This window comes from Anabrus simplex, chromosome 8 (genome assembly GCF_040414725.1).
Source record: "Anabrus simplex isolate iqAnaSimp1 chromosome 8, ASM4041472v1, whole genome shotgun sequence".
NCBI classification, from domain to species: Eukaryota; Metazoa; Arthropoda; class Insecta; order Orthoptera; family Tettigoniidae; genus Anabrus; species Anabrus simplex.
The window spans coordinates 198177288-198233550 of record NC_090272.1 but is presented as its reverse complement, the minus strand read 5'-3'; the positions used below and the strand labels follow the sequence as shown (position 1 = coordinate 198233550).

Below are 56263 nucleotides of genomic sequence, written 5' to 3'. Positions count from 1 at the left end.
GTTTGTCATACTCATGCCTTGGTCTACCCCTACACTTCCCTCAACAACTAGCTGAACCGGAGTACCATCACACGGTACAACGCATGTCCACAGGCTCAGGGATGCACCATTTTTCATGGCACGTTATTCATTACTCGTGTTCTGGTTCGTACTCGAACCTTTTTCTTCTTCTTCGTGAAATGTTGTGTTGGGCTCCTTGTGATTTTCACCCAGTCAATATTCTTAAGGGATTTATAAAACACTATATAGATATCTGTATAAATATAAATAAATAAACAAATAGGAGCACTGTATTATACACACGACAGAAAACACAGGGGGTTTGGAGAAAGAGGTGCGCATGATAGACTTGATTAACTCATAGAGCGGTAACGGTATGGTATTCAAGGGATAAACTTCATACAGAAGGTAGTAATCAGCTCCAGTAACAAAATAGAAGAAAAACTGAGAATGAAGAAAGAGACACCACAAAAAGAAAACTATCAGGTTATATACACAAAGGAAGCCAGGAGCATACCGACAAAAAAAAATGAAAGAGTAATATTATATCAAGTTATAAAGTGAGGTTGGAGTCATCAAGAAAAGTAGTAATTATTGAAATTGCAGTGGGTATCAGATTATAGAGTAAACAAGAAATACTGGTAGGCAATGAAAATTTGTGCTGGATAAGGTGGTGTAAAAGACGTTGGCGAGCTGAACGATATAAAGGACATTGGAAAAAGATATGATTAGCATCTCCGTCGTGGTAACCACATTCACAAAAGGGTTGAGTTGTCAGATGAAAACGATATTTATAGAGCGGAGTAAGGGCATGATTAAATCTTAGACGGATTATAGTAGTTATATGTCGTCTAGAGTACTGGCCTGTTATGAACCACGGTTGTAGGGGGATAAGAGGTTGTAGTTGGTAGTACGATCTGCCTTTGTACTTGGCAGTATCATGCCATTCTGATTGCCGTTCAGAGTGAGCCTTGTTTTTGACATGTATAAAATAATCAGTGGGGGGAATGGCTATAGTAGAGGCGGGAAGCGGAAGACATGCTGCTTGCTTTGCATAAGCATCGGCTTGTTCATTTCCAAAAATTCCAATATGCGCTGGCACCCAGACGAAAGTGAGGTAGACGTCTGAGTGATCGAACCTGTATATCTGTCTTATACTTAAATCAGTCACTCTACAAAGCTCAATATTTCCGAGTTTTGTCGTTAGATGGCAGTGTCACGCCATCTTTAATTTCCAGGCCTTGCTTCCCTTCGAAATTAGGTAATGTTGGTTAGTCCTTGTTTTCTTACTGGGATCACGAGGAGAAACAACAAGATGGTCCCCACACTAAACGAGACCGCTTTTCTGACCCATCACAAGGTTTTTCGCAAATTTAAACCGTGATTATGCCTATCTGACCATTTTATTGTTCTTTTATATTTCTCAGGTACGTGCATTTTTATTTTACCCTTTGGTGCGTGCTGTTCTGTCCTTGAGCGCACGGTTGTGTGTGTGAAGATGTGTCGGGCGTGTTATTTACCTATCTGATGTACGGTCCCAGTGCTTCGTCTTTATGAGCCTCTCTACATTTATCCTTCGATTACATGAGTGTTGGTCATTCGTTTCAGAACCTGTAAAATTTGATCTGTACGGATTGTGACCTTGTACGCCTGGTGTGTCTTAGTTTGCCTATCGCATGAACCTTGTGTTCGATACTTCTCGTTCCTATGGAATACTGCGTCCCTTATATCGAGGCAGTCTGATTTGGTGACCCGGCTTGGTGGGGAAACCGTTGTAAGTGAAGATACTCTTTGACGAACCGATGGCCTCGCGCCACATATTTATTATTAAGTTCGGGTGGTTGGTTGTGCGTGCGTGAGGGTTATGTGTATGGATGGACGAAGCAGAAAGCCGCACCATATTATGTATATTTTGCCCTTATTAATTCATGGGATGTCCCTGTATTGTCCTTTCATTTATGCTCGTACCTGACCGGGCCTGTATTTGACTTATTTTTTATTCCTATGGCCGTCATTTTATTTCTCATTCCCCGTTTCCTTATTCCTTTTTTCTTCTGCGATACTTGTGTGCGCAATTTCGTGGCTTCCAGCCATGAAGGTTTATAACTAATTTGCTTGCCCCACTCGTCCATTTTGACGCATTTTTTATTCCGTTCTGATGGGTCGTCTAATGAAAGGTATAATTAACTACCGGTAAGAGAAAAAATATAAGTAAATGAACATCGACCGTGTGGGCTTTTGGGGAGATATATCTTAAAAAAGAAGGAATAGAGTATTGCGAAATTGAATTTTTTAGTTTGAGCTCTATTACCGTTTGTAATTCGGTGGGAAGGCTGGCTGAGAAAAGGTTTATAAACATTTAATTGTGAAATAGATTTACATGATAGAAATTTGACGTCCGTCCGTAATGAGTGGACGAACTTGTATCTTTCCTTGGTGATAAAAAGTGGATGATCTTGCGTGACAACATCCTCATTCTTCAAGGTTGGCCCAGCGCTGTGAAACTTGGATGTCTTTGCACACTATGTACTGTATGTATTTCCTTTTAGCATTTTCCTTTCAATGTCATTCTTCGCATGTTTCGTTTGTTACTTTCTCTCCTCAATTTACTTTTCAATAAACTTGAGATTTGTGTGCTAATTTTCATTTGATTCATAGTAGCGTTAGTCCTTTGGTATTATTATGGGACTGATCTCCAGTTCGAGGCTTATATGGTGTGGTCTTTACCCATCGCGATCGCCGGACCTCGTGTTATTTAGTGCATTCGTTTCCTCGCGTTTCCCGTATTATTTCTCTCTTGTCCTCTTTACCGGGATACTGGTGCGGGTACCGGCTCAGGGAGAATAGTTATGTAATGTTTTGTTGTTTTTGGTCTGGGGTTCTGTCTAGGGTTAGTGATATCAATTTCTCGCCACCACTGAAACCATGTCAACCAATGTTCGTCTCTGGTGATTTGAACATCGATCTGAAGTCAGCACCTGCTCAAGAGTTTCCATCAAACGTTCGCCTTCGAACTAAACGACGAACCAGCCACTTCCACTACGGGGAGTAGTACGTGTGTTCAGTCGCCATGTAAACCAGTTAACAGCCCATCAGTACGTTTCGTACTTTTCCTATCATCGTCCATGAACCCAAACCTAAGGCTGTATATTAATGAGTAAATAAATTTGTATCCGCCTCTGTGGTGTAGTTGTTAGTGTGATTAGCTGCAATCCCCGGAGGCCCGGGTCCGATTCCCGGCTCTGCCACGAAATTTGAAAAGTGGTACGAGGGCTGGAACGGGGACCTCTCAGCCTTGGAAGGTCAACTGAGTAGAGTGGGGTTTGATTCCCAGCTCACCCATCCTCGAAGTGGTTTTCCGTGGTTTCCCACTTCTCCTCGAGGCAAATGTTGGGATGGTACCTAACGTAAGGCCACGACCGCTTCCTTCCCCCTTCCTTGTCTATTCCTTGCGATCTTCCCATCCCCCACAAAGCCCCTGTTCAGCATAGCAGGTGAGGCCGCCTGGGAGAGGTACTTGACCTCCTACCCAGTTGTATCCCCATACCTAAAGTCTCACGCTCCAGGACACTGCCCTTGAGGCGGTAGAGGTGGGATCCCTCGCTGAGTCCAAGAGTAAAACCATTCGTGGACGGTAAACGGATTAAGAAAGAAAGAAAGAAAGAAAGAAAGAAAGAAAGAAAGAAAGAAAGAAAGAAAGAAAGCATTTTAAAAACAAGGTTCCTAGAAGGAAACCATATTTCAATCGTGAAATTACCAGCGTAGCCCCAGTTTAGCAGTGGGTTCATCAGTTGGAATGATACACCTTTCCAAGTCACTGGCGCTAGTGAGCCGTTCAGACACCACTGCTGCCTCTTATGTAGGACAATGACTTATTTTTCGATAAAGGCCAAAGACAGGCATTTATACAAGTGGAGGCACATGCTTCCCCTAGTGCCCCGTGTATTGTGTGTCACCATTCCATGCTCTGTTGCTTCAATTCGGGCGTGATATGCGAAACCCATATTTCGTCTTCCGTTACGATCTGACTCAACATGTCGTCACCTTCCTTCGCATAACGAGTCAAAAACTTTATTGAACACTCAAATCTGTACAAAAACAAAAGATTCGCCTGTAAAGGTGAAGGCCAAACAGACTCTGTCCCAGCGCAAGATTAAGATCAAGAACTCTTGGTTATCGGAGCAGGCGCAGGCGGCAAGTGTCTATGAAGAGGTATTCGAAACTTACTTGTGAGGTATGAAAAGTGTTCAAACAAACTTGGCGGCTATGTTGAAAAATAGAAAGACTCTGAAAATACAGTAAATGTGGTGTTTGAAAATCGTCTTTCGTTGTGTAGTTATTTTCAAGCGGCCCTTACTTCAAATAAAACACGCCTCGTATAAGATCATGATCAAACAATTGTATGAAAAACAAAAATCGCACTCTATTTACAGCCCCATGTGACTTCGCACTCTTCCCAGAAGTGAAGATGAAGCTGAAAGAGTGGGGTTATGCATCGGACGAGGAGCTTCTGGCAGCATGGGATCAAGATTGTGAAAATGTAACCGAAGAAAAGTGGCAGAGTTGGTTCAGTGATTGGTTTCGACGTATGGAGTAGTGTATTGAGTGTGGCGGAAATTATTTTGAAAAAGTCTAAAGCGTTCACTCACATTGCAAAACTTTCCTATTGCCCTTTGTACATAGGGATGGCATGCTAAATAAGGGCCTGTTCAACTCGAGTAGGTAGCTCCCTTAACTCATGCGGCACGTAGCAGTAATGCCATCTATCGTAGATGGGTGGTAGCAGAAAAGGCAAAGCACACCACAACAATACTCAATGTAATTGTTGATCAATTTTGTGGGCTTTCGATATTGTAGGCCTTCACATTTATTTTTCTTTCGACTCTATGATGTTAGGGCACTTTTCTTATTCTTCAAGCGATCGTTCCTCCACGATTTTCCTCATTTTGATATTCATCTTCACAATTTTCCCTTGCCAGTATGGGCAGATGACCTCGCGGTTTTCACCATAAGACAAGTACGACAAAAGCCATCACCATCGCCAGTTAACACGATTGAGCAGTATTTCTATGTGAGCGACGCTGGGCATTGATATGGACTAAACAACAAAAGCCGTGCGGTTAGAGACGCGCAGCTGTGAGCTCACATCCAGGAGATACTGGGTTCGAACCCCACTGTCGGCAGCCCTGAAGATGGTTTTCCGTGGTTTCCCATTTTCACACCAGGCAAATGCTTGTGTTGTACCTTAATTAAGGCCACGGCCGCTTCCTTCCCATTCCTAGGTCATTCATTCCTGTCCCATCGTCGCCATAAGACCTATCTGTGTTGGTGCGACGTAAAGCAAATAGCAAAAAGAAAAAAGAAGTAAACAACTAAAATCTAAATTCATGAATATCTCTGTCATCATAGCCGGTACGGTAAAACTGTATAAGACATAAATGATTGAAAATTGTATTCTATTTAACTTTCGTTATGTAGACCCTAATAGTTATCGATAAGATCACTAATAACATAGATAATTGAGAATTACATTTTAGATCTTCCCCTAAAGTACTATTTCACTCAGCGTGAATGAAAGTATTTATAGCCTTAAGTGTATTGCCCTATTGCACCACTTTAAATATAGATTTTCATTAAATTCTGTTCAGCCATTTTCTCATGATGCACTATAGGGTTGCCATTGGGTTCAGGATGAAATTCAGGACGCCAACATCGACAAGTTCCAAACACAGGCACCGACTCCACGGGAGCACTTGCCTCCATGCATATAATGGTACAGGGACGCAATCGTGTTTTTGCTCCCGTAAAAATACTTTATAATTATATTCATCCTTGCCCCCGTGCTCAAGACCAAAAGTTGGCGCATGTGGTTCCAACGAATTTATTTGGGTGATTCCATGTGAATTGTCCCATCCATTACCAAAACACATACTTATTATATATGATGTTAATGTTAAAAATCAAACAGAGAAATTACAAGAAACTTTAAAATAAAATACCTACCAACTTTACAGACCACTCCAAAATTAAATAATATTCAATGTTATTTGCCTAGATTTGTATATAAAAGATGGGACATTCCCTTTCAAAAGCATTTGTGCAAAATTGTAAATAATTTGCTGTGATTTTTAAAATTCAGGACATTTAGTGATTTTTGGAAATTCAGTCAGGACGTCGGGACACATGCTCAAATTCAGGACAGTCCCGCTTTTTCAGGACGTATGACAACCCTATGCACGTACATACATACATACATACATACATACATACATACATACATACATACATACATACATACACTGACTGACAGAGCAAATGCAACACCAAGAAGGAGTGGTCAGAACTTTATGCCAATTGCAGGGTAGACTGACGTCACTGAGGTATGCTCATCATGTGAAATGCGCCGCTGTGCTGCGCACGTAGCGAACGATAAATGGGACACGGCGTTGGCGAATGGCCCACTTCGTACCGTGATTTCTCAGCCGACAGTCATTGTAGAACGTGTTGTCGTGTGCCACAGGACACGTGTATAGCTAAGAATGCCAGGCCGCCGTCAACGGAGGCATTTCCAGCAGACAGACGACTTTACGAGGGGTATGGTGATCGGGCTGAGAAGGGCAGGTTGGTCGCTTCGTCAAATCGCAGCCGATACCCATAGGGATGTGTCCACGGTGCAGCGCCTGTGGCGAAGATGGTTGGCACAGGGACATGTGGCACGTGCGAGGGGTCCAGGCGCAGCCCGAGTGACGTCAGCACGCGAGGATCGGCGCATCCGCCGCCAAGCGGTGGCAGCCCCGCACGCCACGTCAACCGCCATTCTTCAGCATGTGCAAGACACCCTGGCTGTTCCAATATCGACCAGAACAATTTCCCGTCGATTGGTTGAAGGAGACCTGCACTCCCGGCGTCCGCTCAGAAGACTACCATTGACTCCACAGCATAGACGTGCACGCCTGGCATGGTGCCGGGCTAGAGCGACTTGGATGAGGGAATGGCGGAACGTCGTGTTCTCCGATGAGTCACGCTTCTGTTCTGTCAGTGATAGTCACCGCAGACGAGTGTGGCGTCGGCGTGGAGAAAGGTCAAATCCGGCAATAACTGTGGAGCGCCCTACCGCTAGACAACGCGGCATCATGGTTTGGGGCGCTATTGCGTATGATTCCACGTCACCTCTAGTGCGTATTCAAGGCACGTTAAATGCCCACCGCTACGTGCAGCATGTGCTGCGGCCGGTGGCACTCCCGTACCTTCAGGGGCTGCCCAATGCTCTGTTTCAGCAGGATAATGCCCGCCCACACACTGCTCGCATCTCCCAACAGGCTCTACGAGGTGTACAGATGCTTCCGTGGCCAGCGTACTCTCCGGATCTCTCACCAATCGAACACGTGTGGGATCTCATTGGACGCCGTTTGCAAACTCTGCCCCAGCCTCGTACGGACGACCAACTGTGGCAAATGGTTGACAGAGAATGGAGAACCATCCCTCAGGACACCATCCGCACTCTTATTGACTCTGTACCTCGACGTGTTTCTGCGTGCATCGCCGCTCGCGGTGGTCCTACATCCTACTGAGTCGATGCCGTGCGCATTGTGTAACCTGCATATCGGTTTGAAATAAACATCAATTATTCTTCCGTGCCGACTCTGTTTTTTCCCCAACTTTCATCCCTTTCGAACCACTCCTCCTTGGTATTGCATTTGCTCTGTCAGTCAGTGTACATACATACATACATACATACATACAGAGAGAGAGAAACGAACGATACAGAAACACCATTCTGTTTGAATTCTGAGCAATGCACAGACAAAACTTTAATTGTATATATTATATAGATGTTTCGTAGCGCCATTGTTCTAGTAACACCACCTACCTCATCATCATTATCATCTTCGATAAAATCACTACCATCTTGTATAAATACAGTACAGTACAAATACAGGTTTAAAGCCTTAGTAAATAATTTTAATTTTAATAGTTTAAATACCGTACCTTGTTACATTATGTGCGTATATAACTCAATATTTGTAATGATATGCTACTGAAGAAAAGTGTATTGCTATTTTGAATATGGCTTTATGTTACAAGGACTTTCATAGGAGATAATACACTTTTAAGTTGGTATTTGTTTTTATTTAATGTAACAGTACAGTATATGTGTTTCACATCATTAGGTTTAAACTGGTTTGAATCACAATAAATAAATAAATAAATAAATAAATAAATAAATAAATAAATAAATAAATAAATAAATAAATAAATAAATAAATAAATAAATAAATAAATAAATAAATAAATAAATAAATAAATAATCGTGCTTTATCCGAGAAAGAAGGACTGTTGATTAGAAAAAGGCTACATCACTGGCCACTTCGTATAATACCCATTGATAAAATACTCCCAGGGCGTCGAAATGAGATCGCACAGCTCTTGGTGGAATTGTGAAATTTATTATGTAATAACCCGCGGTGTACGAGTAGCCTGCTTGGCTCTTACCCGGAGACACCGATATCGATTGCCAGCCTAGTCAGGGACATTTATCCGGACCTAAGGACTGGTTCGGGGTCCACTTAGTATATGTGATTTCAATTGAGGAGGTTAGTTTTCAAGGTGAGATAGCCAAAAATAATGGACGAGAGCATTGGTCGACGGGCTGAGCAGCGGTTGTAGACCAAAGGCTCTTCGGGGCAGTTAGCGCCCGGGGCCACTTAGCATATGTGATTTCAATTGAGGAGGTTAGTTCAAGGTGAGATAGCCAAGAATAATGGCCGAGAGCATTTGTCGACGGGCTGAGCAGCGGTTCTAACCAAAGGCTCTTCGGGGCAGGCAGCGCCCGGGGATGTTAAATATATAGATATATTCATCTTGTATTTGACTGTCAAATAATAGTCAGCAGACTCCGTTAAATACCATCAACGATACACAATCGCGATCACTTCTCCTTGAACTGTTGATCCTCCTCCAAATTTATCTCTAAACATACTTGTTTCTTGATAATTATGTAGATTAATAAGTGAGAGGCCTTGACTAAAAAAATTCTTGATGGCAGATCGTCATTTAACTAACAAAATATCCAGGAGAGATCGAGTATACGTACCACAAGAAAGTGTTGATGATGATGATGATGATGATGACGACGACGATAACTGTTTCAAGAGGTCAAGCATAGAGGTCACCAATCAATCAACTAATGAATGAATGAATCAATCAATCAATCAATCATTCACCACCACTGATCTGCGCAGATTTCCTACCAATGGTTTATCTAGTTATTGTCCGGCTCCATGGCTAAATGGTTAGCGTGCTGGCCTTTGGTCACAGGGGTCCCGGGTTCGATTCCCGGCAGGGTCAAGAAATTTAACCATCATTGGTTAATTTCGCTGGCTCGGGGGCTAGGTGTATGTGTTGTCTTCATCATTTCATCCTCATCAAGACGCGCAGGTCGCCTACGGGTGTCAAATCGAAATACCTGCCTTTGGCGAGCCGAACATGCCCTCGGACACTCCCGGCAAGAAAAGTCATACGCCATTTCATGTTTTCATTTACCTAGTTATTACACCAAAGTGTATAAGCTAGGTTTGTACATGTAATGGGGTAATGTGCGCTTTATCCAGCCACTTGGAGTAAAGTAGGAATTGTATATGTACAGTATGTAATAATAAGGTGCCGGTCCCGCGTTGTAGGGTTAGCGTGCCTGCCTCTTAACCGGAGGGCCCGGGTTCGATTTACGGCCAGATCAGGGATTTTTATCTGGATCTGAGAGCTATTTCAAGATCAACTCAGTCTACGTGATTACAATTGAGGAGCTATCTGACGGTGAGATAGCAGCCTCGGTCTAGGAAGCCAAGAACAACGGCCGGGAGGATTCGTCGTGCTGACCACATGATACCTCATAATCTGCAGGCCTTCAGCAGCGGTCGCCTGGTAGGCCAAGGCCCTTCAGCACTGCTGAGCCATGGGGTTTTTATGTAATAATAAGGTACAGCCAAACTTTCAGAACAACACATTCCTGACACATAGAAGAAGAAAGTATGTCATATGGACAGGGGTCCAGAAATGCTTTATTTGCATGTTATAACTCACAGCACTACATAGTAGATTGATTATTGGAAATACCGGCTGGCGGTTAGGGTCGCGCATATGTGAGCTTGCATTCGGGAGATGGTGGGTTCGAACCCCACCGTCAGCAGCCTTGGTTCCGTGGTTTCTCATTTTCACACCAGGCAAATGCTGGGGATATACCTTAATTAAGGTCACGGCCGCTTCCTTCCCACGCCTAGCCCTTTCCCCATTCTTCCGTCGCAAAAAATATGTGATGTACTAGTGCGACGTTAAACAAGTAGCCAAAAAAAAAAAAACGAAACACACAGGAACTGAACGTACCAGCATACCATATGAAACTAGTGATGGGATAATCCAATACTTTTAATAATCGAATAACCTTCATCCGATTATTTAAATAATCGAATAAAATAATAAAACTGAATGAGTTTCAAATATCATTCAGGTGTAGTGAGGGCGTAATCGATTACTTTCAATATGCGAATATCCTCCATCCGATTATTTAAATAATCGAATAAAATAATCGAACGAGTTTCAAATATCATTCAATTGTATTGCATAGAACATTCGGATGAGTCATGAATCAGTTTTCCGGTTTAAGTGTGTCGGATGGATAATCGATTGGAATTAGCGTATAGATGAACTCTTACGCAAGATAGAACTACGCTTTTTCCAAACGCATCTCCAAAGGTTGAAACTAAATGAGTGAATTAACTGTCTTAATAACATCACTTTACGTTCGATTATTTCGAAAGCATTCACTATCCAATTGCCTCATTCATTCGAATGAATGATAGAAAAGTAATCGAATGGGATGTATAATCGAATAATCGAATAAATAAAAAACTGTTCAAATAAAGTTTGAAAGATATTAAACAGTACAAGTGAAAAGCCTTCGCGGAAAGAGAACTCGTTCGAAATTGAATTCACTGAGTCTTACTACACCTACTTCTTATTGGCATTATACACTGTTGTTGAATAAATGTGATAAAAGTTAAATGTTCAGCAACATTTGTACATAATACTATCTCAGATGCACTACACATCAAGAAAGTGTCATTTTCTAAATATGATATTTTGGTATTAATTTTCATAGCTGTAATTTTTTAATAATTTGGTGTAGGACTTTTGTGAGAAAAGTATCGCAATGTTGCGAGAGCTATACAGCTATAGCACCGCTGTAATAATTGCTGCTAGATAAAAATTTCGTGTGGCTACTTCTAGCACAAACACCCAGCCCCCAAGCCATTAGAGTTAACCAATGCAGGTTAAAATCCCTGACCCGGCCGGGAATCGAACCCGGGACCCTCTGAACCGAAGGCCAGTACGTTGACCATTCAGCCAACGAGTCGGACACTGCTCTATATAAAATTTTGTAAAACAAACCATTTAGACTGTTTCTACAACATTGCTCGGACCATTTCCTTACAGAGTGATATTACGCCAGATATACATTAGCCTATTTTTTTTTTATTTTTTTTGCGAGAAGTCTGCGGGGTCCGTTAAAGACCCGGGCCCGCCTGCACTGCAGGCCCTAACGTTACGCCCTGGTTCGAACCCACGAACACAGGCTTGCAGCCACACGACTCGTGTATCGGGACTAATTGGCTCGGTGTAATCTTTGAGTTCGGATGGGAAATGGAAAGGGGTTGTGCGCTGGGGAATTGGCCATCCTTCTCTTAAAACGGGTGATAAGAACCAAGAAGCCGAACACACGTTTCAAACATCACGACCCTTGCCTCACGTAAGACCTGTTTTAACATGAAATAGAAACTGTTTCGGCCTTTTCTAAATTTAAAACCTGTCTCGCACTAAATTAACTTCAAAATTTATCTCCTGAAAGGGGCCGTTTGTTAAGAAGGGAAGTTCCCCCCCCCCACTCCGACAATAGCTCTCCGACTCAAAATTAGACTCCATATCTCAGCGAAGAGGGGGTTTCTTCTCTGACGGGAGGTGAATACCACCTCTCAGCTAGATCGTTTTTCGCCCGCCGGTGCGAAAACCAGACTTTTCGGACTCATCGGCATTTCTCGGAAATAGATGAGTAAAGGAGCATTGTTTTCGCCCTGGGACCCTCAGGTACTCGTCCTTAAAGAAAAAACCGAGCTCGATAGCTGCAGTCGCTTAAGTGCAGCCAGTATCCAGTATTCGGGAGATAGTGGTTTCGAGCCCCACTGTCGGCAGCCCTGAAGATGGTTTTCCATGGTTTCCCATTTTCACACCAGGCAAATGCTGGGGCTGTACCTTAATTAAGGCAATGGCTGCTTCCTTCCCACTCCTAGTCCTTTCCTGTCCCATCGTCGCCATAAGACCTATCTGTGTCGGTGCGACGTAAACCAACTTGTAAGTAAAAAATGGACGGAATTCAAATTAAGGATGAAATCTTTGCTCAAGTACGCGGCAAGTGTAAGATAGTACGTAATCATCAGACCAGTGCTCAACGTCTTGTGACGTGATTAACAGATTAGCACAGTCATCTCTTAGCGATAACTCTCAATCAATAAGCACCGTCGCTGTGTAGTGTTCATGTAAGTCTTCTGTAGCGGTCGAGTGTCAGTCGACGGACAGCCATGGAGAGCAAGGGGGGCAGCCGCGTGCCCCAGTACCTCGCCACTATTATCCGTAAGTACAGTACCACACCTGCCGCGAGTGTGAAAACTGCTTCGTCACCTCTGACGTTAGGATCTCATTGCATTGCTAATTGAAGAGTGTCTGTTCAAAGGCTGCTAATTCCACTAAGAAAGTTGTGGAATAACGCAAAGAAACGTACAGTAAAAGGCACATCGAACGTACCCATGATCGGGTATGGCACTCGTTTTAAGGAATCAGCAGCGGCGATTAGGTGGGGGAACCCATTTTGTGGAGAAATTATTACGTTTTTATTCCATTTTAGCCGGCTGAAGCTAGGAATTATTTTTAAATTTTTTACAAGCACTGTTGCCTTATCACCTAATTCTTTTCTTTATTTTATTTAATTATTAGCAAAATTACTAGCGGAAATATGCACAAAATGTCGCACTTCTATTTAATTGTAATACATGTATAATGTCCGGCTCCACAGCTAAATGGTTAGCGTGCTGGCCTTTGATCACAGGGGTCCCAGGTTCGTTTCCCGGCAGGGTCGGTAATATTAACCATAATTGGTTAATTCCCCTGGCAAGGGGACTGGATGTATGTGTCGTCTTCGTCATCATTTCATCCCCATCACGACGCGCAGGTCGCCTACGGGAGTTAAATCAAAAGACCTGCACCTGGCGAGCCGAAGTCCTCGGACACATTCCGGCACTAAACACCGTACGCCATTTCATTTACATGTGTAATACAGTTCCTTTGGTGAAAATTTTATAGTATAGTATTGGATTAAAATCTCATGTAAACTATTACCGTATTTACGCGAATAATCCCCGCCACCCTAACTTTAGGAAGTCTGTTTTTTAAAAAAAAATGCCAACATTGACTCAAATAAAACCCGCACCCCAATTTCGTGCCTCATTTTTTCAAAGTGCGGGTATTATTCGCGTAAATACGGTATTATCGCACGTAAGTTGATAGACTGTCAATCTTTACCCCTCTGTCGGAATTCGCTCAGAGAGCTTCTTTCTTTTTTTAGTTTTGATGTATATACCCTCCCCCCTATATCCCACAGACCCAGCTAAGCCTACTTCTTGTTGCCTGTACATTTTCTGTCCCCGCCCCCACTTCTAATTCCCAATCGCCGCTACTGTAAGGAATTACATCTTTCTGATCTAGATTGCTCATGGCATTCGATAGTATTCAAATACTGCAATGCATGTCGACGAAATACTATTTCTTTTTCAAATTGGGAATAACACCTTTCGAACAGACACTTCTCAATTATCGTTCTCAGTACTTGAAGTCAGTGGCAAAGTATTGTCTTTTGTGCCGTCCTTTACACGATTGTCATCCAGATGGCGTTTTCTTTGCTAGAGTTTTAACTTCACAAGGTGAAAGAGGGAAGTGGCCGTGGCCTTGATTTGCCTCGTGTGATAATGAGAAACCACGGATAACCATATTCTGGGCTATCCTTTCTTTCTTTCATTCTTTCTTTCTTTCTTTCTTTCTTTCTTTCTTTCTTAATCAGTTTACCCTCCAGGGCTAGTTTTTCTTTCGGACTCACCTCTACCGCCTCAAGGGCAGTGTCCTGGAGCGTGAGACTTTTGGGTCGGGATACAACTGCGGAGGAGGACCAATCCCTCGCCCAGGTGGCCTCACCTGCTATGCCTTGTGGGGGATGGGAAGATCGGAGGGGATAGACAAGGAAGAGGGAAGAAAGCGCCCGTGGTCTTACGTTAGGTACAATCTCGGCATTTGCCTGGTGAAGAAGTGGGAAACAACGGATAACCACTTCGAGGATGGCTGAGGATGGCTGAGAAGGGAATCGAACCCTTCTTTACTCAGTTGACCTCCCGAGGCTGAGTGGACTCATTTCCAGCCCTCGTACCACTTTCTCAAATTTCATCGCAGAGTCGGGAATCGAACCTGAGCCACCGGGGGTGGCAGCTAATCACACTAACCACTACACCACAGAGACGGACCGATATATTATTATTCTGTTCTATTCTATTCTATTCTATTCGGCTCGTTACGACCCCTGAGGATCACGAGTGACTTGTTCGGCACGTCTTCTTTCTTCCCAATACCTCTTCATTCTCTCACTCATCTGCCTCTCGACAATTAGGTCTGGACGGCCCCTCTACCGGTACGTCGGCGCACACGATTCCGGCGATCACTGCGGGCAAGACAGAAGCGCGATTCATCACTAAAGACAACCCTATGCCATTCGTCGATCTTTCTCGACACCAGGCCAGCCTTACACGTCGCTGTTGTGGGGTCAATGGAACACCTTCTGCAGGGACATGGGCTCGTAAGCCAGCTGCACGCAGGCGATTACCAACTGTTTGTTGTGTAACGTGGGGTGCCACAGCTGTTCGAATTTTGCGCTGCTGTGCATGGGGTTCCATCCGGGCCATCCGAATGATGCGGCGATCCTCTCTCACAGTTGTCTGTTGCGCTCGGCCTGTGCCAGGTCTACGAGTGTGGGTACCTTCATTTGACCACTGCTGCCATACGCGTTGTATCGTAGATGCCTGTCGGCCAACACGTGCAGCGACAGTCCTTAGCGATAATCAAGCCTCACACAGCCCAATTATCCGAGCCCTCTCAAACGGCGACAGTTGTTGATAGCGTGCTCTTCTCTGTCGTCGAGGCATGTTTGACGGGGAACACTTCACTGCACAGACTGCAAGTCAACTGAAGCCACCTCATCAGAGGTCCCGAGGGACCAATGATGTTTTTAGCCCGTCGACCAATTAAAGGCCTTGAGTGCTATTTCTTGGTGAGATTAGACTGGAACTGCATTGTTGTGACGGTGTGTGGATTGTTGATAAGGGATCTAATTGACCAGGGTATGGCCTGTACCCCGAGGGGTAGGATGATGTTGTTGACTTACATTATGTTGGATGTCCGTGGGACCACGACAGCGCCGAATCTAATGTGGTTTGTTTAAGATATCTTTAGGTCTGCGGTATCGCAGCCCCACGGTGTCGTAATTCCCCAGATTGGAGATAAGAGGGTTAGTGCTCATATGGAGCTTATTGTAGAATTTAGTGGCTGCATGATAGATCCTGCCAAGGATGGTGGTTAGCTGGTATCTATCATGCAGATCGGTGTTCCTTTCAAACCATTGGGCACCCGATAAGGAGCGCAGGGCACGGTTTTGTACACGCTGCACTGCTTCCAGGTGTGTCTTGGCTGCGCCTCCCCAGATAGGACTGGCATACTCTAGGATGGGCCTAACCATTGATTTATATAATAGGAGCCTGTTTTCTATTGTAAGCCCATTATCGGCTTTAATCATGGGGATAATTTGAAAAAGGCGCACTTTGGCTTGCGCAACTATAGATTTAATGTGGTCCGCGAAGGTAAGTCCTCTGTCTAGGGTGACACCTAGGTATTTGGTTTTATTGGTCCACCTGATGACTTCGCCAAAAAACATCAGGGGCTGTGGGGGGTCAGGACGGCGTTTAGTGAATAGTGTAGCACTACTTTTGTCTACATTGATTTTGATTCTCCACTTTTCGAGCCAAGGCTCTAAAGTGGAGAGCGCGTCTTGGAGATAGTCTTTTGCTTTAGATGCCTGCCACGAGACAGAGGAAATAGCTGTGTCATCAGCATATAAGTATAATTTCCCGTGCGTAGGTTTTGGCATGTCGGTCATAAAAAGGTTGAAAATCACTGGTGAGATCACGCTGCCCTGCGGAACGCCCGCCTCAATAGGGCGAGGGCTCGACAGCGCAGCGCCGACCTGGACCTGAAATTTTCGGTCAGCTAGGTAGCTCGTCAGTAATCGTAGAACGTAAGGAGGGAAGCCTAAATTCCTTAGTTTGTAGATGAGTCCATCGTGCCAAACTTTGTCAAACGCACGGGAAATATCTAGAAAACAGACTCCGGTGTGGCGACGGTCATTATAGCCTTTGGTGATTTCTTCGGTTAGGCGAGTTAATTGATGGACAGTGGAATGGCCTCGCCTGAAGCCGAACTGTTCCTCGTTCATAAGTTTCTTGTCGTCAATAATAGTATTAAGTCTGCTTAAGAACAGTACTTCGAATAGTTTAGAAATAATGCTGAGGAGGGAGATAGGTCGACAATTTTGCGGAAAAGTTTTGTCTTTCTGTGGTTTTGGTAACATGATGACTTTCGCTGTCTTCCAGCACGTAGGGAAATGGCCGAAACGGAAAATCGCGTTAAAAAGCTTGGTTAGACATGTCAGCGCCTTTCTGGGAAGGTTCTTAAGGAAAGACGCTGACACGCTATCAAGGCCAGGGGATTTCCTGTTCTTAAGTCGTTTTATGGCGGCGAACAGTTCGGAAGGCGATATAAACTTAAAGTCAGGGGGGAGGTCAGTCTCGTTAGTGGCGTGAAGTTCGTTGGCATTTTCGACGGTCTCTACGAAATTGTCGTCGCAAGGCTCGACGTTGGGGGTGCATGCGCTTTCGAATGTATCCGCCAGGGCGTCGGCCTTGTCTTGGTCAGTGTAGGCCATTCCATTTCTGCCGTGGAGGGCGGGTATGCCAGTCCTATTTTTCGTGAATTTGCGAGCCAACCTATGGAGGGAGTTGTCTGCCACGCTCAAACTCGCAAGCCTGGAGCGCCACGTATCACGTCTGTGATTTTGTATTAATATTTGCAAATTTCTTTTGGAATGGTTCCATCTTCTCTACGCTACACCAGAGTCCGTATACTAGAGTTGATTCCTCCGCGACCAATCACGTGGGGAGACCTGTAACAACAATCCAATGGGTCTGAAACTTTGATCGTTTACATACCTATATTGCATCGTTCCATATCTTGAAAATCAACACAAACGACTAATGTCTTCATGGTGTTGCAATTTCCATTTTCTTAAGTGTATGATGACTGGCCGTGCATGCGTACTTTGAATGATCCAGCGAAGCGAACAGTACGCAAAACGTTTAAGTGATACTTCCGCTCCCTAGTGCTGAATCGGTAGACCTCGATTTATTTTTGAGATTCGTAATGGCAACGTTTTACACACAAACTATGAATCGATTATGCATCGCTGTGAGACATCTGGCGTACACTTTACGTACTAGTACTGCTGTTGTTTATACAGCAGAGCCAAAATATAGAATTCATGATAGGAACAAGATTCGCATCAAAAAATGTTATATACTGTGTGTGAGAGAGACAGTTGTTGGCTTAAGATAACAAAGGTTTAGAAAATTAATATCGATCGATCATACCATCGATTCAATTCAGATTTCATTTCCATTCAGTTGGCAATATTACCGGAACCGGGAGAGCTCCCTCCTTACTCCTCACCGCCGTAAATGAAGTATCACTAAAAGTTTCGCGGATAGTAGTCCCTCCTACCAGAGCTTCTGCTGCAAGGACAGATGAGTGCATAAGTTTATAACAATATTTGTATTCGTTTGTTTGTTACGTCATTAGCGAGGGTAAACTGTGCTTGCTATGTTTCCTGCGGTAATGTCAACATCTATCTGAGATGAGATTTTTTTCTAAGATTAAACATCAAACTTCACAATATCACTGCTCATTACTTCATGAGAATCTGGATCCCGTTTTGTTCAATAAAATATCAACATTTGTGGTTGTTAATAAAGGCATATTCCTAATCTATTATCTTCTTAACATAATATTGGCGATGTGTCTATCCCGAGTTTTCCCTCTTTGCGAAGTTTTTTTTTTTTTTTTTTTTTTTTTTTTTTTTTTTTTTTTTTTTTTTTTTTTTTGCTAGTTGTTTTACGTCACACCGACACAGATATATCTTACGGCGACGATGGGACAGGAAAGGGCTAGGAGTGGGAAGGAAGCGGCCGTGGCCTTAATTAAGGTACAGCCCCAGCATTTGCCTGGTGTGAAAATGGGAAACCACGGAAAACCATTTTCAGGGCTGCCGACAGTGGGGTTCGAACCTACTATCTCCCGAATACTGGATACTGGCCGCACTTAAGCGACTGCAGCTATCGAGCTCGGTTCCGAAGTTGTTAGCTGTAGGTACTGAATGAAGTGTTGTTCAAATACAGAGTATATCATACACGTGTCGACTACCAGACCTACCCGCAGTAAGTCCTTCTGAGCGCCCCTGTGTGGCTTCCAGCGTAAAAAGCTGCGAAGGGGTGAACTGTTTCTTCACAGAGTTTAATGAACTGATTGTAGGCTTCCTAATCCTTCTCTCTTCTAGGACACCACAGATCGTATTTAAGTGCAATCAAGACATACTTACATAGTGCTGGATATCAAAAACAGGCTACAGAGATTTATTGACCTATCAGTTTATTTCTTCTTTCTTTCTTCTTAATCTGCTTACCCTCCAGGTTGGGTTTTTCCCTCGGACTCAGCGAGGGATCCCACCTCTACCGCCTCAAGGGCAGTGTCCTGGAGCTTCAGACTCTGGGTCGGGGGATACAACTGGGGAGGATGACCAGTACCTCGCCCAGGCGGCCTCACCTCCTATGCTGAACAGGGGCCTTGCACGGGGATGGGAAGACTGGAAGGGATAGACAAGAAAAACCACTTCCTGGATGGCTGAGGTGGGAATCGAACCCACCTCTACTCAATTGATATCCCGAGGCTGAGTGGACGCCCTCGTACCACTTTTCAAATTTCGTGGCAGAACCGGGAATCGAACCCGGGCCTCCGGGGGTGGCAGCTAATCACACTAACCACTACACCACAGAGGCGGACCGCTCGGTATTAAAAAGAATGATATTGGTTAATTTGGTTGCAATAAGGAACTGAGCTGATGATTAATAAGGAGATTTTTTTGCCGAGCTCGATAGCTGCAGCCGCTTAAGTTCGGCCAGTATCCAGTATTCGGGAGATAGAGGGTTCGAACCCCACTGTCGGCAGCCCTGAAGATGGTTTTCCGTGGTTTCCCATTTTCACACCACGCAAATGCCGGAGCTGTACCTTCATTAAGGCCACGGCCGCTTCCTTTTCACTCCTAGCCCTTTCCCGTCCCATCGTCGTCATAAGACCTATCTGTGTCGGTGCGACGTAAAGCAAATAGAAAAAAATAAGGAGTTAGTGTAATTATCTGAAATGCTGCCGAAAGGAAAGAATACCGAGCAAGAGGCCGTGCGGTCAAAATAATTAATTTTGTGTCCTACGCACAACCAAATGAAATTAATATAATTAATTGTATTTACTCGGCATATGGCGTTTGTGTACGAAATAACTTATTTTGTTTCCTCACCATCATCATCTATTACACTGAACAGAACAAGACCTTCGACACAATAACAGTTAAAAGTTTAAAACTGTTCTGATACGCGTCCCTTCACTATAGTTCATTCCATGTTAAGAACACAGGGTTGTCATATCGAACGGCTATGCTGAACACCATCACGGGAAAAGGCGGCACATCAGTTTGTCAAAATTCAGTATTGAAGTTCAAGATAAAAAGCGGAAGAAACTAAGCTGCAAATTACATTTTATGAATTAAAGGGGATGGGGGTATTACATGGGCTGTTTTGGTTTGTACAGAATCAGACGTATACTACGGCACATAAGAAACCTCAACATTGAAGTGTAATGCGAATTGGGGGGAGAAAATAGAAAAATAATATTTTTATATGCACGAGGGGTGAGGAATGCATTTAATTGCATTTAATGAATTTCCCCAGGCAAGGCGGGGTACTACTGTGCAGTCGTATCACTCACAAAAGCAACAGTAAAAATTAAATGCGGCCGTAAATGAACGGTGGTAAAAATGTGTTTAAGAAATAACAGCTAAGTAACAAAACCAAGCACAAATAAAATACACGGCATTTTTTTATCAGTACGTTATGCCATGACGTATCGCTGCACAACACAACATCAGAATCTTCAGTAACAAATTCTGTACAGTATGAAAATAATAGAACACACAAATACTGTGCAATATACAACCAACTCTCACTTAACACAAGACAAGTACGCACTGATTTAAAGCCTAAAAACACACATGAAACAAATAAATACTGCAGATGACTTCACTACAGAAGTGAGCTGCCGGCGGTTCACAGATTGAGACTTGTACCAGAGCAACACAGAAGGAAAATGCAGGAAGGCAACGAAGCGATGGCTGTTCCTGCCACTGTGCTTCCTCCCTATGAATATATCTACGAAAAAGAAAATGTTATGTAGTATTTTAATAACTCACGGGCAAACATCCCTCATTTTTTTTATCTGTCTTTCAGAATACATTACAAAATACAGTATAATATCCCTTAATCACGAGGAAATAATGGGTGTCTCAGAGGGAGTGTGTTCACTCCTTGTAGGTCCATAAAAGCAATACTGTTTCCTTAACGTGGAATGAGCTATAGTTGTAACTGAGAGCCGTGCACGCAGCTGCTGGGCTGTATCATACCCGACTCCTTTACTTGCCTGAGCTCGAGCGCTGCTCATTGAGCCGAATTGAGAACCAAATATGGAAAAGGGTGAAAGTGCCGAAATATGAAAAATGTGGGTATTTTTAAATAAGGGGATGTATTAGCCATGCCGCATATGGTCGTCACTTGTGCATGTGCCTGAGGTCATTAGTTTAGTTGTCCACAGTCCAATGTGCCCAGCTGAGTTTAGTGGGGAAGGGTGAATGTGACAGCGTCTTGCACTACAATTCTTCTGTGCTACCCATTGTGTCAGCGGGGCCGATGACCTGGATGTTAGGCCCCGTTAAACAACAAGCATCATCATCAATGTGTCAGTGTGCTATCACACATGTATTTTCTAATTTCTGAGCCACTTGATTAAAGAAATGAAATTTATAGAGGCTAAATATTGTTATGTACACTGACTGACAGAGCAAATGCAACACCAAGGAGGAGTGGTTCGAAAGGGATGAAAGTTGGGGGAAAAAAACAGAGTCGGCACGGAAGAATAATTGATGTTTATTTCAAACCGATATGCAGGTCACACAATGCGCATGGCATCGACTCAGTAGGATGTAGGACCACCGCGAGCGGCGATGCACGCAGAAACACGTCGAGGTTCAGAATCGATAAGAGTGCGGATGGTCTCCTGAGGGATGGTTCTCCATTCTCTGTCAACCATTTGCCACAGTTGGTCGTCCGTACGAGGCTGGGGCAGAGTTTGCAAACGGCGTCCAATGAGATCCCACACGTGTTCGATTGGTGAGAGATCCGGAGAGTACGCTGGCCACGGAAGCATCTGTACACCTCGTAGAGCCTGTTGGGAGATACGAGCAGTGTGTGGGCGGGCATTATCCTGCTGAAACAGAGCATTGGGCAGCCCCTGAAGGTACGGGAGTGCCACCGGCCGCAGCACATGCTGCACGTAGCGGTGGGCATTTAACGTGCCTTGAATACGCACTAGAGGTGACGTGGAATCATACGCAATAGCGCCCCAAACCATGATGCCGCGTTGTCTAGCGGTAGGGCGCTCCACAGTTACTGCCGGATTTGACCTTTCTCCACGCCGACGCCACACTCGTCTGCGGTGACTATCACTGACAGAACAGAAGCGTGACTCATCGGAGAACACGACGTTCCGCCATTCCCTCATCCAAGTCGCTCTAGCCCGGCACCATGCCAGGCGTGCACGTCTATGCTGTGGAGTCAATGGTAGTCTTCTGAGCGGACGCCGGGAGTGCAGGCGTCCTTCAACCATTCGACGGGAAATTGTTCTGGTCGATATTGGAACAGCCAGGGTGTCTTGCACATGCTGAAGAATGGCGGTTGACGTGGCGTGCGGGGCTGCCACCGCTTGGCGGCGGAGGCGGATGCGCCGATCCTCGCGTGCTGACGTCACTCGGGCTGCGCCTGGACCCCTCGCACGTGCCACATGTCCCTGCGCCAACCATCTTCGCCACAGGCGCTGCACCGTGGACACATCCCTATGGGTATCGGCTGCGATTTGACGAAGCGACCAACCTGCCCTTCTCAGCCCGATCACCATACCCCTCGTAAAGTCGTCTGTCTGCTGGAAATGCCTCCGTTGACGGCGGCCTGGCATTCTTAGCTATACACGTGTCCTGTGGCACACGACAACACGTTCTACAATGACTGTCGGCTGAGAAATCACGGTACGAAGTGGGCCATTCGCCAACGCCGTGTCCCATTTATCGTTCGCTACGTGCGCAGCACAGCGGCGCATTTCACATCATGAGCATACCTCAGTGACGTCAGTCTACCCTGCAATTGGCATAAAGTTCTGACCACTCCTTCTTGGTGTTGCATTTGCTCTGTCAGTCAGTGTTTTATATAAAATGTAGCCTCCGTGGCTCAGGTAGCAGCGCGTCGGCCTCTCACCGCTAGATTCCGTGGTTCAAATCCCGGTCACTCCATGTGAGATTTGTGCTGGACAAAGCGCAGGCGTGACAGGTTTTTCTCCGGGTACTCCGGTTTTCCCTGTCATCTTTCATTCCAGCAACAATCTCCAATATAATTTCATTTCATCCGTCATTCATTAATCATTGTCCCCAGAGGAGCGCGACAGGCTTCGGCAGCCGGCACAATTCTTGTCCTCGCCGCTAGATGGGGTTTCATTCATTCCATTCCTTACCCGGTCGAATGACTGGAAACAGGCTGTGGATTTTCATTATATAACATGTATTGGATGTAGTATACTTGAACTTCAAAGGCCGTAGGTAATCATTAATTCCTGGTGTTCTTTGGTAGAGAAGGATGAAAGTGCCGTTGTGCTGGGGAACTTTATTATTGGCGTTTACTCGAAAACATGTTTCTGGCACGTCCACCCTTTTCCATCTTTGCTTTTCAACTGTACCCGCCTTTGAGCTAAAACATACCGTACTATGAAGAGAGCTGGAATTAACAGTCGAACCTAGGATACGCTTGATGTTTCTACATCAGTAGCTGTGTTTGAAGAGGAACGGTCGGTAGATGCAGGGTGGATCTCGGCCCATAAGTGACCACGACTGGTCCGTGGTCCAACATCTCTGCATCTGACCGGCCAACCGAGCAGAGAAGGGGTGGCGACGGCTCTAACGTGGTTCTACGCCTCTGCATTCGGGAGACGGGACAGGGCTCGACCTCACGACTGGCCCCAACCGTCGGTTGTCCTGAGAATGGTTTTTCATTCTCCTGCACTAAGGCGAATGCCGGGACAGTTCCTAGTATAGGCCACGGCCGCCAACCCCCTCACCTTCTCCGAGCATCTCCACCATAACACATCTCTCGGCCTGAGAGATGGCGTCACCGTCTAAGAGGCCCGCCTCCCCCTTCAGGGGAGGAATGAAAACATTTTAGTAGTAGTAGAAGAGGAATGACGAGCACAGAAGCTCCGTCAAGCTCAGCCCCGCCCTTCTCCAGCATTCCATGTGATTTGTGCGGGCGTATGCTTCATGCCAAGACTGGGCTGCTAAGTTATATGAAACATATTCACAAAGTATTGCGAGTGTAAAAATCTAAACTGCTGAAGAATATGTTTACTGGGATGCAAGTTGTTGCTGATATGACGACTAGGTGAGTAGCGTCATCTTTTCACTGTGCGCTTACCGAGCTCGATAGCTGCAGTCGCTTAAGTGCGGCCAGTACCCAGTATTCGGGAGATAGTAGGTTCGAACCCCACTGTCGGCAGCCCTGAAAATGGTTTTCCGTGGTTTCCCATTTTCACACCAGGCAAATGCTGGGGCTGTACCTTAATTAAGGCCACGGCCGCTTCCTTCCCACTCCTTTCCTGTCCCATCGTCGCCGTAAGACCTATCTGTGTCGGTGCGACGTAAAACAACTAGCACTGTGCGCTTTCTTCCTGTAACTAAGAGCTTCAGAACACCTCTTACCAAGTGAACCCTGTTCTATTTCTCAGACCAGAATTCAAATCCTTGAACTGTCGGAAATCGAACTCAGGGCGCTGGCATTATAGATAGGCAAGCTACCCCTACACCATAGGGCTGGCTAATAATAATAATAATAATAATAATAATAATAATAATAATAATTTGAACACGAAATTTGGCACAATCGAAAAAGTAACTGAGTTCCGATAACTCGGATAAATTATAGTACCAACAGGAAAAGAACCGAAGGCCCTCGAGGTCCACATCCAGGAAATGAAGAGAGCCCTCGGCCGAACGCAAAACATTCACAACAAAAAATGCCTTTCAATCTTCACCAAAATTCGACATTACAATACTGTGATCAAACCTGAAATACTATACGCGAGTGAAACACTGGATCTCTACAAGAAAACAGTACTCGAAGACATCCTGAAAGAGAAACGTAAAATCATCAGAAAAATTCTCGGCGCAAAACTGACTGACGAAGGATATAGACTGCAATCTCGTACAAAAACCGAGGAGCTCTCAAACCTTGCGGCCGACATCAGAAAAAGACGCCTGAAATTTTATGGACACATCAAACGCCTTCCAGAAAATAGACAGCACAGTTCTCTGCGAAACGTAAAGAATTTCACCTTATTTTCTTGACACAGCATAAGCCCAAAAGTATATACAGTATCATGTCTTTGAATCAACATGTTTCAGATGTCATAGAACGCGTGTTGGATGCCAAGGTATCCGCCGAACGTAATTTATCTCGATGCACCTCGGGAGCTAAATTTTATTTCGAGTTTTCGAAATTTTGATATATAGAGAATACCACTTTGAAGCATGTATAGCACATAATTGAATCATATGTATCTACGGGCTTATAGTGACTACACTATTTTAACAGTATTTAAGCATATGAATAAATAATAATAATGGTATTTGCTTTACGTCCCACTAACTACTTTTACGGTCTTCGGAGACGCCGAGGTGCCGGAATTTAGTCCCGCAGGAGTTCTTTTACGTGCCAGTAAATCTACCGACACGAGGCTGTCGTATTTGAGCACCTTCAAATACCACCGGACTGAGCCAGGATCGAACCTGCCAACTTGGGGTTAGAAGGCCAGCGGCTTAACCGTCTGAGCCACTCAGCCCGGCTAAACAGATACAAACAAACTCTATTTTATGGCATTACTTTAATTATAACCCTTATTATAGTAACTTTTATAAGACAGGATACAGTACATACAGTAGTGAAACAAGAAACTTACCTCGGTTAACACCTTTGGAAAAATGCGTTAGACTCTTCTGTTTGTTACTGTTAACCTTTCCTCCCTTCATGTTGAAACTTATGGTCAATACCACGCAGCCGAGATTCGTAAATAGAGCTTGTCATCCGCGACTTCGGGGGTTGCTTTCGTACGTGACCGGTAATTAATTCACACCCGAGAAACAGAGAGGCCTCGCCGATTTTCCGATCATTAGAAGTTTTTGTTTTTCGTTCCCAGAATCACTGTGAAACTTTCTTTACTTGTTAATTGTCCCCTGCAAACCACAAATGCCGTATTGCAGAGTTAATATTGCACAAAATTCGAGTTACAGAGTATTTTTTGCTTCAAGGGAGGAAATGTTTGTTTCTAGAAATCGAGAAATTCGTGTAACCGAATTTCGAGTATTAGAGAAATAAATACATGTGAAGAATGGGACAAAGGGTCGGGAAATTTAAGTTACTTCGAGATACTGAAAATTAGAGTAATGGAGATTCTATGCTTTTCCGGGTAGCGGAAAAAATGTGCGAAAGCGATTTATTTTAAAGCCGGATGCCCTTCCTGAAGCCAACCTCAGTTGAGCTAATCAAGATGAAATGAATTATGGTAAATGAAATTGGGTAAGAAATCGGCTGTGGCCTATGGATAAGAACTGTCGCGGCATTTTCCTGGAAGTAAAAATGGGAAACCTCAGAAAACTATTCTCAAGACGGCCGAGGGTGGGGTTCGAACCCAATCGCCTACCGAACGAAGAGATTATCTCCATAACCGTAGGGCGTTCACACGCGCGACCACTCCACTTGATGCTTTGTACATCTGTCTGTACAGTTCTGACAGAAAGTGTAGGGACGTTAGTGAAAAATGAAATAACATGGAGATAAATGCAAAGAATATTTATACAATAAAATTACAGACCTTTACAACGTAACAACTAACTTATCATTAGTCGGCAGATCAACCTTTGGCTTTTCTGAATTTATTCACACGATCTAGCGTGGAGTTTCAGACAATCTTTTTTTTTATTATTATTATTATTTTTTTTTTATAACCTCCTTCCACAGCTGAGTGACATGAACTTTGGTCTTTCGTTTCAACTTCATCAGTTTTATAGCCACGGTATTCCATATATTTTCTGGACTGCATGTAGGGCGGGGCACAGTTGTGACATTATGGTTCAAAGAAGATGTTAGTGATTTGTTATTTATTTATGTGCTGGCGCATTATCTTACCGATAAGTAACATTTTCAGCAATGAGGTTAGTTGCGCATGGCAGCATCACTTGTGCGATACCAGTGTTGTACAATACTGCGCGCTGTTGAAGCTCCCATTAACAATTCTAAACTCCCCAGCAGCATCAATAATAATGTTATTTGCTTTACGTCCCACTAACTACTTTTTACGGTTTTCGGAGACACCGAGGTGCCGGGATTTAGTCCCGCAGGAGTTCTTTTACGTGCCAGTAAATCTACCGACACGGGGCTGTCGTATTTGAGCACCTTCAAATACCACCGAACTGAGCCAGGATCGAACCTGCCAAGTTGGGGTTAGAAGGCCAGCGCCTTAACCGTCTGAGCCACTCAGCCCGGCTCAGGCAGCATCGGACGCAATACAGCCCCATCTCATAATCGCCTCTACATCCTTTTAGATGACGGGAGCCACGCATGCAGGCAAAAACTTCTCTGTCTTCGTGCGTTCTTTTGTAACAGAGACGTAGTCTCAGAAAACAACCCGTCCCCATGTTTTGTTTCTTTCAACCACTGACGGCTCTGTGTACAAAACGAGGTTTAATTTGCCTAACATTGTATTTATTTTTTTATTTATTTATTTATTTATTTATTTATTTATTTATTTATTTATTTATTTATTTATTTATTTATTTATTTATTTATTTATTTATTTATTTATTTACAGGATTTATTTATTTATTTATTTATTTATTTATTTATTTATTTATTTATTTATTTATTTATTTATTTATTTATTTATTTATTTATTTATTTATTTATTTATTTATTTATTTATTTATTTATTTAATCCGTCCAGGGTTTTAATATAAGGAAAGATCTTCATTGGGGTAATCACATAAATGGGATTGTAAATAACGAGTACAGATCTCTGCACATTGTTATGAGGGTGTTTAGGGCTTGTAGTAAGGATGTGAAGGTGACGGCATGAAAGTATTTGGTGAGACCCCAACTAGAGTATGGTTCCAGTGTATGGGACCCTCACCAGGATTACTTGATTCAAGAACTGGAAAAATTCCAAAGAAAAGCAGCTCGATTTGTTCTGGGTGATTTCTGACAAAAGAGTAGCGTTACAAAAATGTTGCAAAGTTTGGACTTGGAAGACTTGGGAGAAAGAAGACGAGCTGCTCGACTAAGTGGTATGTTACGAGCTGTCAGCGGAGAGATGGCGTGGAATGACATTAGAGAACAAATTAGTTTGTGTGGTGTCTTTAAAAGTAGGAAAGTTCACAATATGAAGATAAAATTGGAATTCAGGAGGACAAATTGGGGCAAGTATTCGTTTAAAGGAAGGGGAGTTAGGGATTGGAATAACTTACCAAGGGAGATATTCAATAAATTTCCAATTTCTTTGAAACCATTTAAGAAAATGTTAGGAAAGCAACAGATGGGGAATCTGGCACCTGGGCGATTGCCCTAAATGCAGATCAGTGGTGATTGACTGGTATCCCCCCTGACTCAGCGAGGGAGCCTACCTCTACCGCCTGGAGCGTCAGACATTTGGTCGGGGATACAACTGGGGAGGAGAACCAGTACCTTGCCCAACCGACCTCACCTGTTATGCTGAATAGGGGCCTTGTGGGGGATGGGAAGATTGGAAGGAATAGGCGGGATAGAGGGAAGAAAGCGGCCGTGGTCTTAAGTTAGGTACCATCCCGGCACTTGACAGGAGGAAAATTGAGAAACCACGGAAAACCACTTCGAGGATGGATGAGGTGGGATTCAAATGCCCCTCTACTCAGTTGACCTCCCGAGGCTGAGTGGACTCCATTCCAGCCCTCGTACCATTTTTCAAATTTCGTGACCGAGCCGGGAATCGAACTCAGGCCTCCAGGGTGGAAGCTAATCACACTAACCACTATACCTCAAAGGCGGACTATGTAACAGATCGAAAGTTATGAATATTTTCCCTTAAACCAAGAGGTTTTGCCTATGTGGCCAAAAGTTACAAGTGGCCATAAATATAGTAATTAACGAATAAAAGTGACTTCTGGCTTCCATTGAAAGACTCCATTTTCAAAACAATATTTCATGAATAAGATGGATACTTAACGCTAAGAATATTGATGGAAGTATAGAGACAATAGCTGCTATACTACTTTGTAGCGGTGTCCCTAAACTTACTGTAAGGACTTGTACCTTCAAAATATTCTCCTGATACTTAGTGTTTATGTGGAAGGAAGAGATCGGATCAAGAGCAGGAATAATGCAAAAAGCATTAAACTATAAAGGACCAGAGAGAGCCAGGAAGCGAATACGTCACAACAAGCCACTGACTGGGAGAGGTACAATCTCAGGAACAACATGAGAGGCCAACAAAAATTTAATCATGCACACGCTGAGTGATTGTCCGGTCATCGACGACAGATACAGCAGCTAGTACAGTGCAAGCCAATGAAGAAGGAATACTCTTTACCATTTCATGAATATTATCGTTAAGTACTTGATACGATTATCAAAGACGTGAAGATAAGATGTGACAGATTCGAGGTCATCTTCACGTCATAATAAGTGGACTATATCATATCATCAGCGATCACCGCCCTGAAGACCGTGTGCTAGGTTGAGGCTGGTATCAAGGGTTGTCATGAGACATGAGACTATCGCACAAAAGGGATAGCAGCTATTTACACACAAAGAGCACATTTATCAGGTGAAGTAGCTAGTCTAGCCATTTGTGTGTCGTGGTTATAATCTCTCATGCAGCTCACGTCCATTGGGGTTGTGCTTGAAGAGAGCTGCACCACCTCTGGATGAGGACACGAATTTATTTAACTCTAATGAAAACAGCGTAACATTTTGAAGAAAAAATATGTACACATCTTCGAGGACCGAAATGAACATTCGTAATTCTCTCCACTTTATATATTGAGATAGTACGCAAGAGAGTGTGCAACATAGCGAAAATGTAGTAGTAGGAGTAGGGCAGTGGGATAGTAAATAACCCGGCTGCATACAGTGTCTCTTATATAAACTAAGACCGAGCGCACGGAGTTTGTACATTGCGCTGCAGCAGCAGCCTCAGCCGAACTTACGTAGCGCGCAGCCTCCCTGCTTTAAGCGCCTTGGATCTGGTAACCGCATTCTGGCTGACTCGAGTGAGTTCTGCCACTGTAATCTTTCTGATTTCATTTGTAATGTTTTCTTTCAGTTCCTCAAATGTTTGAGGATTTATTCGATTCACTTTTTCTTTCAGTTTACCCCACAAGTAAAAATCACACGCTGTTAGATCTGGAGAACGAGGGGGAAATAGCCCAGCACTGATCACTGTGTCTGCAAATACTTTCGAGATTGTAAGAAGGGAATCTTCTGCTGTATGAGCAGGGGCTGAATCTTGTTGAAACCACCCACGAGTTTCCTTCTTCCGTTAAATGATGGAAGAACGGTGTCTAAATTTCATCTTGGTACCTCCCTGCATTTACTGTCGTCTCAAATAAATAGACCCAATTATTCGTCTTGCACTAACAGCACATCAAACACCAATCTTCGTATCATAATGAGGGACTTCATGAATACCATTTCTGCACACCAATAGCGAGAGTTATGACTGTTCACACGACCATTAAGATGACACCAGAACGTTTACATACGAAAATACGGTGTTGCAATGATAACTGTCTCACCATGTTAACAGCTGAGATTCAGACTGGCGACTGATGCTTGCAAGGTCAAGAACTATGCGCGTGCCTACCATACTGGAGCTTACGTGTCTGAGAGTAAAAGCGCACGGTCTTAGTTTATATGAGAGATCCTGTATTCGCTATCCTTTCCCAAGCACTGGAGCTAGCACTACTATCTGCATCTGACGAGAAGTTGCGGCAGCTTGTAGGTACGGCGTGAGTAACGGACACTACACTAAGCTACAAACATTAGTCGTGATAAACATTGCGAGCTCTTTTAAACAGATACATTTTCATCATTAACACTCGAAGTGCTATCGTCTCGCAGTGAGACGATTCGTAAAATCGATAAAACAGCTCCTAAAATCGTTATAACAATCGATTTTAGGAATAGGCCTATTCTCGCTGCGAAATGAAATTCTCTATCTGGTTGGAAGTGCAAGTTGGTCTTTGGTTGGGGAGATAAAGCAGTAAGCGGCGATCTTGTCAGCTGTGAACTGGTCTTTGTTTACGTTTGCTCAAACTGTGCTGTTGCTTCGCGCGTTTGAAGGTTATTGTTTGCTAGCCGATTTGTGATTATTGTGTGGCTGATTTACTCCATTTTAATTGCTTTATTGTATTTAGTGATTATTATAATATAAACATGAGTGAACTAAGTGGTTCTAGTGCAATTAGAGAAGCATTGGAGGAGCTTGGAAGTGATGAAACGACATTGGTAATGTAGAAGATTTTTCTGATGATTTCATTAGACGACTTTCCTTCTGAACGTGGAGAAGAATATGACCCTAATTTATATACCCGTGACTATAGTGATGCGTCAAGTAGTGATGTAGACAATCCAAACGTGCGAACCCTACCAGGCACATCTAGACCTAATGGCCCACCACAACAGACTATCTCCGAGTCTTTTTACCTGTGACTTTCTTATTATTCATTGAAGTTTATATTATTATATATCATTGTGCGTGTAATGAAATTTGGCACATTTCGTATATCTTGGAATTTAATTTCAGATAATGTATTGAAAACATATCAGGTGCAAGATTTTTCAGGCGTTTGCTCTATGAACCAGCGTTTCGTCTTAGGTCTGACACTAGACTCGTCAGAGTGGGATGTGTCAGACCCTAATGTATTGGTTGTTATCAACCTCAAAATTTGGAATATTTTTTTAATTTTTAAAAAAAAGTATGACTTATCATCCATTATACTTTTACTGAATACTTGTAAGTAAAGCATCATACTGTTAGCTCTTGATATGGTAAATGTTGCCTCCCCAAAGTAGCTGTGGTTCAAATCTCGGCCAATACGTGGTGGATTTTCTACAGTACTGGTCAAAAATTTAAGACTACATTCAAAAACCCGCAGTTCTAGCCCTTCGGGTAAGCAATTCAATGTTGAAAACATCTTAGGGATATGAGCTACGAATTTTGGGTAAATACAATTTAATAAAGTATGAGAACATGTTATTTATTTATTCATAAAAATTACAATCCTTTTCTTAATCAACATTATCAGGTCGATTAGATTAGCAATTTGCTTTTTTTTTTACCTCTACGAGCGCTAATGTGAGTCAATGCAAAGTTTCACTTAAGCCCTTAGAAACTATATTCGGTGTGGACATTTTCAAAAAAAAATCAAAAATGCCTGAGGGTATTGAACGAAGGAACACTTTGCAGAAAAAAATATGTAAATAAGACAATTTCGCTAGGATTTGAATCAAAAAGGAAACGATTCCAGAAACAAGCTATTTTAGACAGTTTTCCGAAACTGCATTGAGGCCGAAAGTGATTTTGGATTTTAAAAAAAAGTTTGATAGAGCTACCATCCAAGACTCACAATTTGAAAACTTTCCGGGCCCTTTAGTCCCTCCACTTTCGGCACAATTGAGGAAATTGCTTAATTTAACGTTTTTCGTAGCATGGGGACCCTACTGTGTCTGCTAAGAAATGACTTCAACATTAATACCATGAAATATCACCTCAACAGGTCTGTGTTATAAATTCGGTGACATTTGGACATAAACATGTCCTATGGCTGAGGGTCATCTGAAAATTTGCGTAACGAAAGTTAGCGTGATGGAAGTGTAATCCTAGCAATCGTGCAGGATGTGATGTGAAGTAAGGATGGATGGCCAGACAGTGTTTTACACCTATGTATCATCTGAAATTAGCAGCCATTGACGGATGGCCTTGACTGAGAGCCATATTTATGATCGTATGATTTTCGCAAAGGCTAGTGGTTTCTCTAAATACTTGCATTTAATTGCTAACATTTCGCAGGATTTCAATGAATTTGGTTAGGTTTGTTCGTTCGTAATCTGTTTACCCTCCAGGTTCGGTTTTTTCCCTCGGATCCCCCTGTGGGTGGGGGCAGTAGAATAACACCCACGGTATCCCTTGCCTGTCGTAAGAGGCGACTAAAAGGGGCCCCAGGGGCTCTGAACTTTGGAGCGTGGGTTGGCGACCACGGGGCCCTTAGCTGAGTCCTGGTATTGCTTCCACTTACTTGTGCCAGGCTCCTCACTTTCATCTATCCTATCCGACCTCCCTTGGTCAACTCTTGTTCTTTTCAGACCCCGACGCTATTAGGTTTGCGAGGGCTAGGGAGTCTTTCATTTTCATGCCCTTCGTGGCCCTTGTCTTCCTTTGGCCGATACCTTCATTTTTCGAAGTGTCGGACCCCTTCCATATTTTCACTCTGATTAGTGTTATATAGAGGATGGTTGCCTAGTTGTACTTCCTCTTAAAACAATAATCACCACCACCACCTTTTTCCCTCGGACTCAGCGAGGGATCCCACCTCTACCGCATCAAGTGCAGTGTCCTGGAGCTTCAGACTCTGGGTCGGGGGATACAACTGGGAGTATGACCAGTACCTCACCCAGGCGGCCTCACCTGTTATGCTGAACAGGCGCCTTGTGGGGGGATGGGAAGATTGGAAGGGATGGACAAGGAAGTGTGAAGGAAGCGCTCGTCGCCTTAAGTTAGGTACCATCCCGGCATTTTGCCTGGAGGAGAAGTGGGAAACCACGGAAAACCACTTCCAGGATGGTTGAGGTGGGAATCGAACCCACCTCTACTCAGTTGAACTCCCGAAGCTGAGTGGACCCCGTTCCAGCCCTCGTACCACTTTTCAAATTTCGTGGCAGAGCCGAGAATCGAACCCGGGCCTCCGGGGGTGGCAGCTAATCACACTAACCACTACACCACAGAGGCGGACTGAATTTGGTCAGGTAAGTTAGGAATTATGAAGTATCCCCACGTTTAGAGAAGTAATATATTTTTCTGCTGTAAGTCGTTCCAAGTATTGCTACTAAGACTTTTTGTCAGGTGTAGCATTAGATGAGCCACTCTCTGAGATTGAAAGAAATGCTACACTGGTTTTTCTGCGTGCCTTTATAACATTTCGAAGCTTAGCTGGAATGCGCTGTCATTAAGACCAAATCGTCGGCATAAATCACGCTGCTTACTTCTTTTCCACACAGCTGAAACTCTTCCTGCCATTTTGTACCTTTTAGAAAATAATATTCTTGTTCTTAGCCTTTCTTCCAAATGTATTGGTTTGGCACTTGATGTGGATTTGGCTCAGTTGTATGGCTGGATGCCATTCTCTGTGGTAGTTTGTAGTGTAATGTGTTGTGTGAAGAGGAGTATGTTGGGACAAACACAAATTCGCAGTCCCGGAAGCAGAGGAGTTAACCATACGCAGTTAAACTTCTCAGCCCAGCCGGGATTCCAACCTAAGGCTCTCTGAACGAATGGCCACTTCATTAACCATTCAGTCAAGGAGCACTGCCGATTGTGCTCATGGCTAAAATATTCTCATTACACCTTGCATTCGGAAGATAGATGGTTCGAACCCCACTGTCGGCAGCCTTGAAGATGATTTTCTGCAGTTTCCCATTTTACACCAAGTTAATGCTGGGGCTGTGCCGTCATTAAGGACACGGCAGCTTCCTTCCAACTCCTAGCCCTTTCCTATCCCACCGTCGCCATAAGACCTATCTGTGTCGGTGCGACGTAAAGCAAATCGTATCTCAGATATTTCATTTCCAGAATGTTTAGTTGTCTTCATTTTTTCTATGTATACTAACTGAAGATGACTTAAAGAAAGGATCGAAGCTCGTCCTAGTTCTATGAGTGTACATACCATTTACGAAGTAGCTTTAAATGGGTTGTATCAACATTGTATTGAACAGTTGGACCACTACAAATCAATTCTAAAGAATTTTACCAATACATTTAATATTGTCCCCCAGTAAATGGTCCATGTATACTAAGAAGAAGAAAGGTGAAATTTACAACCTAGTCCAGCCCCTGAAGTTACTGTGAACCAAGAACACATTATACTAACAATTCTCACTGCGTCCCGCTGGCTTTGGATTGCCTGTTGCATACAACCTACCCTAATATCATAATTACTCAGTACATCCAACCTCTCCTCCCATGCCGTGCGAGTTGACTATGCGGTTTAGGTCGCGTAGCTGTGAGCTTGCAATTGGAAGATGGCGGATTCGAATCCCACCGTCGGCAGCCCTGAAAATAGATTTCTATGGTTCCCTCTTTTCAAACGAGCCAAATGCTCGGGCTGTACCTTAACCAAGGTCACGGCCGCTTCCCAATCCTAACCTTTCCCATGCTTGCATTGCCAAAACTTTTCATTTGTTAGCAAGACGTTGAACCACTAGCAAAAAAAGGTATTTGGTCATATGCCTCCTCTAGACCTACAAACCATGTTTAAAGTTCCTGAAACAAATCTACAGTAAAAAATAACAAGTATATGTCGTCTGTTTCTTTCCAGTGGATCTGCTCCACCTGAGCTATGGTCTCGCTATTGGATGGCCCGCCACTGCACTTCCGCAGCTGATGTCTGAAGACACTCCTCTGTCCACAGGCCCTATCAGTGAAGAGGACGCCTCCTGGCTGGCGGCGATATTTTACTTCGTGGCAGCTGCTTCGATGCCACTGTACAGCTTCCTGTGTGAGAAACTGGGTCGCAAGAAGTGTGGCTACTTGGTCGGCATTCCATATGTTATCAGTGGCATCCTTCTCGCAGCCGCAGACTCTCTGCCCATGCTCCAAGCTGCCAAAGTGTTTCTGGGACTCAGTGCTGGAGGAATCTTCGTTCTGTGTCCAGTGTATGTCAGTGAAATCGCTGAAGATGAAATAAGAGGTTCATTAGGGGTGTTTCTGACTCTACTGAGGAGTATCGGCATTCTGATAGCTAATATAATAGGCACCTTTTTCTCCTTGCGAACAGTGGCCTGTATCTCCTTAGTGCCGCCTGTCCTCTACCTGCTCTGCCTACCCTGGTTACCAGAGACTCCAATTTATTTATTGAGGCGTGGCAAGACTGACAAGGCAACTCGTTCTCTGCAATGGTTCAGAGGTAAAGGAACTGTTGTTGATCAGGAGATACAAGATATGACGTCAGGTCTCAGAAACATGAAATCGGATGGAGCGGCTGCTGCATCCTTCAAGGATTTGTTCGCCTCCAAGGGCACCATCAAAGCAGTGTCTATTGGGGTAATGCTCTGTTTCAACCAGCAAATGAGTGGGTTTTTTGGCGTGATAAGTTACACTGTGGAGATATTTCAAGAGGCAGGAAGTTCTCTGGCACCGAACATTTCCTCTATCATCGTCAGTGTCATGTTAGTTGGTGCGACCATCGCAGCTACGGTGTTGTGCGACAAAGTTGGCCGGAAGATCCTTCTCTTCACTTCCAATGCACTAATGATTGTTTCGTTAGCCATTCTCGGTATTTACTTCCACGTCAAAGAAGCAGGAGGAAGTTTGTCAGGTTTAGGGTGGATTCCACTGACTTGTCTGTCCCTATACGTCATTAGTTATTCCATAGGGTTGGGTCCGCTGCCAATTGTGCTTATGACTGAAATATTCTCTCCCAGACTGAGAAATATGGCCATTACATCTAATGGTGTACTCGTATGGTTTTCAATTTTCTTAGTCACTAAATTCTACCCGAATTTGTGCGAAGCTCTCGGGAAGCATGGTGCCTTCTACCTTTTCAGTGTTTGCTGTGTCATAGGTGCTGTGTACATGCAATTCGTCCTACCGGAGACCAAAAACAGGCCACAGGAGGCAATACTCGAGGATCTGCAGGGAACTAGTAGGTCCATAGTGCCATCTGAAACAGATAAGGAACAGAGTGCGTTTCTTCCGCCCACTGACGTCAAGGTAGTGAAGTCTGGTGAGAAAAGTGAGAGGGTAACTTGAAAGACTAATACCGTGAGAATAATCACCATCTTATTTGACTTTCAGCAAGAGATGACGTCAAGTTACTCGGATATCAGGAGCGTTGGGAATTCTGCTCCGCGTTTAAGTTATGTTGTTAAATTATTAAACGGTTGATTGGATATTTCACTGTCGCAGTGTAGGTCAGCCATGGTCAATATGTTCCCTTGCGATGCCTGTTCTCATTTTCTCCTACTTACTCTGCTGCGACGGATGCAGGTACAGCAGAGAGTTGTCTTCATTGCTGGTAGTTTCAAGTGTGCACAATGACGATGAATATATCCAAATCGAAGATACGATGTAATTTTCATTTATTTATTTATTCATAGTTTGTGTCACTATTAAGGTTATGGAGATCGCAATTAGAAAGGAGAACTATAAATTATTTTCCATCATAGCTTTCAATTGAAGACGGGAATGCTATACTCAATGTTATTGAAAAACTTTTCAGAAAATGATATAGTCTGTATGGTCTACACGACCGCCTGTATTTTGGCCATGACAACATCTGCCCGGTGTGAAACAGCTCGATTCACAACGCAACGTGATGTGTTTATTTGTCACTTAGAGTGAACTTAATTCCCGTTGGTGGGAACAAAGTAATCATCAGAATGTTATCTGGCAGAGTAGAAGAGGTGATGCGATGGCTTACGATTTCTCCACAGTGCTCAGATAGATGCTGTTGATGGTGATTCATATTCGACAGGAGTAGGCTGTGTACTGGCGAGTTTCACCCTCTCAGTATTTCATCATCATCATCATCATCATCATCATCATCATCATCATCATCATCATCATCATCATCATAAGGGCCCTGATTTTGATGACGTAATAAATACCGACAAAATTACCTAAAAATGACAAAACGTTTCCCATATAATAACTTACAGTCAGCCAGAAAATCACCCAAAAATATGAAGGAAAATATAATATTTATCCAAAACATTAAATATGTGCATTGTCCCCATTATATTTAACTCGTAATGGAGTGAATATGTAAAATAAGAGTTTTGTCTGTACGTTACTCAGACTTTAAAAATAATGGTATCCTGTATCGTCATGCCCACAGTAACAAGGAAGTGCACTTTTTAATTGTCTGTCTGTCTGTCTGTCTGTCTGTCTGTCTGTCTGTCTGTCTGTCTGTCTGTCTGTCTGTCTGTCTGTCTGTCTGTCTGTCTGTCTGTCTGTCTGTCTGTCTGTCTGTCTGTCTGTCTGTCTGTCTGTCTGTCTGTCTGTCTGTACGCGTATCACGAGAGAATGGTTGAAGAGAATTTAATGAAAATCGGCAAAATAAAGTCGGGGAGTGAGGCACTACAATGCAGTTTTTTTCGCGCTGAGTAAAATGATTAGTTTAAGGAAAGGCCTAAAATTTAATTCTCAAATATCTATGTTATTTATTAGTGCTCTTATCGATGAATACTGCGTGCAAGAAGTTATATAGAATTACATTTGCGATCATTTATGTCTTATACATGTTTACCGTACCGGCTATGATAACAGAGATTTTCATGAATTTCGATTGTTGTTGCTAAGTCCGTATCAACGCCGAACCTAGAGAAAATGAATGAATAGAATTTAGTAAACATCGATATGTTAAGTCATGGAATAAGGCATTACAGTCCAGGCTATAAATAGTTTTATTCACACTGAATGGAATGGTAGTTTTGGGGAAAGCGCAGGCACCTATTTTTATTTTTTTTTTTTTTTATGTTATTGGTCCTATCGAAAAGTACTATATAACAAAAGTTCTAGAGAATACAATTTCCGATAGTTTATATCATATACAGTTTTACCATGGTGACTATGATAATAGAATTCATGAATTTAGACTTCTGTTGCTTAGTCCGTATCAACGCTGAACGCTGTTAACGTTGTTCAATCTATTCTGGTAATGGTTTTTGTCATGATTGTCTTAAAGTGTAAAACCGCGTCGTCATAGGTCCATATCGACAGGAAAAGTGTGAAGATGATTATAAAAAAAGAGGAAAAATTGTAAAGGAAAGATCGCTTGAAGAATAAGAGACGAGGTAGTCGTGAAAACACGAAGGACTCCCTTTACATTAGATGCCCTAACTTCACAGAGTCGGAAGAAAACTAAATGGGAAGGCCTACAATATCGAAAGCTCCTAAAACTGATCAAGGGGCCGATGACCTAGATGTTAGGCCCCTTTAAACAACAATCATCATCATCATCATCAAGCAAGCAAAATGATCAAGAATAACATTACAATGACCAATGTTGTGATTCTATTTGTACGTTCTGCTGGGCCGATGACCTAGATGTTAGGGCCCTTTAAACAACAAGCATCATCATGATCATCTCTTCTGCTACCACGCACGTGCGATAGATGGGATTTCTGCTGCGTCCCGAGTAAAATAACCTTCCTGAATATTGGCGGAAAGTAGCTAGGGAGTTACATAACTTTGCACGTGCTATATGATTGTAAAAGTCATGTGTACTGAACACTTTTGATGTTTGATTAGTGAAATGTCGAATGATTACTCAGATATGTTGATTACCCAACGTAAATGCCTGAAAATGACTATTGAATGACGCAGAAGAAAGAAAAATGACTTAAAAACAAAGAAAATGTAACGAATTGCTAAAAATGACAAAATTAATTGGGTAAAATTGGAAAAATGACTTAATAATTATGCAATTCCGTAATCAGGGGATCATGATCAGGATTTGTTTATAACTTACCAATGTGTATGATGCACCAATTAAGAGGAGCCTTGTCATCAAAATCCGGACGCTGAACATCATCATCATTATCATATCCAAACACGCAGGTTACCCAAGGGTGACAAACTGATAAACCTGCTCCAGGCGAGACGAACATGTCCTCGGACACTCCAGCACAAAAAGTCGTGCGCTAAATAAATAAATAAATAAATAAATAAATAAATAAATGTTTTTGTCTACTCCTTAGTCCCGTTTCTTGATACGGGGTCGAGAATGTGGCGAGATTAATTTATATGGTATGTTTTACGGCTGGATGCCCTTCCTGACGCCAACTCAGTTGAAGAGATAATGAAAATAAAATACATGATGGTAAATGAAACTGGGTAAGGAGGTGGAAGAAATCGGCTGTGACCTATGAAGTGAAAATGGGAAGTTAGAGAGAACCATTCTCAGGACAGCCGTCGGTGGGGTTCGAACTCACTCGTCTCCCGAATTCAGAGCTTTGTCCCATAGCCGTAGCGCGTTAACATGAGCGGTCACTCGACTTAGTACATAAATTAATATTAATAATAATAATACCGACCGAGTTGGCCTTGCGGTTCGGAGCTGTGAGCTAGCATTCGGGAGATATTGGGTTCGAACCCCACTGCCGGCAGCCCTGACTATGATTTTCTGTGGTTCACCATGTTCACACAAAATGGTGGGGCTGTACTTTAATTAAAGCCACGGCCGCTTCCTTTCCACTGCTAGGCCTTTCCTATTCCTTCATCGCCATAAGACCTATCTGTGGCGCGACGGAAAGTAACCTGTACAAATAATAATACATGATGATAATTTTTATTATTAGTGTTATTATTTACAGTTTTACCGGTATTTACCTGTGTAATCGAAGTACACGATTGAGTATGAATATGGAGTATGGAGTTTGGAACGATGATATGAGAAATGAGATTTGAAGCTAAGCATTTGTACAATTATGTTACAAACGAAAGTGAGATTGCAGCAAGTGTCTCGGAGAGTAGTTGCGAGCCACTACTAACTTCATCGTCGCACAACCTTTCATTGGATAAATATAATTTCGCGATTTTTTTCATGATTGTGTTCGTCCTTCCGAGCTCTCTCCACAGGGCATAATTTAACCGATATACAGGGTGTATCAAAACTCAGAAAGGTTATGAAAACAGGACTCCGGAAATTGTTAGCGTTATCCGACCTTTAGTAACGTTAGTGCAATCCGACACTCCCAACACTGTTACACTGAAATATATCAATGATCTGCATTTAGCACTTCCGCCCACGTGACAGATTCCCTGTCAGTTGCTTAGCTTAAACGTTTCCAAAGAACTTGGACATTTATCGCACATTTCTCTTGATAATTTATTCCAGTCTCTTTGTCCTCGCCCGATAAATGAATACTTGCCCCAGTTTGTCCTCTTGAATTCCAACTTCATCTTTCCCACTTTTAAAAACACCACTCAAACTTATTCGTCTACCAATGTCATTCTACGTCATCTTTCCGCTCATAGCTCGAAACATATCGCTTAGTCGAGCACATCAACTCCTTAACCTCAAGTCTTTCCAGTCCAAAGATTGCAACATTTATGTAACACTACTCCTTTGTCGGAAATAAGCTAGAACAAATCGGGCTGCTTTCCTTTAGAGCTTTTCCAGTTCTCGTATCAAGTAATCCTGATGTGGGTCCCGTACAATGGAACCATACTCTAGTTGGGGTCTTACCAGAGATATATACGCCCTCTACTTTATTCCCTTACTACTACGGTTACTACTTCCTACTGCGGGGTTAGAAGTCATGTTGTCAGTTTTAATTACTGCGTTGATGGGGTGAAAGTTCCTTATGGGGAACACTGTACCTAGGTGTTAATATAACAAAATATCTTCATTGCGGTGATCACATAAATGGGACTGTAAATAAAGGGTACATATCTCTGCACTAGGTTATGAGAGTGTTTAGGAGTTGTAGTAAGGATATAAAGGAGAGGGCATACATGTCTCCGTTAAGACCCCAACTGGAGTATGGTTCCAGTGTATGCGACCCTCACCAGGATTACTTGATTAAAGAACTGGAAAAAATCCAAAGAAAAGCAGCCCGATTTCTTCTGGGTGATTTCCGACAAAAGAGTAGCATTACAAAAAATGTTGCAAAGTTTGGGCTGGGAAGACTCGGGAGAAAGGAGACGAGCTACTCGATTAAGTGGTATGTTCCGAGCTGTCAGTGGAGAGATGGCGTGGTATGACATTAGTAGTCGAATAAGTTTGAGTGGTGTCTTTAAAAGTAGAAAATATCACAATATGAAGAGGAATTCAAGAGGACAAATTGGGGCAAATATTCGTTTATAGGAAGGGAAGTTAGGGAATGGAATAACTTACCAAGGGAGATGTTCAATAAATTTCCAGTTTTTTTTTTTTTTTTTTTTTTTTTTTTTTTTGCAATCATTTAAGAAAAGGCTAGGAACATAACAGACTGGGAATCTGCCGTCTGGGCAACTGCTCTAAATGCAGATCAGTAGTGATTGTTTGATTGAAATACGCTCATAACCATGTGAAGAGATCTGCAACCTTTCTTAAAATTACCTTTAATATGATTACCCCAATGAAGATCACTCGTTACATGAACACCTAGGATCCTACAGTGGTCCCAACAGGTTCTATCACCACATCAACACAGTAATTAAAAGTGAGAGGACTTTTCCTCTTGGTGAATCTTACAACCTGACTTTTCATCCCGTTTATCATCATACCACTGCCCGCTGTCCACCTGACAACACTGTCTAGGTCCCCCTGCAGTCGCTCACAATCCTCCATGTCATGTACTACTCTACACCTTATAACATCATCTGTGATTCCAGTTCTGTACTCATATCATTTAATAAAGCCGATCTCCAAAGTGTCGTTGGAGGGGCAACTTTCTGGCGCAACAAAAACGGCAAATGGGATAATAATGTCTCTGTGGTCCTGGTCCACTATTTTTGGGTTCTGTACAGCATCTTTAACAATAAAAGTCACCAATATTCCATGACCGGACACGTAACACCTTTTGGTGAATTAGTCCTCGATTCTCGTTTGATGCGACAGTTCTTGGGTACCATGATGTCCCCTTTCGTTGACAAGAATACGTTTGTACCGCCAGCTGATCGTATCAGGTGAAATGTTCAAAGTGACCTCTGCCTGGATGAATACACTCCACACGTGTTCATGTTGAGTGCCGAACATCATCTAACATGCCTGGTGCAGTGCATAGTGTCTGACAAGGTGCCACAACGTGGTTCATCATCAGCTTGAGGCTTCGCCAGGGTGTTGAAGTCAGGAGAGCTTGGTGGCCAAAGTCGGGTAACTCTGCAGTTATTCATTCCGTGCCCATGTTGTCAAACCCTTTTTTCTTCTTTTTACATGAGGAATTCATTCGTAAAGTTTTCCCGTTGAGTTTCGATACACCCTGCTGAAAAAGCCTGAAGGAAAGTTTCTTGCGAATTTTCAAAATTAACAGTCACTTATTCACACTCTGTACTTGACTTCGCTGTAATTTAAGACATACAGGGTGGGCGAAGTAAAACTGGCCCGGAAAATATTTACAAGACTGACGCGGAATTGACCATTCTTTATGAACAGGAGAACTGCGAACGCTGAAAACCATGATTTCGATGCACCAATCGGTTGCTGTCGCATTTCTGCGCGTGCGTATTTTCCGCATGCTCTGTCCCGAGTACGTCGCTGTGTCATTACGTGTGATTGAGTGAGAGGAACAGATGAGTTTAGTGAGCAGTTGAATGCAACACAAGTGGTGCTCACGATAAAACAGCGCGTGTTCATTGTCGAGTGTTATATGCGAAGCAGGGTCCGTGGAAAACCTGTGCGCAACTCTTTGCGCAAGAGTTTAAGACTGGAAGCGTTTTGGTAAAACCTCCAGCAAAGTCTGCAATTAAGAACTTAGTAGCAAAATTGCGCGAAATATGCTCTATAGCGAATGAAACCCGTATCTATCCGAAAAGAGTTCGAACACTAGAAAACATTGCTCGAGTGAAGAAAAGCCAGGAATGAAGTCCGACGAAATCTCAACGCCGTTTATCTGTGCAAGTGGGAATCAAGAGATCTTTGTGTCGAAACATTATCAAAAGCGACCTGCATCTGTATCCTTACAAATTTACTGTTGTCGCTTGTTGAGTTCTGCTGGTGGTTTCTAAGTGAAGTGGAGTCAGGACTTTCGGATCCTCAGTTTTTCATTTCTTCAGTGAGGCCCTTTTCAGCATCTTCTGTGATGTTCATTAACAAGGGTCAATGCCGCGTCAGTCCTATTGTAAATATTTTGCGGGCTTGGTTTTGTTTAGCCTGTCTATGGATGATGCGTTCACTCGCTACGGCGCTTCGAATTGTACTGAGTGCGCGAATTGGGCGCTCGAAGCACGAGGCCCTCGCGGAGGGTGGAGGGGGCGGTTGCATTATCGCGCTTAATTTATTATTGTGTCATTTATCTGAGGTTTTGAGTTATTCGGTGATACTGGAATATCGAGTGTATCACTTGCTATTCGTCAGAAACAACCTGTGATTTCGATAAACAGCATGATTTTAAAAGCGCCAACTTTTCGTACAGTGCATGCAGGCCAGTGGAGTGAGATGTTGTCACGTCAAAAATATACAAGGTATTTAGAAATTCACTGCAAAATTCTAGGATTGGATTCCTCACATATAGTGCAAATGAAAATGTTAAACTAACATGGGTCCAAAATATTCGTCATTTCTGAGATATCTTCGAAGACATGCCACTAGCACTCAGTCAAGGGATATATTTTATGCACGACGAAGCCTCTGTACACTTTAGTCTTTGCGCCCGTGAGTACCTGAATGGACCCCATCTTGATCACTGGATAGGTAGAAGTGGAGCAACTGGTTGGCCTCCACGCTTACTTGACATAAATCTATTGGACTTTTTTTTGAGTGGGGAGAACTTCAAGTCGTTGATGTACGTGACTGCAGTGGAGATGAAGCAACACTTGAGGAAGAATTGCGCAGGCTTCTCAAATGATACGTACAACATGACACTTTTGAGCCTGTTCTGAATGCAGGGAGACGACGAGCAGAAGGGGGTGGCCACTTAAAACACTTGTCGTAAGGTATTTATCAGAGCGAATCATTTCAGGAAATTCGAACTAATTTGTACTAAATAACAGTCTAGCTCAGTACAGTTGAGATTCTGATATATTAGTTTTCAGATCCATGTTTATATAGGATGTAACAATGAGGTAGAGTCAAAATTACCGAGCTCGATAGCTGCAGTCGCTTAAGTGCGGCCAGTATCCAGTATTCGGGAGATAGTAGGTTCGAACCCCATTGTCGGCAGCCCTGAAAATGGTTTTCCGTAGTTTCCCATTTTCACACCAGGCAAATGCTGGGGCTGAACCTTAATTAAGGCCACGGCCGCTTCCTTCCCACTCATAGCCCTTTCCTGTCCCATCGTCGCCATAAGACCTATCTGTATCGGTGCGATGTAAAGCAACTAGCAAAAAAAAGTTAGTGGGCAGGTAATACATTAAAATATCAGGTAAAACTGCCAGAGAACTGTACTTATTATTATCTAACAAACACTTTCCTACGTTATGAGATTTTTCAGCAAAAGGTTGGCTACTTGAGAACTACTGTATACTTCATTATCCCTAACTTTTTAAGATTATCCATTATTTTTATATTAAACCTTTTTCAAGCCTAGTCTACAAATATGCTTTTCAAAACTGATCCAGGTTAGAAACAAAAAGCATACACGTTTAACAGATTATCATATTATGCCTGCTTTACATCTATGTACGATCAGTATTTCTCCAAATATAGATAAGCTTGTCCAAAGTCAACGATGTAAGCTATCTACAGCACATAAATGTTTTTAAGTGTCTTATTGTCGCAAATGAAGTGCTCCATTGTTGTATTACTAGTAAGTAAATTACATCTGTGTAAAATAGACGTTATTAAAGCCTATATTATATAATTCAGTTTTAATGTTTTTTCCTAAATGCATACTTATGACAGACATTCATGCCACACCTCTAGACGCAGCAGAAAGCAGTGCACGACGTCGTGGAAGTCCATAAGCATAGAAGACAGTTTTGAAGCTGACGTAAGACCAGATTGAGATGATCCAACTGGCTAACCCAGAAATTAACGCTTACGTAAAAGGTAATATCTTTTGAAAGACTGGCTGTCAATTACAAATTGCTAAGGCTCTCACAGGATAACGCCAACTGGAGGACGGATGGGAAACGTACAGTAGACATTAGTGGAGCTGATACGCCACTGAAAACAGTGTGTATTCTTAATTTACCCCCAGAAGTGACAACTGAATCAATACAGATAGTCTTAAATAAGTATGGGAAGGTTATAAACTTCAGGCATCAGGACTGGTCTACTCAATATCCCTTTCAAGTTAAATTTGGCATTTACGTTCTACTTATGGAAGTCAAAGAGACGTCCCTCCTTTTTTTGAATTAAAAGTTTCCGCGCTGAGATAGTTTACGACGGACAAATTGAGACTTGTTTAGCATGTAATTTCTCAAGCCACTTGCGTCCGGATTGTCCCTTACGTCAGAAGCGTACACTGGAGAAGTGCAATTATTTGCGCCTGCTAGTAGTATAGCATAGAAAGACCAAACGTCTCCTTTTTAACGGGACTGTCCCATTTTTTCGACTGTCATCCCGTCGTCCCCATGAAACTCAAACGAGACAGTAAATTGTCCCTTTGTATGAATTCCGGTCCCATTGTGGCAATCATAAGTGGTAGGGTAATTCTCAGTTCTGTGACCGTATTTCTACAAGTTGTCATGTTTTAAGGCAAATATATCAATGTTTAAATTTCGCAACACATCTGAGTATTTTTTAAATTTTATTTATTCATTCAAGGGACACCTGGGCCCTTAGCTCCTAATGGTGCAGTACGTACATTCAATTACGCAGCAGATATAATCTAAATGATATACAAACGATGTCTGACATGAGAAAGTTAACTAGTCTACGTTTAAAAGCAAACAATGTACGTCTCTCTGATGTCTTCAGGAAGACTGATAAAAATATGTACAGAGCAATTCTATAATGGATTTGTACCAAACTTAAAAGTATATATTTTGGTACAATGATTTTTTGAAGCATTTCCGGTGTGGTAAATATGGATATCTGAATTAGTTTTACAGCAAATATTGGAGTGTATCAACTTATGTTTCAGCTTATACATCATAACAGCTGAGGCTTTTTTGATGTAAACTAGTGAGTGATAGGATGTTACAATATTTATTCAAACGTGCAGCTGGATTAAACATGGATAGACTGAAGAGTATTTTTATGCTCTTTTATGCAAGATATTGATTTTTTTTAATCGTTCCTTCCTGCAACATGCCCAAATATGGACCATAAAAGTGAAGTAGTTCTCAGTAAGTGCATGATAAATACATTTCAGTAGTCCACGGGTTAACTTGTATTTCAGTCTGCTCGAGATACCTATATCAGGAATAATCTTATCACAAATTGCTTTAACATGGATATCCTAAGAGAGAGTCTCATCTAAAATTAACCCAAGAAATCTTATCGACTTTGCACGAATTATATATTGACCATAGAGTGACAATGTTATGTTTAAAGGAAGGCTGTAAGAAGGTGTGTGATAAACAATAGAATTTATCTTTGCGAGGTTGATTGATAACCTGTTTTCATTCAGCCAGCATTGAATTAAGGTTAACTTATATCGTGTTGCATTTTCTGTTCAAACTCATGACACGAATTACCAACGTAGAAAAAATTTGTTTCATCAGCATATAAAGACAGTCTACCTTTCAAATTTAAACAACCAACATCATTAATGGTTAGTCCACACCAAAGTTAGTAAACAATGTTAACGAAAACATTTCTCAAGATATTAATAAACTTTTGTTAACAAACCTCTTTAACATTGTGTCCACACCAAATAAACTTTTGTTAACCAACTTCTTTAACATTGTGTCCACACCAAAATATCTGTTTGTGAGGTTACAATGGATAGGGTCAGGAAGAAGAAAATACTTACAACTCCAGCTTTCATTATTTTAATGAGTGCAATTACAGAAAAGCGCAGGCGCAAAGTGTGGCAGGGAAAAATATTGGAAAATCGTTTAGAATTAAGTTTGGAGAGGACACTTAGGCCTATGTCAGAACTTGTAATTCATGATGCAGCAGAACTTTCTGAGAATGTCCCTACAAGAATTTTGGTTCTTATTAACAGCAATTGGGTCTGAAATTGAAGAAATGATACAAATTATCGGAATGCCATCTCCAATAATGTTAGGCTAAGTATAACTTGAAGATTCCTAGTGACTGGTGGCTCCTACCAAGGATCATGTAAGAGAAATATTCCTACACTTCACTTATGTATTTGTATGGTGTATACGAGTTGCTTGCGATTCGACAGTCGATTCCGAAAAATTAAAAAAAGTATTGTATTCCGCGCTACGAATTTGCGTGTTCTAATTGCGTCTTTGCGCATGTGCGAACCGAAATATTAACGAAAACACGAAATGTTAATGAAAAGTTTCATTCACAAAAGTTAAAGAAATTTTGTTTATCAACATGCTCAAAAAGTTAATGAACACGATATTTTGTTTATTAACAAACAGAAATGTTCATGAACATTGTTCATTAACAATGTTTATTAACAAAGTTAATGAAAACATCTTTGTGTGGACGTACCTTAACAAACATCGAAAAGATAATAAGGCCTAATACAGAACCCAGTGGTACACCAACTGAGATACTCCGCGGCGTGCTCTCTTCACCCATACAACGAACAAATATAGTATTCTGCCATCGATATAGTCTTCAGACCAGTTAAGGTGCTGCTTCCAACTTCTGAAGGAGGAGAACATGGTCCACTGTATCAAACGGGTTTTTTTTTTCTTCTCATCTATGAATAGGCCGGATGCTAGCATGCCCTTGTCAATGCTTCTTGCAATTTAGTAATAATGTTTTCTATGTGACTATAGATATTTGAATTCGGTATGAAACCATACTGGTAAGGATAAAAATAATTATTCTCCTTTTAACCACCTTTTCCAGTATTTTGGATATGATAAGGAAGGATTGAGATAGGTCTGTAATTATTAACATCATGTTTATTGGTTCCTTCATAAACTGGTATTACTTTGACGATCTTTAACTCCTGAGAAACTCTACCCTCACTGAGGGAGTTATTTATTAATTTAGTTAGGCCTGTGTGTGGTATTAAATGAGAAGCTAACTTTTTAATCAGCCTATTACTTATACCATAACAGTTTTTTTTAGTTCTCTGATTATTTCTGAAACGATAATTTTATCCGTGAGCTTAAGAAATAAGGAGATGCATGGCCCTCTTATGATATAGGTATTAGGTTTAATGGGGATTTTATTTGCAAGAATATTACCAATAATAGTGAAATGACAATTGAGTATCATAGCAACTTCTTTAGTGCTCCTAATCAACTTACCTTGCACCAACTTACCTTGCACTTTTAGGTTAATATCGTTGTTCCTGCTGCTGTTAGTTGGTAAGATGTCACTGACAACTTTCCAGTGATTTTTAGTATTATTCAGCCTGATTATATAATATGAATTTTGTAACTCCCATCTAAGTTTACAGTACTCATCACCTAAGGCTATACACTAAAAGGCAAACATCGCTGCCCTATTGTCTTTTCTAATGGATCATCACCGCTGCCAACTTGACTAGAAACATATTAAAATCACAAGACATAACCATCAACAAACTAACCTCAATGTAAGTATCAGTAATGGAAGTTCCTTTATAAAAGATCAGTCAGGATATTCATAATTAAGTCGGTTTCCAAGCTTAATGTGGAATTAAGTAAATACATACTCTCTCTCTCACCCTCACTCAGTTTCTGCCTTTATTTTGATAAACGCTTTGCTATAACCGTATTCTTTGGTGTTTGCATTGTGTAAATAATTCAGCTCCCTCCTTGAAATTTGCTGTTATTTGTCAGACTGAACAGAATGTGGGAGAAAGTGATTTGGCAACCTCTCCACACCGAACAAGGATAAATTAGAACTCATTAACTCTGCAGGGTGGAGGGCGTGTTTGTCTGCTGGCTTCCAGGAACTGAGGCCGTCATGTTTTGTCCACGAGTATAAACAGATAGCACTGTGGTCTGCTGTTATTACCCAGTCCAAGTACCATAGTGCAGCCGGAAATGATATACACTGGCGGGGAAAATTATCCTAACACCAAGCAGGGATTGTGCTACATTAACGAACGTTGGTATGCGTTTTCATACATCTGAAACATGACGTTGATTCAAATTTCCCGCAAAACGCATTAGCGTGGCGCTAGTAGCGGCACTATGAACTTACACGCCACGTTTGCTTTACATACGGGCTGTACTGTGCGAGAGCGTTGGTTACCTGTGAAATTGGACGGAGTGACTGTGAGTGGGTCAAGAATAGCTTTATGACGACAAAGAGGCGAGTATCAACAGCTCACTGCGGTTGAACGAGGCCGTATAATAGGGCTACGTGAAGGTGGATTTTTCTTCCACCCTACTGCAGAACGACTTGGCAGGAATGTCTCCACTGTGCATGCGTGCTGGCAGCAGTGGTCACGAGAAGGTACGCTCGCAAGAAAACCGAACTCCGAACATCCCCTTGGCACCACCGAGAGGGAGGACCGCCATATTCGGCGTATGGCTGTGGCGCAACGGACTGCGGTTACAGCAGAATTCGAGCGACTGTTCGAAATCGGTTACTTGAAGGACAGCTCCGAGCCAGACGCTCTGCGGCGTCCACTCCACTTACCCCAAACCACCGCCGTCTGCGACTTCAATGCTGTCAAGCAAGTGCTCGTTTGAGGATGGAGTGGAGGTCCGTTGTGTTTTCCGGTGAAAGCTGGTTCTGTCTTGGTGCCAATGATGGCCGTGTGTTGATTAGAAGGCCAGGTGAGCGCCTGCATTCTACCTGTCTGCGACATCGACACAGTGGACCTACACCGAGAGTTCTGGCCTGGGGGAGCAATTTGCTATGACAGCAGGAGCACTCCCACACACCTTGACAGCAGATGTGTTCGTCCGTCTGGTGATTCGACCTGTTGTGCTGCTATTCATGAACAGCATGCCTCCATGCCGCTGCTGTAACCCAACGTACTCTACAGAGTGACGACGTGTTGCCTTGGCCTGCTTCATCCCTCGATCTGTCCCCAATCGAGCACGTGTGGGACATCATTGGACGACAACTCCAGCGCCATCCACAACCGGCATTAACCGTCCCTGTGTTGATCGAACATGTGCATGGAACTCCATCCTACAAGCTGACATCCGGCGTGTAGCCCCCCCCCCCCCCCCAAGAGGCCTTGTGCAGGTCTTCGAGAACCAACAATGATGAGTTCCGTAATAACCGGTGGTGGTGGTTGTGGTCATTATTGTTTTAAGAGGAAGTACAACTAGGCAACCATCTTCCATATAACACTAATCAGAGATAAAACAATGGAAGAAGGGATCTGACACTTCGAAAAACGAAGGTATTGTCCAAGGGAAGACAAAGGCCACGAAGGGCGTAAATAAGAAAAGTCTCCCTAGGCTTCGATACCTAATACCGTCAGGCTCGGAAAAGGACAAGAGTTGACGAAGGAAAGTTGGATAGGAGGGATGAACGTTAGGAGCTCCTTGCTGAAAAAATACAGTATATCCGGATTGCTCGACTAGTACTAGGTGATTCATTTGTCAATGCCTACATGAACTTCTATGCACTAGGTCCGCATCGACTAATTCTCGAAAGGCAAGCCTTCTGTAAGAAATAACTAGCAATAATCCATCGAATAACAACGAATATAACGGTTGCCTACACAACCTACACATCCAAAGTGATCTAGCTTTTCCTGCTACAGGAACGATTATTTTCGCCGCATATACAGGTGAAACATCCAACGAGGGTCTCGACGAACATTCGAAATAGAACGTTTCCAAGTGAATGGCGCTCAACTATGTATGAGTGTATAAATGAGATTGTGCCTACAGCAGGGAGAGTTGAACAATAGGCGAATGGGGAAGGGGAAAACTGGAAACCGCACCATTATGATTTGGGGGAAGATGAAGAAAATCAGTTGCAAAGAAAAGAATATAAATATACAAGTCTTAAAAAATGGAGGAAACGAGAAGACTCATGGGAGAAATGGAAAAGCAGGAAGTTAAGTGGGTAGGACATATAATAAGACCTAAACCGTTTTAGAAGAGATAACCAATCCTGACGAAGACCAAGAAAGATGTGGTGGTGGTGGTGGCGGCGATTATTGTTTACGAAGAAGTACATCTGGGAAAATATGGAAGGGGGCTGACACTTCGAAAAATGGAAGTATCCGCCAAAGAAAAGCAAGGTCCCCTAGATCAACTCTTATTCTTTTTCGCCCCCGGTAGTATTAGGTAGCGAGGCCGGGTGAGTCTCATTTTCACGCCCTTCGTGGTCCTTTACTTCCTTTTACCGATACCTTCATTCTTTGAAGTGGCAGACTTCTTCCATTTCCTATCTGATTAGCGTTAATAGAGCATGGTTGCCTCTTTGTACTTTCTGTTGAAACAATAATCACCACCACCACAAAATCATAAATCAGCTAAGGCCAGCATTATGGCAAACATAAATGGCAGTCTTATCAATTTCAGGGAGCAGTGAAAGGGTACTATGTATAGACACTTTAACGCAGAAACAGGTTCCAGGAAGGACACTCTAGGGAACATTAATGAACAATGGGAATGTACTGTATATGTGAGGATTTGCAGAAGGCAGAAGTATTCAGTCAGGAGTATGTAAAGGTAGTTGGATATAAAGATAATGTCCAGATAGAGGAGGCGATTAATACTGAAATTTAGCTACGATAATAAAGACATACTTCCCTGTGAACCATGTGACCTTCCCGCGGTGAGGAGGCTTGCGCGTCCCAATGAAGCAGATACCCGAGACGCAGGTGCAACCGTATCGGATGGTTATCTGTTGAGAAACCAGACTAACGAATGGTTTATCGAAAGGGGGATAGCACCCTTTCGGGAGGTGAAAGGGCGACAGTCTAGATGATTGACTGATATGGTCAGTAGAGCTGCTAAAGAAAGGTTAGAAAGAAAGGAATGATCAACTAAGAATCAGTGGATAACTCAGGAGATACTAGACCTGATTGATGAACGACGAAGATGCAAAAATTGAATAGGGCACAAACTAATACTAACGATTAAAGAATGAAGTGAATAGAAAGTGTAGGACAGCTAAGGAAGAATGGCTGAAGGAGAAATGCAAGGATGTTGAAGGTTGTATGGTCCTAGGAAAGGTAGATGTTGCATATAGGGCAATCAAGGAAACCTTTGGAGGAAAGAAAAATAGGTGTATGAATAGGGAAAGATCAGACGGAAAACCACTTCTAGGGAAAGAAGAAAAGGCAGAAAAATGGCAGGAATATATTCAATAGTTGTATCAAGGTAAAGACCTAGATGATATGGTTCTGGAACAAGACGAGGCTGTTGATGCTGATGAAACGGGAGACCCACTTTTAGGGTCAGAATTGGACAGAGCTTTGAGAGACCTAAATAGGAACAAGGCACCTGCAACTAATGACTGCCTTAGGGAGAAACCAGCATGGCGAGGTTATTCCATTCGGTGAGTAAGATGTATGATACAGGAGAAGTACAAACAGATTTTCGGGAGAATGTTGTTATACCTATACCCAAGAAAGCCGGTGCTGACAAGTGTGACACCATTTCATTGTTATTACACAGACGGCTTGTGACACTCACCCGGAATTGTCCGAGACGACGCTATCGAACCTTCTCTCTCTCTCTCTCTCTCTCTCTCTCTCTACAATCATCTTCCCGTAACAGGGCGTGGTGACGCTTGGTGTGTTGACACTTCTAATTTGATTACTGCAGGTCTGGCGATCGAGGGTCGTGTAGGTAGCTTCAAGGATAAGGCTATTGTGAGTTGCACCGAAGGTTGGAGGGATGATTAAATTGAACCGATCAACTTAGCGCTAATAAAGAAACAAACTAAGATATATGGAAAACACCTCTTACTGAAAATATATTTACTAATAAACAAACAATTCGCATGTTGCTACAGCCCTCATCGGCATTGGCCTACCAAGCGACCACTGCTCAGCCCGAAGGCTTACACATGATAGGGTGACGCGAGGTCAGCGTGACGAATTTTTTCGGCTGTTATTCTTGGCTTTTTAAACCGGGTCCGCCATCTCGCCGTCAGGTAGCTCCTCAATTGTAATCACGTAGGCTGAGCACTGAGCTATGCTAATATGGCATGTTCATAACAATGATGTTTCCCGTATTGAAAGAGCTTGTATCGGCCTCACCTCAATTGACTTAAGTGTTTCCATGATTGTACCAGAGAGGGCAGCTCCCTCGGTCATGAGCACGGAAGATCATTCTTTCGGCGAGACAGTAGTTTTATCTCTTTGGAGCGATTCTTTGGATTGTTATGTGTGTGGAATATAAGCATGGACCCCACGCAGATTGGAGTGGCGTTTTTATGCCATCAATGGGTTTTCAATAGAGTTAAACTTGACCAGTACTACCATCCTTCTTGTTACTTTGCGCCGTTCCCGCGTCCAGGTCGAGTCGCATGAGACCCAGGCTAGCTATTATATAATTCCATTTCTCGCTATTCAAAGTTTATGAGCTATGGGTTCCGCATTAGAGAAAAGATCACCGATTTATACTAGTGGAAATACCTAACTTACGCAGTGGACGTCTCCTACTCGTATTCCTAGTTAGTTTCCACTTCCGGCTTACGCAATTACCAAGTGGGTAACACTTACATCTAAGCATCTATTCTGGAAGTCATTAAAAGAATGGCTAAATTTACCACGCATCATTTATTATAAATCAAGAGAGGTCAGACGCAAAAGGTTGTCAAGAATTACTCTTTGAAATGGTAAGTAATGAGCATTGATACATATCTTGAAATTCATCTTGAAATGTTAAGTTGGAAACGTTGAATTGAAATAAGACCTCAAATTGGGATTATTAAAAATGAAAACATTACATGAAAAGACATTAATTGAAAAATACTAGATTGAAAATATCTGATTGAAAAGAAATAAATTAAGTCGAAAAAAAGACATTAGATGCTTCTAATTAAATGAATGAAAATTACATTGAATCACAATATATACACTGTCGTAGATTGAGAGTCCTTAAAGGTTGGACGCAGCTTCCATACTTGGTAATGAGTAAATTAAAATTGGAATCACATCTTTCATTATGTAAATTCTTGAAAAAAAGATTCCGAAAATCCTACTTGCTAGTATTCGTTAATTCCTTGCAATAAGGTAACTTTGCTTGACTCAAGTTATTTGTGTCCAAATACACAACCAGATTGACATGAGAAAATATCTTCAGCAATATTTAAAACAGTTAATATGTATCACACTTTTCAAACATGTTCTCAGATTTCTTGGCATTTCTTCTTGCAGAGACAAAGACAACCCCCTTTAAGTCAATATATTCTTTAAAATATTATGATCAAACATCATATCTAGAAATTATACAAATTGTTCTCTTGTTTGAGAGCATAAATTAATTCAAGTGCATATCTATGTCATAACATTGTGCTATCAAGTGTATCTGACCATTACTCAATCAAATCATACCGTAATTGGGTGGTCTACCTTGTGAGAAGACTCTATTTATTACCAACAACTCTTAGTTGTGAAGCTAAGTCACCAGTGATATCGGATAATGCATTGGAATAAACTTCAAAGCTTCCCTAATATGTGAGAAAATTCTTACGATCAGAAGAAATACATGGATGTAGGTTAATTTAATATCATCTTCCTCATCAAGAATCATTTGATGATCTACAATTAAAATATCTACATACGGACGTCATTGAGATCGTATCCTACTCTACCTATGACTTGTTGTTGTTGTTGTTTGAGTCATCAGTCCATAGACTGGTTTGATGCAACTCTCCATGCCACCCTATCCTGTGCTAAACTTTTCATTTCTACGTAACTATTGCATCCTACATCTGCTCTAATCTGCTTGTCATATTCATACCTTGGTCTACCCCTACCGTTCTTACCACCTACACTTCCTTCAAAAACTAACTGAACAAGTCCTGGGTGTCTTAAGATGTGTCCTATCATTCTATCTATTCTTCTCGTCAAATTTAGCCAAATCGATCTCCTCTCACCAATTCGATTCAGTATCTCTTCATTCGTGATTCGATCTATCCATCTCACCTTCAGCATTCTTCTGTAACACCACATTTCAAAAGCATCTATTCTCTTTGTTTCTGAGCTAGTTATCGTCCATGTTTCACTTCCATACAATGCCACGCTCCACACGAAAGTCTTCAAAAACATCTTTCTAATTCCGATATCAATGTTTGAAGTGAGCAAATTTCTTTTCTTAAGAAAGCTCTTCCTTGCTTGTGCTAGTCTGCATTTTATGTCATCCTTACTTCTGCCATCGTTAGTTATTTTACTACCCAAGTAACAATATTCATCTACTTCCTTTAAGACTTCGTTTCCTAATCTAATATTTCCTACATCACCTGCCTTCGTTCGACTGCACTCCATTACTTTTGTTTTGGACTTATTTATTTTCATCTTGTACTCCTTACCCAAGACTTCGCCCATACCATTCAGCAACTTCTCGATATCTTCTGCAGTCTCAGATAAAATAACAATATCATCGGCAAATCTCAAGGTTTTGATTTCCTCTCCTTGGACTGTGATTCCATTTCCAAATTTCTCTTCGATTTCCCTTCCTGCCTGTTCTATGTAAACATTGAAAAGGAGATGGGACAAACTGCAGCCTTGCCTCACTCCTTTCTGGA

The 56263-nt window shown here is 42.5% G+C and overlaps 1 protein-coding gene across 1 annotated transcript; it reads left to right on the top strand.

The window, feature by feature from the left end:
* The first annotated feature begins 12569 nt into the window (after positions 1 to 12569).
* On the top strand, positions 12570 to 39600 carry LOC136879409 (facilitated trehalose transporter Tret1-2 homolog). Its single transcript, XM_067153226.2, has 2 exons — positions 12570 to 12681; positions 35285 to 39600. Exons 1-2 carry the CDS (start codon positions 12630 to 12632, stop codon positions 36715 to 36717), a joined length of 1485 nt encoding a protein of 494 aa, XP_067009327.1. The 5' UTR covers positions 12570 to 12629; the 3' UTR covers positions 36718 to 39600.
* The last annotated feature ends 16663 nt before the right edge of the window (positions 39601 to 56263 follow it).

Bases quoted from the DNA above. Each gene is read 5' to 3' on its own strand.
- LOC136879409 (XM_067153226.2), top strand. From the start codon at position 12,630: ATGGAGAGCAAGGGGGGCAGCCGCGTGCCCCAGTACCTCGCCACTATT. The intron at 12,682-35,284 runs GTAAGTACAGTA...GTTTCTTTCCAG, and splicing joins GTACCTCGCCACTATTATCC to TGGATCTGCTCCACCTGAGC.